The sequence below is a fragment of the Scyliorhinus torazame genome, chromosome 6 (genome assembly GCF_047496885.1).
Source record: "Scyliorhinus torazame isolate Kashiwa2021f chromosome 6, sScyTor2.1, whole genome shotgun sequence".
Lineage (NCBI taxonomy): Eukaryota > Metazoa > Chordata > Chondrichthyes > Carcharhiniformes > Scyliorhinidae > Scyliorhinus > Scyliorhinus torazame.
In genome coordinates this window covers 110,694,718-110,766,806 of record NC_092712.1, presented here as the reverse complement: position 1 = coordinate 110,766,806, position 72,089 = coordinate 110,694,718, and positions in this window count along the sequence as shown.

The following is a 72,089-nucleotide window of genomic DNA, read 5'->3' as shown; positions in this document are numbered from 1 at the left end:
TGGTATGTAGCTCCGCCCTGACAGGTGGGATATAAGAACCGGTGCCATCCCAGCAGCCCTCATTCTGTACCGACGCTGCTGGGGAACAGTTCTAGTCTATTAAAGCCTTCAGTTATGTTACTACCTTTGTCTTTGATTGTAATTGATCGTGCATCAGTACTAAAATGGCTATACATGATGTAAAAGAGGGAAATGCTGTTCTAATTAAACAACATCCGTATAGACTTAACCCTTTAAAATTGGCACAGGTCAACAAGGAAATTGAAAGTATACTTAAAAATGGCATAATTGAAGTGAGTTGGAGCCAATGGAGCTCACCCATAGTGATGGTACCGAAACCAGACGGTATGCAACGGTTGTGTGTGGACTATAGAAAAGTTAATGCAGTTACAAGAACGGACTCTTATCTTATCCCATGTTTGGAGGATTGCATTGAGAAGGTGGGACAATCAGCTTTTATTTCAAAACTGTATTTACTTAAAGGTTACTGGCAAGTACCTTTATCCGAAAGGGCGAAGGAGATTTCAGCTTTTGTGACTCCAGATGGTATATACCAATTCAAAGTTATGGCATTTGGCATGTAAAACGCCCCAGCCACATTTCAACGGTTAACTAACAAAGTTGTTTCAGGATTACCAATTGTGCGGTAATACATCGACAATCTGGTAATTTTCAGTCAGACATGGAGAGAACATTTAAAGCATCTGATGGAGTTATTCAATCAGCTTTAAGAAGCGGGTTTGGTGGTAAACCTAGCCAAAAGTGAATTTGGAAAAGTCCAAGTCACTTTCCTTGGCCACACAATCCGACAGGGTCGAATGGTCCCACGGGTATGAAAACAACAGTTTCCAATACCCTTGACACAAAGGGAAATAATGTGATTTCTTGGCATGAGTGGATTTTACTGGAAATTTGTGCCGAACTTTAGCAGTGTGGTTGCTCCACTGACGGTCTTGCTAATGAAGCGTAGCAAATTTCAGTGGACAGCGGAGTGTGAACAAGCATTTGACTGCCTGAAGGCTGTGTTAAACAATGCTCCTGTGTCAGAGAATTACAAGGGGCTCTGTGATCGGATTGAACTAATGTATCTGACCTTAAAGAGAAATGCTGAGGCGTAGGGAAATGGATGGATCGTGCAGAGACTTTCTTGTCCAAAGAGACTGTCAATCAAGAGGGATTCCATTTGGAGGAAGAAGAACTAAAATGGACTATGTTATTATTAAATGTTTGCGTGTTTTGTTTTGCTAAACAACAAAAATATATTTACTGTCAATATTGTTTAAAAGAAAATGAAAAGGTGAAAATGAAACCATCTTGAAGTTGATGGTTTATTTCTTTTTCTTGGGGGAGGTGTCATGTGAATGTCACTTTAAGAAATGTTTGTGCTTCTTAAGTGGCTGCAGTGATGTCATTATGTGGGTGGAGTTGAAAGCTCTTTTTGGCTCTGTGTTTAGTTTCGCTTTCAGTTGGAGAGTTGTATTCATAGCAAGCAGATGTGTATTGATCTCTCTCTGGAATCTAAAGAATGTCTCCAGATCACTTGATGATTTCAAAGTAATACCTGTTTCTGTAAGGAATGCAAACCTACTGTCTTTGTTAGAAAGGGTGATTGTGACTAATGGATGTTGTATGGAAAGTTATTAAGGGTTATCTATAGAGTACTGTATCTTTTTGGGGGGTTATCAGTGTTGGTAGTTGGTAAGATGTTTACTGTGGTTTTATAAAAATGTTAACTGGATTCACAGAATAAACATTGTTTTTGTTTAAAAATACTTTTAGTTTTCTGTTGCATCACACCTGGAAAGTGGGCCCTTGTGCTCCCCATAACCAAAATCTATTAAAAGTTGTGGGTCAGGTGAACTCCATAATATATTTTGGTGTTCTCTAAACTGTGGCCCATAATAGAAGCTTTAGCTGTGAGAGAATGCTGAGAATTAACTGTTTTAAATTTATGAGCTGAGAGTCTGTGAGTTCCGTTTGTTTTATGTTTGTTAGTAAAGCTAGGCAAAAGTGAATTTGATGTTCCTATATTTGTATTATCATTGTTTTGGGTTACATTTGTTCAGGTTTATCTTTCTGGAGAATTAACCTTATCTTAAGTTTTTAATTGCAGACATTTTGGAAGTTCAACACAGATCCGCAAGAACGCTTACGCAATTTGTTTTAAAGCATGTGCTATGTTTCTCTGCTTGTGTATGGATGATATTTGTGTCTTGTATATTTCAAGCTTTATGTTTTCTGTCTGATATTCTGATTTTTGAGATCATAGTTGAAGTGATTGAAGTCATACATGTGAGAATGAGATAGTTTTAAGTTGATAGGGTTAATTGCATCATAAAATCCAGTGCAGAAGGAGGCCATTCAGCTCATCAGGTCTGCACCGACCTTCTGAAAAAGCGCTCTTCCTAGCCCCCCCTCCCATATCCCCAAAAATCACACATTGATCATGGCCAATCCACCTTATCTGCATATCTTTAGACACTAAGAGGCAATTTAACATGTCAAATGCACCTAACCTGCACAACTTTGGGCTGTGGGAGAAACCAGCGCACCCAGAGGAAACCTACACAGATACAGAGAGGAAGTGCAAGGTCCACACAGACAGTTACCCAAGGCCGGAACTGAACCCGGGTCCCTGGTGCGGTTGAGGCAGCAGTGCTAACCACTGTGCCACATCTTAAAACTTGGGATATTTGAAATGATAATAGCCAATCCTGTGTTGGATTGATCTTGGGTTAAAACTTCTTGTCAGTCCAAAGAGTTATTTCTGACACAATTGGCACCATGAAAAAGAAACATTTTGAGATAGACTACTGCGGAAAATGTTTAAAAGGAGAGATTGTGAAATAAAAATGAGTGCCGGACTGTGATCGTGTTTGATTAAAAGAAAAGAATGATGGTGACCTAATGACATCCAGTTGAGAACTTTTAACCCTTTTAAATCTTTTCTGCAAATAGCTGAAAATGTATTTATATATTTACAGGAATAGGGATTTACAAAGTTTTACGTTTCTGAATTGTCAGATATGTTCAAATGAATTAACCCATTTTTTTCCCAGCAGGTTGAATATGTTCCATTTGCATTATAGGTAACTACAAGCGGACCAAGATTTGCAGTATCATCAAGAAGAGATAGATAGATAAGATAGATGATAGATAGAATGTACAGATAGAGAACGGACAATGTCCAACACCGCCATGCTTCGCCGACAGCCGTGCCGCTGGCCAGGGCGCCGATTTTCCTGACATGAAAGTCCACAAAATCTCCATTGGCGTCAATACATAGACCCAGAAACGGGGAATCTGGCCCATGAACAGGATGGGTGATAGTTGAACGAGGTGGGTGGAATTGTGATTGGTAACAAGAACAGCTATGATGAAAAAAACTGACATTTAAAGGGATTTTAAGAAGGCAATAACAAAAGACATTGTTTAGGTATTTCCTATGGATTTATGAACACATTTATTTTGAAGAAGAAATGAAATAGACATGAAATGAATATTGCTTATTGTCACAACTAGGCTTCAATGAAGTTACTGTGAAAGCCCCTAGTCACCACATTCTGGCGCCTGTTCGGGGAGGCCGGTACGGGAATTGAACCGTGCTGCTGCCTTGGTCTGCTTTAAAAGCCAGAGATTTAGCCCTGTGCTAAACCAGCCCCTAATTAATGGAAATCTGAAAGCCAGCACAGTTGTTTGAATTTGGGACAATTCGGAGATGTGAAAAGTGTGCTGTAATTTAGCAAGCTACTTTAAAAAAAAATGTAATTTAAGATAAAGTACAAGCAATAAAATATGTTACTGCCTGGAATCAAATAGAAATGTTTGATTTCTCTTTTAAAGATGTTTTGAAGATATTTTGTTGGACTTCAAAATTATTCTAGGGCTTGTGATTGGGATAGGATAGTAATGCGTAGGAAGCATCAAACTGGATAGGATTAAGTAACCGAGGGTAGAAGATAGAGTCATGAAATCAAAACAACAAATGGGAATTGGTATATTGGATACAATCCAATGGAATGTTTCAACCTGGCATTGATTATATATACATAACCCGAGGCATCTGGATCATATACGGAAAGATAAGCAACAACTTTACTATCTTTTGATAAGATCACAAAGAGTTCAAGAATGTATGGCATGACACTTTGGGCACTGCATAAGTATGCAGATAAGTTGGGCGAGATTCCCCACTCCCGTGCCGGTTGGGAGAATCACCTGGGCCGCCAAAATTTCCCAGGACGCCGGTCCGACGCCCTCCCGCGATTCTCCCAAGCGGCGGGAATGGCCCTGTCAAGTTCCGCGGGCCGCAGGCCGGAGAATCGGCGGAGACACCCAAAATGGCGATTCTCCGGCACCCCCGCTATTATCAGGCCCGGATGGGCCGAGCGGCCAGGCCAAAACGGCGGGTTCCCCCCGGCGCCGTTCACACCTGGTCGCTGGCGTCGGGAACAGCGTGGGAACGCTGGGGGGGGGCGGCCTGCGGGAGGTGGGGGGGGGGGGAGGCGGGGGGGATCCTGCACCGGGGGGTACCTCAAATGTGGCATGGCCCGCGATCAGTGTCCACCGATCGTCGGGCCGTCCTCGGTGACGGAGGATCTCCTTCCTTCCGTGGCCCCACAAGATCGGTCTGCCATCTTGCAGGGCGGACTCAGAGAGGACGGCAACCACGCATGCGCGGGTGACGCCAGTTATGCGGCGCCGACCGCGTCATCTATGCGGCGCCGCCTTTAAGTGGCGACAAGGCCTGGCGCGTGTAGATGACGCGGCCCCGATCCTAGCCCATTGTCCAGGCCTGAATTGGTCGGGATCAGGGCCGTTTCGCGCCGTCGTGAACCTCGACGGCGTTCACGACAGCGTGGGCACTTTGGCGCGGGAGTGGAGAATCCCGCCCGTTATGTCTGGAGTAACTAACATGCAGGAAACCAATTCAAAATAGACCCATTCAAGGGTTTGAAAGTAATTGCAGTTATACATTGGAGAGCAGGTCTCGGGTATGCACACTACTTAGAATCCCTACAGTGCAGAAGGAGGCTATTCAGCCCGACCCTCTGAAAGAGCACTTTATCTAGTCCCAATCCGCCAACCTATCCCCATAACCCCACCTAGGGGCAACTTAGCACGGCCAACCCACCTCACTTGCACATCTTTCGACTGTGAGAGGAGACCGGAGCACCCAGAGGAAACCAACGCAAACACCGGAAGAATGTGCAAACGCCACACAATCACTCAAGGTTGGAATCAAACCCAGGTCCCTGGTGCTGTGAGGCAGCAGCGCTAATCACTGTGCCGCCAAAACAACACGGCAGGAAATGGTTAATGGGGCCGATAGAGTGAATCAGCATGATTAAATGATCAACACACTGAGCCACACCCCATATAGAAACTGATTTTAAAACAATTGGAATAGAATTATAAACACCAATAGCTGTCAAAATTAGCAAAATTATAGTAAAAGGGTAAATAATTTGGATAGGAAAAATTAATGGCCTGGGAGTACTCAAACCTGATAAAGCGATCCACAAGATAGATACGGATGAATGGAGAGCTGCAGAATATTTTTAAGTGCATGCATGATGTTATTTTGAATATTGAGTGAGGTGATCTGCAGGTGGGGAGTGTCAGAGAGAAAGGAGCATCAATCTAATTATTCAAAGGTCACATTCAAGTTGCAGTAGATTTTGGAATATAATGGGATTTAACACAAGTTATGTGAAGAGGAAACTGGAATCTAAAAAATGGAAAGGTGGATATTCTTGTGGCACAGATCACCCCACTCAAGGGCTAGACAAAGAAAGAAAGTGATCAAGAATAATAATGAGACAAGGGGTGAAGGAGTAAGATCTCACCCTGTGATAATCGGAATTTAGAAGTGACTCGCAAGTTGAAATGACATTTAATCCACAAAGGAATCAGTGAATGAAATTAATAACATCGCATGGTCAAAGTTAATCTTTTACAAATGATAGCAGGATGAGTGAATGGTAGGATTTGTAAGTTACAATGATACAGGTGAAACCAGTCTAATACCCACACTTACAGGAGAAAACACAATGTGAGATATTTGACACACAGAAGTAGAGTTATTATATGGGGCATCAAATACCCAGGCAATCCCAGCCTCAAGGTAGAGAAACTGGTGTTAAATTATTAATTCTGTTTAGATTTATGAAAAGATTTATACACAATCTATGTATGCCACCTCAATATGATTTTGTACTGAATTCTGGGGAACAGACAGTGGGGAGGCAGTGGCATAATGGTATTGTCACTGGATCCAGACACCCAGAATCATGCTCAGGAGACCCAGGTTTGAATCCCACCATGGCAGATGTGAAGTTTGAATTCACTAAAATTCTGGAATTAGAAGTCTAAAGGAGACCATGAATCGATTGTCGTAAAAACCCATTAGGTTCACTATGTCTTTTAGGAAAGGAAATCTTACCTGGTCTGACCTACATATGACTCCAGATCCACAGCAAGGTGGCTGACTCTTAAATGTCCTTATGGATGGGCAATAAATGCAGGCCTAGCCAGCGACGGCCACATTCCATGAATAAAAAAGCCTCCTCACATTACATCATGCTCAAAATTGACAAGGGAGAACGAACTTACGGGAGAAAGAACATATGGAGCCATCAAGGTTGAACAAGGTTGGCAGGAAGTATCCACCTACATCGCAAAAAATATCAGTTCTGTTCTCTAAATTCAAAGTTCCTTGTTCTAAAAAAAATAAAAATAAATTAGCCTTGTGCATTATTGCAGTTTAACTTGTGGGGCGAGATTCTCCGCCCCCCTGCCGGGGTGGAGAATCGCTGGGGGCTGGCGTGAATCCCGCCCCCGCCGGTTGCAGAATTCTCCGGCACCGGATATTCGGCGGGGGCGGGAGTCGCGCCGCGCCGGTTGGCGGGCCCCCCCGGCGATTCTCCGGCCCGGATGGGCCGAAGTTCCACTGCTAGAATGCCTGTCCCGACAGCGTGGATTAAACCACCTCTCTTACCGGCGGGACAAGGCGGCGCGGGCGGGCTCCGGGTCCTGGGGGGGGGGGCGAGGCGATCTGGCCCCGCGGTGTGCCCCCACGGTGGCCTGGCACGCGATCGGGGCCCACCGATCCGCGGGCGGGCCTGTGCCATGAGGGCACTCTTTTCCTTCCACCTTCGCCATGGTTTCCACCATGGCGGAGGTGGAAGAGACCCCCTCCACTGCGCATGCGCGGGCATGTCGTGAGCGGCCGCTGACGCTCCCGCGCATGCGCTGTCCGTCAATGTCATTTCCGCGCCAGCTGGCGGGGCACCAAAGGCCTTTCCTGCCAGCTGGCGGGGTGGAAATCAGGCCGGCGTGGGCCTAGTCCCTCAAGGTTAGGGCTCGGCCGCTCCAGATGCGGAGGATTCCGCTCCTTTGGGAGGGCGCGATGCCGGACTGATTTGCGCCATTTTTGGCGCCGATTACGGAGAATTTCGCCCATGATGTTGGCGTGCCCCCCCCGGCGATTCTCCGGCCCGGATGGGCCGAAGTCCCGCTGCTAGATTGCCTGTCCCGCCGGCGTGGATTAAACCACCTCTCTTACCGGTGGGACAAGGCGGCGCGGGCGGGCTCCGGGGTTCTGGGGGGGGCGGGGCGATCTGGCCCCAGGGGGTGCTCCCACGGTGGCCTGGCCCGCGGGCGGGCCTGTGCCGTGGGGGCACTCTTTTCCTTCCACCTTCGCCATGGTTTCCACCATGGCGGAGGCGGAAGAGACCCCCTCCACTGCACATGCGCGGAGATGCCGTGAGCGGCCGCTGACGCTCCCGCGCATGCGCCGCCCGGCAATGTCATTTCCGCGCCGGCTGGCGGGGCACCAAAGGCCTTTCCCGCCAGCTGGCGGGGCGGAAATCAGTCCGGTGCGGGCCTAGGCCCTCAAGGTTAGGGCTCGGCTGCTCAAGATGCGGAGGATTCCGCTCCTTTGGGGCGGAGCGATGCCGGACTGATTTGCGCCGCTTTTGGCACCGGTCGGCGGACATCGCGCCGATTACGGAGAATTTCGCCCGTGATGTTTAAGGAAGTCATTTTGGTTCACACTAAGCAAGTTTAGAATTAAGTTCTGTAATTAGATTTTGTAACTCTTCTTTTCTTTAAATTTTGCGTGCGGGCTGAGCTGAAGGCACGCCGGCTTGATGCGGAGATCCATCCTTCAAAAGTTCTAGCTGATTAAATTGATGCACAATCAATACTCTCGAGACAAAGAGGAGTTAAATCTAATCGGCTTTAATCAGCTAGAACTGTACCCAGCAGCGATGATACAGAAAGCGAAGGCTGCTGGGACGACATTGGTTCTTATACCCCACCTCTCAGGGTGGGGCTATGTACATTAGCCAATGGTAGACCCCTAGGTCTAGCCAATGGTCATTACCTCTCAGGTACTGCAATACCTGGTATTACCACAAGTATGATAGTTGAATGTACTGTTATATTTAGCAGATCAATCACTTTCAAACATCGATATGCATTCTATACAGGCTTTGTGTAATTTAAAAACAAAGTAAGTAATTCCAAGTACCCAGAGAGGAGTACTAGCAACCTACCAGATAAGCTGTCCAAAACATCGACAGCATATTTTCCCCATCCTGAACAAATGTGCAAGGAAGATATCAAAACATTATTTTCTCTTCGCAAGAAGTAACAGAACAAACTTTAATGAGAGGGATGGTCCCACAAGTAATTGACACCTTGGAAGGTCAGTCAGGGGTACTATGGGATCCCGAATTATAGAGGGCTATGGGAAAATATATCAAGATTTGACCATCATACTCGAGAAACCAATTAGACCAATCACAGATTTATCATACACCAATTAAGCCAATTAAGAATTAGTCTCACCCCATTTAGGCCAATTAGAATGCAATAAAATCATTGATAAAACAGTAGCTGACCATGTTGTGCATTGAGTATGGAAATGGAGTTGCATTTGTCGTGCCTGCTGTTCAGAAGGAAGAGGTTAGGGGAGAAGAAATTTCAACTTTTAATTTGGCCCGTTTGGGTAAAACGTCAGGCCAAAATGGCAGAATGAAGGGATTTGAAAATTTGACTGTGAAGTCTACCAAAGCTACACAGGCGTTTAAGCAATAAACACAAGTGACAGGGGAGGGTTTGGATTGACCACAGAATCTGTTGTTCTATGCAGTGACTTATTATGGTCTATCAAAACATGTCTAGAGTCCGTGACTATTATCTGCAGCAGAGAATCAACAGTCCTGCCACTGGAATAGCTGGCTGGGGGGAGGGGCATCTGCCAGGGTCGGAGGGGTGACGGAGATGCTAACCAAGGGATGAGTCATGGCGGAGGGTGACCCCTGGGACTGGGATAGTTTACAGGCATGGACTGCCATTGCGGTGGCTTGCAAGGCAGCCATCTTGCTGCACACCCCACTGACCGCCCATCAAGGCCCGTGGCCCGTGATTGCATAAAGCGACACTGACCGTATGACTGCACCCAACCCTACCCTCCACCTCACTAACCCATCCCCAACGCCTTCCTCCACCTCACCAATGCGCCCCCCCCCACACCCAAAACCGAACGGCGGGGCATCACGGGGCCTACCCAAGTGGAATGTCCTTGGTAGACCCTACAGGAGGGTGGACAGGGGCTGCAGAGCTTACCGCTGGCATGGGTTGCACCAGCGACCAGTACCCCTGCCGGCAGGAACGGATGCTGGACCGGAGGCCCCCATGGTGCCCCCATGGCACCGAAGAGGCCAGGGGTGCGGTGCAGAGGGCAGATGCACAGGAAATGGTCGGGGGTGGGTGTGGGGATGTGAGAGGAAGGAGGGGGGGGGGGGGCAGGGGTTGGCAGCGGCTGCAATGCAGGCCGGGGCCACTATGCAACTGGTTGGGCACAGGGATGCGCACCATGCTAACATGTCTGCCTTTCATCCCCTGCTGACAATGCACTTCGGAATTCAACCAGGAATGGTCACCATCACCCTAGCCGCCGCAGCCCTGGGGGAGCAGACAGGCAACATGCTTGAGGAGGAGGATAAATGCCAGTTCTCATTTGACGAGGGGAAAGCTGGGTAGGGCTAGGATGGGCCAGATATGGGGTCCAGGCAGGCACAGGAGGCCACACAACATGTGTGCCAGGGTGATAGTGAGGGGGTGGTGGGTGGTAGTTAGGGGGTGGGGTGGGGCTCATGCCATGCATGTCATGGGAAACCAACGCAGCTGGGTCTCAGGTGCTTGCCCGATGCTGACCTCTGCCTCAGCACCTCTCTCTGGGTCCACCAACCAGGTCTAGTGCCCACCATTCAGTGACAGTGGGGGGCCTCAGGCCCAGCAGTTCCCCCTCTGTTCATCTCACTCTCCATGCAGTATGCAATGCCTTTGCATGGGGCCGGCGGGGGTGAGGGGGGGGGGCACTGAAAGTGCATACTGTGTGGCAGTCGGACACATGTGGTACAGGGGACGGCAGCTGGTGGCCTTTGTGAAGAGGGAACCCAACAATGATGGGTGGTATAGGTAATGGTATGGGTGCAGGGTGGAGTGTGAGCAGACTGCAGGCAGGTAGGGTTCAGAGGGGGGTGGTGGGGAGTGGTACAGGTGTGTGGGATGGGGTTGGTGCCAGGGGCACTGTGCTGCCTATTCACCCTGGCTGCTCTGAGGAGGTTGTGCAGCTTCTTCTGGCACTGCTGGCCAGTCCTGGCGGTGAGGCCCCGGCGCTCATGATCTCTTCCACCTGCGCCCAGGCCCGGTGCAAGGTGGTGGATGGCAGCCTCCTTCCCACCCCAGGGAGCAGGGTGGCTTGCCACTCCTCCATGGCCTCCAACATGGTGTCCAGCTCCGCATCCGCGAATCGGGTGCCGCTCTTCGTGCTGCCACCTTGTTGTCTGGGATGAATGTGTGTCTGGGGAGGAGAGTGCTTTTTTATGCGGCTGCAGCTTGTCAGCCTCTCGCGTGGCAATCGCGACCCCAGTGAATCAGACATCGTTTGTTATTGGTTCCATGTGACACCTGTGCTAGCCCATTAACGGATCCTATGTTGCTCGGGGCCAGGGCCAGTTCCATGATCATAGAGGTTCACCGATTCAGGCCCGGCATCAATACTTAGTTTCTGAAACGGAGAATCCAGCCATGCTGTTGGTGGCCGCGCCCCCTAGTCGGTGAACCTGGATGTGATTAGAGCGTCCCGTGCGCACCGGCCCTGGCGCACACGATCTGCGGCCTTCTGTGCCCGTCCGGACCCCCTGCCTGGTCTTCCTCCGTATTCTCCACGTCGGCTTGGTGTACATCCCCCTCCTCCAGCACATCGCCCCTCTTCTGCCTGATGTTGTGGAGGATGCAGCAGGCCACCATGATGTGAGAGATCCTCCTTGCGCTATACTGGAGGCCCCCTCCAGAACCGCATCTTCAGGATGCCCAAGCATCGCTCAAACACGCCCCAGTTCGTTGCATGGACATCATTGTAGTGGATCTCCACATTTGTCTGTGGCCTCCGGATAGGCGTCATCAGTGACACTCGCAGCGGATAACCCCTGTCGCCCAGGAGCCAACCCCTCACCGGGGGTGCACCTAAAAAGTGTCAGGAACCATCAAGTGTGCCAGGATGAAGGCGTTGTGCACACTGCCTGGGTATCAGGCACAGGCGTGAATGATGTGCAGCTCATGATCACATTGTTGCACTGTCAATATGACGCGAGGCAGGTTGAGGTAATGTCAGTTGAAGGCTTTATTAAGCAGAACTTTATCCCCAGCAGCGTGGTTACAGAATGCAACTGCTGAGAGAAATGGAGGGAAAAACTGGGTTCTTATACCGGCATTTCTGGGTGGAGTCCAGTAGGTGGCAGATCCTATCAGGACCTGGCATCCCTCCACCAATAGCCTGTCGACACGTGGTGTACCGTATTACCCCTAATACATACCACCACACACATACCAGCTGTGCGTTCATCGAGTGGAACCCCTTTGGGTTTGTGAAGACTGGCCTGTCATGGGCTGGTGCTCATAGGGCAGCATGCATCCCATCAATCACCCACTGGACCTGAGATATCCTGGTAATAGCCGCGTACCCCACTTCCCGGGCATGTTGCTGGGCTCGGGCCACATTGAATTTGATATATTGTGCCGAGAAGGTATATAGGGCCTCCTTGACAGCACAGATGCACCTGTGTACCGACATCCCAGACAGGTCCCCACTCGGCGCCTGGAAGGACCCCGTGGCTTAAAGCTTCTAGGTGAACGTCACCTTGACGGCCACTAGGAGCGGAAGTTCTACCCCATAGCCCTGCAGTACCAGGTGCAACATGATACGGCAGATATGTTGCACTGTCCCCCTACTCAGCTGGAGTCTTCGATGGTATGCCTGGTCCAGCAGGTTCTCGAATAACAGACGCTACCCGTACACACGAGGCCTCATGTGGCACCTGCTTCCCACCGCCGCCTCGGCCTATTGTGCAGCCAGCACTCCATCCTCACCTGCCGGCTCCTGTTCCTCTGGGGCAAGCTCTGCTGCTGCAGTGTACTCCTTGAGCAGCTCCTGCTCGTACAGCCTCAGAGCATCCCCCAGGACTGCGGCAGTCAGGATGATGGCTACCATTCCTGGTTGGATTCCGAAATGCATTGTTTACAGAGGCGAAAGGCAAACACAAAGGCATACCCACGTGCCAGCCAGGTCCAACAGGCTACAAGTGGCCCCGGCCTTCACTGCAGCCGCTGCCCCCGCATGTCCCCCATCCTCCTCTCCCATCCCCACACCAACCCCTGGCCGTTCCCCCAGCACTCTGCCCTCTGCACCGTACCTCTGGCCCTGTTTATGCTCAGGGTTGCAGGGGCCTCTGGCCCCAGCATCTGTCCCTGCTGGCAGTGGTATCAGTGAATAGCGCTACCCATGCCAGTGGTATGTTCAATGGCCCTTCCAGTGCCCTCCCGTAGGGGCTCCCATTTGTGTTGTCCTTGGGTGGGCTGCATGATGCCCCACCGGCAGGTGCCGTCCGGTTGTGGGGGTGGGGTCTTTAATTTTCTCTTGTTCGAATTCAGTCTGCTGGTCGGATCATTAGCTTCCCCAAAGGCACCTGGGTACTGACAGAGGGTTCTGGTCGGCATTTCAACATGAATGCTGATAAATCGCCCTCCCCCTTCTTCACAGCATACTGAGAGAGAGAGATAAAACTAGAATAGGGAATAGTATGTTATTAGGTGGGGGAGAAAGTAATAAAGACTAAATCAGGGTTACTGTGCATGCATGTGAATTCATGGAATGTGGCAAATAAGGTTGGTGAGTGACAGGTGCAGGTTGCCATGGGGAAATATAATTATGTGGCTATAACAGAGATCTGGTTCAAAGCAGGGTAGGGTTCGGTGTTAAATATTCCTGGATACAAGGTGTTCTGAAAAGATAGGAAAGGAGGAAAAGAAGGAGGGTGGTAGCATTTTTAAAATACATTTATGGGATGTGGGAGTCACTGGTTGGGCCAGTATCTTCTGCCATTCCTTAATTGCCCTTGAGAAGGTAGTGGTGAGCAGCCTTCTTGAATCACTGCCATCCATATGATGTTGGTAAACCAACAGTGTTGTAAGGGAATGACCTCCAGGATTTTGACCCAGTGACAGTGAAGCAACAGCAATATATTTTCAAACCAGGATGGTGAGTGACTTGGAGGGGAACTTCCAGGTGGTTGGGTTCCCAGGTATCAACTGTCCTTGTCCTTCTAGATGGCAGTGGTTGTGAGTTTGGAAAGTGTTGCCAGGCAGTGGTTCCCAACCTTTTCTATGTCATGGCACTCCTCTATACGATCAAAAGAATTTCGAGGCACAAGTCCTATCTTCTGTCTTCTTCCCTTACTTGGAACTTCTCTCTGTCCTCTTTCTTTTTTCTTTTTTAACCTCTCATCTCTCACTTCTCTCAGGGTTTGTGCAAACTTTTTGAATGTTCACTTTTTGTGCTGGCACACAGGGGGCGGGCACTACCGATTGGGGCCAGCACGGCACTGGAGCGGTTCACGCCGCTCCAACCTCCCTTCCCAGCACCACCTGGTTGCCGCGCCAACCCGCACATGCGCATTGGCGCCGCGCAAAGGCGCACATGCGCGGGGGACTTCCTCAATGCGCCTCAACTCTCAATCCGACGCAGCATGGCGCGGGGGTTCAGGGGCCGGGCGCATAACAAAATAGGGCCGGGGCTGGAGAGGCTGGCCCGCCGATCGGTGGGCCCCGATCGTGGGCCAGACCCCATCGGAGGTCCCCCCGTTGAAGGTGCCCCCCCCGACCCTGCGCGCTGAGTTCCCGCCGGCTGTGAGCAGGTGTGGACAGCGCCGGCGGGACTCTGTCATTTCCGCGCGGCCGCTCGGCCCATCAAGGCCGGAGAATCAGCAGCCCGGTCGCGGACAGCGGCCCGCGATCGGCGCCGCGCCAAACACGCCGGCGCAAAGGGTGCCGATTCTCCACTCCTCGGAGAATCGCGTTCCGGCGTGGGGGCGGCGTGGCACGTTTTCGCCGATTCTCCGGCCCGGCGCGGGGCTCGGAGAATCCCGCCCAGGGCCTTTGTCTTCAGCTCCGAGTCCTGTTGCACATGTACGTGGGCCTGACCACCATAAGGAATCTAAACCATGCTCTTTCCCAGCCTATGTATACGCAGGAAGCCCACATACCTGAAGACGAAGGTGCGTTTCAGTTCCATTACATGAATTTTGAATCATTTTGAAACTTTTTTGTGGCACACTTGGGGGGCGGGTCTTCACAACACAGGAATCACTGGTCTAAGGAGCCTTTGTGAGTTCCAGCAATGCATGTTGTAGATGGAACACACTGCTGCTACTGTGTCAATGGTGGAGGGTGTGAATGTTTGTGAATGCAGTGCCAATCAAGCAGATGCTTTGTTCTGGGTGGCGTCCAGCTTCTTGTGTTGTTGGAGCCGCACTTGTTCAGGCAACTGTATTGATTAAGGAGAACAGTGCAGTGCAGGAGAGAGAATGCCCCAGATGGGTCAAAGGACAGAACTTATTTGGCTTCAATAAAGGGACAAAAAGGGGCAATATAATATTCAATGTAGCCAATAGGCTTCCAACTAGTGGGAATGTTGTAGAAATTTGCAAGGAAATTATGTAGACATGCAAAATTAAGTAGAGTAAAAATAGAGTCGTTATAATGGGGGACTTTAATTATCCCAATATAGACTGGAGTAATAAGAATGTGATTAGGCACAGAGGGGCAAGAAGTCCTAGGGTATGTTCAGGAAAATCTCCAGCAGTATGTTTCCAGTCCAATGAGAAAGGAGGCACTGCTAGACCAGGGTTCTTGGGAATTAGGCAGGCCAAGTGGACCCGGTGTTAGTCGGAGAATATTTTGGGGATATTGATCATTGTATCAAAAGGTTTAGGCTGGCTATTGTCATGGTCAATTATAGCCCTACAGCCCTGGAGTCCCAACACAAGTGAATTAGCCAATAATTAAGTTTCTGAGATCTTTGGCCCTTGACTGCTCCAATGGGTGTGAATTTGGATTTGGGTTTATTGTCATGAAGAAGCTGTTTTTGAATCTGTTAATGAGTGTTCTCGGACTTTTCTATCTCCTGCCCGAAGGAAGAGAGAATAACCAAGGTGGGAGGGGTCTTTGATTATGCTGCCTGCTTTCCCAAGGCAGCGGGAGGTGTAGAAAGAGTCAATGGATGGGAGGCGGGTTTGTGTGATGGACTGGGCTGTGTTCATGACTCTGCAGTTTCTTAATGTCTTGGGCCAAGCAGTTGCCATACCAGGCTGTGATACAGCCAGAGAGAAAGTTTTCTGTGGTGGAATTGTAAAAATTGGTCAATGTGGACATGCTGAATTTCCTTAGTTTCCCAATGAAGCATAGGCGCTGTTGTGCTTTCTTGGTCATAATGTCGACATTTGTGGACCAGGACTGATTGATGGTGATGTGCACACCTAGGAATATGAAGTTGTCAACCATCTCCACCTCGACACCATTGATGTAGACCGAGGTGTGTACAACACGTCACTTCCTGAAGTCAATGACCAGCTTCTTAGTTTTGCTGACATTGATTGTTGTTGTTGCACCATGCCACTAGGTTTTCCATCTCCCTCCTGTACTCTGACTCATCGTTGTTCGAGGTCCAACCCATCAGCAAACTTGTAGATGGAGTTAGAGCCAAATTTTACCACACAGTTGTGTGTGTAAAGGGAGTATAGTAGGGGGCTACGTACAAAGCCTTGTGGGCCCCGATATTGAGGATTATTGTGGAGGAGGTGCTGTTGTTTATCTTTACTGTTTGTGGTCTATGGGTCAGAAAGTCGAGGATTCAGTTGCAGAGGAGGAGTCGAATCCTAGGTTTTGGAGTTTTGATATGAGTTTGGTTGGGATTATGGTATTGAAGGCAGAGCTGTAGTCAATGAATAGAAATCTGACGTAGGAATCCTTGCTGTCGAGATGCTTCAGGGATGACTTACAGGCACCAGTTTTGTCAGAAAAACACAACAACTGTTTAGTTATAACAACAAATAGAGATAAGGCAAGCAATAATTATACTAGAATAATGGCCAGCTAATCTACTATTTCTCCCTTTTACCGCCCCACTCTCTACCCAAGCACACAAGGAAGGAGGGGTAGGTAAAAATAAAGAAGATTAATACGAAATGGAAGATGAGTAACCTTGCTTCAGCTGTTGAGGTCATTGTAACAGGCTATCCTCCCAGGAAGCCTAAAGATCAAAGCCAGCAATATATGATTAGGGATGATCGGTTCAGTCAGTATTCTCCGGCTGTAGGATTCCCCCTGGGGAGTCACTTTCACTTTTAGTAACCTGGGCCTTCACTCAGGCCTGTGTACATCTTATTTGCTTCCAACTTCACCAGAATGTCCCCTAGCTTTACTGAGGAAAAACAGAGTTCTCCTCATGAGATTCTAAAGAGGGTTCTTTAAACAACTGGCCCTGCCTGCAGCTGCTGCTGGACTGAACCTCCTTGCAGGTCAATCGGACTGTGGAGAGAGAAAGGTATTTACTTTTAACCTTTAGACAGAGTCCATCAGGTAAGAGAGAGATCAGGGCTTTGACCCTCCTGCTTCTAGATCAAACCGAAACTAAAAACAAAAAAGAACTTTCTCACAGAGAAAGGAACACTCCAGGGAAAACCGTGAACAATCAGCACGATCCATTGATAAGGACGGCAATCTGAAACAGTCGATTGGCCAACAGCCAGGTTCATCAAGAGGTGTCATCATTGATGTCAGAGCAACAGCACAGCCTGCTGGAGGTTCTTTTTTTCCAAAATTAACGGTGAGGTCCACCGGTTCCAGTAAGTGGTACAAAAATTATAAAAGCTGAAACAAAAGAAAATAAAGGAAATAAACAAAGGACAAACAAGGATTAACAGGAGGATCCTTACACTGTGGGGAAAAAAAGCATAATACAGATAAAAATAATTAAATGGGGGAAAGTCAACTTCAATGGGTTAAGAACGGGCCTGGGCTGAATAAACAGGCATCAAAAGTTGGCAGGAAAAATGACAACTGAGCAGTGGGATATTTTCAAAGATGAGATACTGTGGAGGCAGTGGTGTAGTGGTATTGTCACTGGGCTAGTAATTCAGAAACCCAGGGTAATGCTCTTTGGTCCTGGGTCCGATTCCCAGCATGGCAGATGTGAAATTTGAATTCCCTAAAACTAAATCTGTAATTAAGAGTCTAATAATGACCATGAAACCACTGCCAAATGTCATAAAACCCATCTGGTTCATGAATGTCCTTCAGAGAAGCTGCCCTGACGCGGTCTGGCCTACATATGACTCCAAACCCACACAGTGAGTGGTTGACTCTTAACTGCCCCCCACTGCAATGGTCTAGCAAGCGTTCAGTTCATGGGCAATTACGGATGGGCAACAAATGCTGGCCCAGCCACTGACGAATAAATAAAAGAGCCAGGATTCTCAGTGCTGACACCGAGACAAAATCAAGAGAGTTCTACTTTGACGAAAGCGGTGTTGGTCACGGAGTGATTCAGGACATATTAATGGGTTAGCACCGGTGCAATGTAGAACTAGTGCAATTCCAACCAACACTGGCATCTGATTCACCAGGGATGGGATTGAGACTTTGGAGAGCCTCACAGGCAGCAGCAGCATATATGCACTCATTCCCCACACACACTCATTCCAGCCAAGGTGATGGCACCCTGAGGAGTTGCCCCGAGATTCGCAGATGCGGAGCTGGAGACAGTGTTGGATGGCATGGATGAGAGGTGGGAAGGAGGTTTCCATCCATGGACGTGAACTTGACTTAGGCGCAGGTGGCAGAGGCCCCATGCGCCCCACCATACAGTAGTGCAGGAAGAAGCTGCACAATCTCCTTGGGGTGGCTCCCCATGCATTCCCCACCAAATGGACCAGCAGGCAGTGCTGGGGGTGTGCGAGCAACCCCCAGACCAACTAGTGTGAGCCATTTTCACCACCGCGTCCCGTGCCCCAACTCCCATCCCACACACCCGTAGCACCACACACCCCCACACCCTGATCGAACGGCACCCGTCGGCAGTTCACGCGTACCCCATCCTACCCCACATGCCAACACATATACTACAGGCCACTAGCCACGGACCCTCTGTGCAGCCTGGAGCAGGAGCAGTGCTACTACAGACGACGGTGCAGGAATAGAGAGGTCAGTAGGATATTTTTCACAAAAAACAGGTCCGTGCCAAAGGAAGTATTCCACCATTGAAAAGGACACCTTAGCATTTCTACTAGCCTTTCAGCACTTTGAAGGATATGTCCGGCATGACAATAAACAAAGCTTAATGTATACGGACCAAAATCTGCTTGCATTTATAGAAATGTTTAAATTGCTGGAAAGGATCATGTGATAGTGGATGCTTTGTCACGGGTCTGAGAGCTGACTAGTTACCAATGCAGAGACTGGGAAGGGAACTTATATAATGGGGATGGATGAATGGATATGTGTTTGTGATTTATGTCTTACATACTTCATAATGAAACATCCGTGCCCTGACATTTTTATTCCCTTTAGGGAGGAAGGGATTCAAGGGCCTTCCTGGTGATTCCCTTATTTCCCCTTTCTTTTTTTTAATTTGTAGTTATCATTTTGATCTATGGATTCTTAATGGACATATATCTTTAAGTCAAGCAGGGGAAATGAGGAATTGAAAAGTTACAGCACTGTGCTAGCTTTGGACAGCAGAAGTCAAACCTCGGCACCTGAGAGATTGGTGGGCCTTGGTTTAATTGGTTGGCTGATGGCCAATGAATTGGCCAAAAGACCGCACTGTGCCCGGTAACAGGCGTTGATTGGATCCTGCCCATGTGGGATGAGTTTTCAGAGAACCAAGGAGAGTCAGTTGGAGACCTGGACACTCAGGGGAAAAGACCTTCTCTCTCCCCCTCCTTCATGTTTTCTTCAGAAAAGCTGAAACTGCAGAGACCTGAATGAATCTACAGTGAAAACCAGTACAGACTGGAAACAGAAATTTCAAACTGAAAGCCTAAGTTGAAGGACAGTGTTCTAGAAACAACAAACTGAAACAAAGACTCTAATCTTGTTACTTTACAACCCTCCTCTCCCCTCTGTGTTTGTCTATCTTGTGTGTGTGCGTAGAGGATGGGGTGAAGTTAAGTGGGGAGATTAGGAATTAGATAATAGTTTACCTGTTGTTTTGCTGCATATTTAATTATAGTGATTAATAAACTTAATTAAGTTTAAATGTATAAACCTGGTGACTGTAGTTATTGGGCAGCTAAGAGCAAAATACTTTTTTTCTGAGAAATATTGATTAATTTCAATTGTGTTACATCTCCGGGTCAAGAGGGGCTATAACTGACCGTGCACTAGCCCAGGGGGTGGTAACAGTGTGCGCCCTCTCCATGGAAGAGGGGCAGACAGTTGTGCCAGATGACCCCTTCGACCATCTGCTGCCTGGACCTGTTAATGAACAACTTTGCCAGGTCTCCTATTTATAGAACTTTTTTTTTCCCTCTTTCTTCACCTTTTTCCACTAGGCAGAATGCAGCATGTGCAGCTGTCTTCTTCTTTTCTTCTTGCCTACTCCCAGTGGTCTCCCTTTATGCTCTTTTGAGTACATCAATAAAATTAAAATCTTAAAAATTAACAAATGACCCAATGGAACCAGTCAATTAGCCAAATAACCTTTTAAAGAGCACTGTGACAAAAACACAGTATTTTAAATTAACTAAATTAAAATGTAATTTTTGGAGCTGAGGGAACACGCCAGCCCCCGAAGTGCCAGCTGGTTTTAGAAGGCCTGAAGTGTGCCAGTGGACACGATGTGCTCTCTCTCCAAGGATATCTGGCCACAGGAGAGGGACAGGCCATCAGGCTGATTGACCCCCGCAACTGCCTGCTGCCTGGACCTGTTAATGGCCAACTTCGGCTGGTACGCTATTTACTTATGATCAAAGCACTGAGTTAAGCAATGCCCTTCACTTGTGTATCTTTGATAAGATAATCAACATAATTAACATACTGTTAACATTTTGCACTGATATGCTAGGTTTTCCCATCATTGAGGTTGAGAATATTTATGGAGCCTCCTCTTCCTGCCTGCCACAATGGGTATGTGCACAGGCAGATTATGAATTGCAACCCCTGTGCGTCAAAGTGGACCTGAGTGATTTTTTTAAAGCACCTAGTCCTTGCTGTGCAGTGTGAGGAAGGTCTAGTTGGAATGGCCAATTTGGCATTAGAAAGAAAGTTTACTACAGATGTCAGCCAAGGCTAACTTTCAAATTTGAGTCTTCTGGTGCATGGACGACTGCAGGAATCAGCTATAGCACTTGTCTGCACATCTTTGAAGATGAAAAATTGTTTCTCATTAAAAAGGTATTATAAGAGACCAAGAAAAAATGAACCAAGTATGATATATATTTTAGTTAATTGAACAGTTGATAGATTCTATTATTTGATGTGTTTGCAGAAAGGTAAAACTGATTTAATTGCTACTGGAATTTTGCTAAGCATTGATTTATGATTGCATTGCATGAACTGCTTTGTAACCTGATTTTAACCCTGGCCACTCACTAGGAATGGTGTATGCTGGGATTTAAAATCACTTCCAATACTTTGCCCACCCCCAGTTTAACTGCATTTGTTTTTCATTTTGGGAAGTGATGCTCCAGCCTTGTGGGGACCGAGTTAAAATGTACTTATCACAGTCTCATCTCAACCTTTAACACCATTTTGACCTTCGGGATCCAGTTGTGGTGTTTGGGAAACAACTGCCATTTCTTTCTTTGTGCTCACTTCTTGCATTCCCTTCGAGCTGGACTGTGCGGGTTTGGGAGAGATTGGATGATTAAAATTGGCAAAACTGACAGTACAACAGGAAGCTGGCTTGAACCCCTTAGATCTCCCTATCTCATTGCAGCTGCAGAATGTTAGGCTGTGTGTGAGCACCCCATTCAGCAGAGGTGGGTTGCCACTTAACATAAATTTATCTTTCAATTCGAGCGATACTGACATGGATTTTAACTTCAGATTTGGCTTCATGTGTTTCTCAGAATGTCTGAAATAAAGCATCATAAGAATATAGTGGCAATTGTCGGGCTGATGCCATGCTAGACAAAAATGGCAATAAGTACTCAGTAATGACAATTGCTTTCTTACCTGCTTATGTGAAACGATTTGTTCATGGTATGTATGGTAAGAGGTTACTTTTTACAGTTTGATGTTTTTCTCTGCTTTGGAGTGGTTATGCACACTTTGGATGTTTGGAGATTAACTTCCATTTTGAAACTTTGAACTATCGAATCAGCATCAGAGGAATCCTTATGCTGCCTTAGTTTAAATTCCAAACACCAAGGTCCTTAGGGTGTAGGAAGGGGTGGCAGACATTTTTGGTCTGATGGAACAAGTCCTGGTGGCCACATTCTACCCATGTCTGTCAAAGACGCCATCACTCGCAAATTCTCCACCTCGGGCTTCTTCAAAGGCTCTGTTGGAGACAATTACACGGGATAGCAGTTGGCAGCCCTCAAATGAATAAGATAGGTGACTGATGCTTTGTTTGCCAAGGCTGCAAATTAAGGCAGCTTTGAAACACCACTTGAATGAGTGTGTTCTCAGGCCTGTGGCGCTGTCTGGTTTTCCATAGGAGGAGTCATCAACTGCACATGTGGCAATTGAGGCACCCATAGATATTTGTCAATTACACAGGCTTCCACTCCATCAATGTGGAGCTGGTGTACAACCACTAAAATACCTTTGTTCTGTGGTGTACAAAATCCCCAGGTAGCTTTCATGACACTTTTGTACTGTGGCAGTCCATCCTATGAGATTTTTCAAACTTAGAAGCAACTTGGGGCTAGTTGCTTGGAAAACAGGGGTTACTCATTTAAAAAATAACAGGCAACCACTGTTAAAAGCCCAAGGACACAGGCTAGGAATGGTACAATGAATTCCATAAGTCCGCTAGGTGTATCATTGAACAAGTCATTGGCATGCTGAAGATATGCTTCAGCTGCCTGAACAGTTCTGGAAGCATCTCTTTGTATACATCATCCAAAGTATTCAAAATACTCACAGTGTGCTGTGCACACAACTGCAAGGCTTGGGCCTGAATCAGGACAACGTCATGGTGCACAGAGCCTCGACAGAGGATTCCAAGGAGGAAGAGGATGATGATACAGGCAATGCATCACCAGTGCCGCACATTGTTGCTTGGTGCCTTGATAATTACGAGGTTCACTTAAGTTCTAACAGTGTGCCCACCTCACAATCTCATGCAAAGGTTTATTCCCCCCCAACAGCCCCCCCCCCCAACCCCCCTCCATCATTGTCACAAACACAAAGAAGTATTGCATACAACCAAACTCCTCTTGCCTGGTCGATATGGATTCATGTCTTTTCATTCATTGTCAACAACTGAAAAAAGCCATTTGCCAGCTAGTAGCAAGAATGGGTGTGATCAATGGTTACTGTACTACTGTACCCTTGTCATCATGTAAGGTGATGTCCCCTTTAAGACCGGACTTGGAACCCTGGGCGACTCCGCCTCCGGCTCTGCCCACCTGGGAGCCGTATATAAGGGGCCGCCTTGTGGGCGGCACTCAGTTAGCACCGGTCTCGGCACCAGGCTAGTTCTTAGCTTATTAAAGCCTTCTTTACCGTTTTACTCTCTAAGAGTCGTTATTGAGGGTACAACAATGGGAAAACAATAAAAACTTAAATATAACAATACCTATCATATCTACATGTGTACTCTTGCACAGCCCCAATGTTTTACTCTTCCTTTTCAGGCACTTCTATCTGCTGCAACCCCTATGGCTTCAGCAGAAGTCAAGTCAGGCTGCTCAAATCCCTGCACAGATTGCTGACATACTCTTGGTTGATGTCCTCTAGATTTAGGAGCCTGTGAAAACCTTGCCAAAGGATACAAAGCGGCATTTTGCGTATTGTCAGACTAGATGGTGGTAAATAGGTCTGAAGTGGAAATGCTTTAAGCAGAGTCTCCACTTTCATGTCCTCGTTTTGTAATGACACAGCTGCATTTCCCTACTCACATTGTGCTGGAGAACATTCTGCTGCAGATGGAAGACCATTGCTCATCCTTTATAAGCGACATTTGGAGCATGCAAGCCATTATAAGGCCCTGAATTTGCTCACTTGATGGGGCAGCAGGGTGGCACGGCGGTTAGCACTGCTGCCTCACAGCACCAGGGACCCGGGTTTGATTCCTGCCTTGCGCGACTGTGTGGTGTTTGTACATTCTCCCTGTGTCTGCGTGGGTTTCCTCCGGATGCCCCGGTTTCCTCTCACAGTCCAAAGATGTACAATTTAGGTAGGTTGGCCATGCTAAATTGCCCCTTTAGAGTCCAGGGTGGTGTTATGGGGATAGGGTAGGGATGTGGGCTTGGGTAGGGTACTCTTTAGAGGGTTGGTGTAGACTTGATGGGCTGAATGGCCTCCTTCTGCACTGTAGGGATTCTATGATTGCTATATTTTATGCTCCTTGCAGTTGATCTCTCCATCCATGGAAGACATCATAGCAATGACCTGTAACAACACCCAGTCATGCTTGAGTTGACTCCTCCAATCGCTCTGCTATCTTGCAGTGTGGTTGAAATGCCAGTCAGAATATCACACTTTCTCTACTGCTGTTCAATAAGTATTCAGTTAATCTGTGAAACTGAATAGAGTTTGGAGAATCCTATGACTTCAAAACATTCAAGAGGCGTGGGCTTCGCTGGCTAATCCCGTTATTATTGCCAAACCTAATTTGCCCTTGAGAAGATGGTGGTGAGCTGCCTACATAAACCACTGCAGCCCATGTGGTATAGGTACATCCACAGTGCCTGTGAGGGAGGGAGTTCCACGATTCTGACCCAGTGACAGTGAAGGAACAGCGATATATTTCCAAGTCAGAATGGTGAGTACCTTGGACGGGTACCTCTGGGTGGTGGGGTTCCCATTTGTCTCCTGCCCTTGTCCATCTAGATGGTAGTGGTTGTGGATTTGTAAGGTGCTGTCTAAGGTGCCTTGGTAAGTTCCTGCAGTGTATCTTGTAGATGGTACACATTGCTGCCACTGATCATCAGTGATGGAGGAAGTGCATGTTTGTGGATTGGGTGCTAATCATGCGGGCTACTTTATCTGGATAATGTCAAGCTTCTTGAGTGTTGTTGGTGCTGCACTCATTCAGGCAAGGGGAAAAGATTCCATCACATTCCTAACTTGCGATTTGTAGATTGTGGACATGCTTTGGGGAGTCATGAGGTGAGTTACTTGCTGCAGGATTTCTACCCTTTGACCTGCTCTTGTAGCCACAGTATTTAGTTCAGTTCAATTTCCGGTCAGTGGTAGCCCCCAGGATGTTGATAGTGGGGGATTCAGCGATGGTAACATCATTGAATGTCAAGAGGCAATGGTTAGATCCTCTTTTGTTGGAGATGGTCATTGCCTGGCAGTTATGTGGCAGAATGTAACTTGCCACTTGTCAGCCCAAGCTGGATTTGGTCCAGGACTTGTTGCATTTTGATTTTGATTTCTTCAATATCTGACAAGTCATGAATGGTGCTGAACATTGTTCAGTCTTCAATGAACATCCCCGCTTCTAACCTTAAGGTGGAAGGAAAGTCGCTGATGAAGCAGTTGAAGATTATTGGGCCATGGACAAATCCCTGAGGAGCTCTTGTAGTGATGTCCTGGAGCTGAGATGACTCACCTCCAACTTCCCTTGGCTAGGCGTATCTCCAATCAGGGCCCATAGATTTTGCCGCATCCAGTACCTTCAGCCGTTTCTTGTTATCACATAGAGTGAATCGAATTGGTTGGAGAGTGGCATCTGTGATGCTGGGGACCTCCGAAGGAGGCTGACATGGATCATCTACTTGGTACTTTTGGCTGAGGATTTTAGCAAATGCTGATGTGCTGTGCTCCCCCTATCATTGAAGATGGGGATATTTGAAGAACCTTCACCATTCACGGCTGAATGTGGCAGGACTGCAGAGTTTGGATCTGATCTGTTAGTTGTGGAATCATTTCGCTCTATCTAGCATGTTGTTTAGCATGTAAGTAGTCCTGTATTGTGACTTCACCAGTTTGACACCTGGTGGTCATTGAACCACATTTGATCTCTTGGCTAGATGGGAATGATAGAGTGGGCGATAAACTGTGCCTTGCGTTTACAGATTGTGATTCTGCTGCTGATAATGGCCCGTAGCTGTTAGTGAGGAGAACTTTGCAGGTTTGTGTTTATCGTTGCTTTTCCAAAGTCTAGGTCGATGCTGGGTGGTCCATCTGGTTTCCTTGTGATTCGGAGTTTGATATAATTGAGGGCTTGCTTGGCTGTTTCAGAGGGCAGGTAAGAGTCAACCGCATTGCTGCATGTCTGAATCACATGTAGGTCAGACCAGATAAGGATAGTAGATTTCCTTCTGGAGTCACATGTTGGCCAAACTAGGTAAGGACAGTAGATTTTATTCCTTCCCTCAAGGTTATTTTTTAGAACAATAAGCGAGACAATGGATACATGGTCATCATCAAATCCAACATTTCACCATTGAATTGTGTGTAACTGAGCTGGTGCATGGTGCACCCTGAGACAGAGTGAGATTTTGGCATTTCTGGCTACCTTCAAATGGATGTGCGAAAGTGCTGTGGTAAATAAAATACTTGCAACCAGATAGCTGATGGACCCTCATCTCTCCATCTCCAACAGACATACCAAAACTCCATTAACCTCTAGCACATCCTTCTGATGAGTGAGTGGGTAAGTTGCTTTGAGCAGTGTGAAAGGTTTTTGATGTGTTAGAGGATGTGTTGGTTGAAGATACATTCACTTATCTTGATCACTCGCGTTAACTCATTGGACATCTTGTGGCATTGCTGTAAGGTCCAGATTCTGGGATTGACCTTTCTAGCCTGAATCCACTCAATTCGTCCTTTCTGAGGTTGTTCTTGAGAACTATCTTGCATATTTGGATATGTTTTATTGTCAAGTGTACCGAGGTACAGTGAAAATTAATGTTCTGTGTACAATCCAGGCAGATCATTCCATACATCAAAAACATAGGACACATGACAAATGCATAATGTAAATACATCCTTACTCCTTTTCAAAGAATCTCTATTCCTGCTCCCACTGTAGATGTTGCATGCCCATAGTTTCTCAGAAAAACCTTCAGGTATTGCAAAGTTCCCAGAGAACCTAACCACTTCATTGCTCCTCATTTTACCCAGGACCTAAGTGCTCCTGGTGCACAAGGAGAGAACAGTATTCCTTGATATCCTGAGTCTACTAGCATATGTTAGTGGCAACAGATTTGTCTATGAGGCAAACTATAACTATTTATAAGATGCTACTTCATAACTTCCTGAGTTCCCGTGAACATTTTATTTCTCTTTCTAATCTTGGCGTGTCCTGCATTGTTGGCCTTGACTTTCCACCACGGCTTTTTAATAAAAAGAATTTGCAAGTTTTGTACATAGTTGTACATTAAATGTTTTCATGAACTTAACTGTTAATCTTATGCCATGCAACAACTGTCCGAGTATAGTTTCTCGATTAATTTTCAGTGATTGTTTTGATATGGAAATCAACTTGTATCAAAGATTGTGACTGGATTTTAATGTAATTTTGAATGCAAGTTTGGATTCAATGCCTGTGATGTGTGTTCAATTGAATAGTAAATTATTTCATCAAAACTGGAATGGCTTTGTGTGCAGGATATTTTGTATGAATATAAATTTTGTTGCAATCGGCAAAACTCATTTGTGCATTTCCAAACTAATTGACAAATTCAACATTGACCTATTTTTTTGCATATTTTTGGCCTAATATAAAATAAGGACTTGGCCAATTTATGACCAATAATAATTGACTAACAAAAAAATCTATTTACTTAATGTAGCGCACAAAGACTCCGAGAGACGAATAGAGTGAAGTCGATGAGGCTTTATTAAGCGTGACTGTTTCCCCCGCAGTTCAGTAGTAGACTACCTGCGGGGGAGGGCTCCAGGTACTTATACTCCGCCTTCAGGGCGGAGCTAGAGGTCAACGTCCAACCAGGACCCGGGATCTGTCAGCCAATGACATCATGGCTTCACAGTCCCACATGACCCCTAATGCATACTACCACACTTAATCTGAGCTTTTATGCCCATATAAAGTACAAAATATTTCCCTGTTAACATATGCAAGTGCACAATCTTGGACAGATCTAAGAGGCTAATTTTCCACAGCCTAATTTTGTGGTGTTACACTAAGAAAAAAGAGACGATTGAACTATTGTCACAGGCAGGGAGGGGCAGGTGCATAGAGTCTATGTCCAGCAAAGGCTTTCAGAGCCAGGTAATTATATTGAAGCATAATTCTGAGGCCTTTCTAATATCAAAATTGTGTCAATGCTGAGTGAACGCTGAATATATCTGAACATCCTGTGTTACCAGGTGATGAGTAGTAGAAGCAGGAAGGGTCACAAAAACTACCATTTTTCAGTTTTGAAGCCAATCAATTTTTTAAAATCTTAAGGATGTGGTAAGCCATATTAGGGGTATCGCGGTACCTAGGTGGGATGTACCTTATACTGTAGTATGAGTGGTGGAACCTGCCTGCTGGTTCCGCCCAGCAGGCGGAGCATAAGAGTCTGTGTTTCACCCACAGCAGTCATTCTGTACCGGAGCTGCTGAAGTAACTACTTGTTCATTAAAGCCTTCAATTGGACTACAATCTCGCTTCAGTAGCGATTGATCGTGCATCAATTTAATGAACAAAATTGAAGAATGGCTGCTCTCCGCATCAAGCCAGAGTGTCTACAAATCAACCCCCACGCGGTAAATGCAGCAGCAACTTTTAAACATTGGTTGGCATGTTTCAACGGGTACACCAGGATGGCCCCGACTACCCCCATGGAGGAACAGAAAATGCAAGTCCTCCACTCAAGTGTGAGCCCAGAAATCTACACGCTTATCGAAGACGCGGACGGTTTCGAGGATGCAATGACTTTGTTAAAAGAGCACTACGTCCGTACTGTGAATCAGGTATATGCTCGCTTCTTTTCTTATTACGCCCAGTGGGTCCCCAATTATGCGGACAAGGCCCGCCCACTAATCCAGTCCACGGTTTTTCCCCTATCGGCAGAGGCCCGCCAGGCTTTCAGTCGCATCAAAGCAGACATCGCCAGGGCGACGATGCACACAATCGATGAGTCCCTTCCAGGTCGAGAGTGACGCATCAGACGTAGCTCTGGCTGCCACCCTCAATTAGGTGGGCAGACCCGTGGCCTTCTATTGACGCACCCTCCATGTTGCAGAAATCTGCCATTCGTTCATCGAGAAGGAGGCCCAAGCCATCGTCGAAGCTGTGCGGCATTGGAGGCATTACCTGGCCGGCAGGAGATTCACCCTCTTCACTGACCAACGGTCGGTAGCCTTCATGTTTGACAATGCACAGCGGGGCAAAATTAAGAATAAGATCTTACGGTGGAGGATCGAGCTCTCCACCTATAATTACGAGATCTTGTATTGTCCCGGGAAGCTCAATGAGCCTCCTGATGCCTTGTCCCGCGGCACTTGTGCCAGTGTACAAGTAGACCGACACCGGACCCTCCACGACAACCTCTGCCACCCGGGTGTCACCCTGTTCTTCCACTTTGTTAAATCCCGCAATCTGCACTACTTCATCGAGGAGGTCATGGCCGTAACCAGAAACTGCCAAATCTGCGCGGAGTGCAAGCCGCACTTCTACAGGCCAGAGAAAGCGCACCTGGTGAAGGCTTCCCGCCCCTTTGAACGCCTCAGTGTGGATTTCAAAGGGCTCCTTCCCTCCACCGACCGCAACACGTATTTCTTAAACGTGATTGATGAGTACTCCCGGTTCCCTTTCGCCATCCCCTGTCCCGACATGACAGCTGCCACCATCATTAAAACCCTCCACAGCATCTTTACCCTGTTCGCCGCCTACATCCATAGCGATAGGGGGTCCTCCTTCATGAGTGACGAACTGCGTCAATTCCTGCTCAGCAAAGGCATTGCCTCCAATAGGATGACCAGTTACAACCCCCGGGGAAACGGGCAGGTAGAGAGGGAGAACGGGACGGTCTGGAAGGCCATCCTACTGGCCCTATGGTCCAAGAATCTCCCAGTGTCCCGATGGCAGGAGGTCCTTCCCGATGAACTTCACTCCATCCGATCACTACTGTGCACTACTACGAACGAAATACATCATGAACGTCTCCTTGCCTTCCCAGGAAGCCCTCCTCGGGGACCTCGCTCCCAACATGGCTGGCAGCCCCCAGACCCGTCCTACTCCGCAAACACGTACGGGCCCACAAGTCGGGCCCACTGGTCGAGAGGATACATATCCTCCATGCTAACCCCCAGTACGCCTATGTGGCGCACCCCGACGGCCGACAAGACACGGTCTCCCTCCGGGATCTGGCGCCCGCTGGATCCCCCCCCCAACCATTTTTTCACCGGCGCACACCACCGCAGCCCCCTTCCCAGGAGGATCTGTCCTCCCACTGGCCCCATCCGGATGCGATGAAGCTGAAGACGACACGCTTCCAGAGCCACGGATGCCCGAGCCAATGCCAGCATCACCGCTGGGACTGCGACGATCGCAGAGGACGACCAGGGCCCCCAACCGGTTGATAGTTTCATTGTAAAATGAACTTGTAAATAATTGTCTGTAAATATGTGTATTGCATGTAAAGGCACCGAGGGTACCGCTATAACCACCCACAGCAGTCATTCTGTACTGGAGCTGCTGGGGTAACTACTTGTTCATTAAAGCCTTCAATTGGACTACAATCTCACTTCAGTAGTGATTGATCGTGCATCAAGGGAGAATGGTTTCATGAGTCTTTGAGGAACAGTGTTTCATTTACTTATTTATCCCGATTGCACTGTCAAGACCATCGCGTGACTTCACAGTGGGAAGAAAAGGGTGATTTATTTGAAAGGATGGCAGGCATATTGTGATGTGCATGATTGCTCTGTACGTAACCTTGAGTACCCAATGTGTAAAGATACATACGAGGGTGGCAGGCTCTCATTTTTACAGATGAAACTTGGGCTGGTTTAATTTCCTGGTGCTAACCGGAACTGGAATGGAGGTAGGGCAAGGACAAAATGGCACCCAGATCCTAGATCTGGAAGCCCCGCCTTCATTCTCAGTGCTAGCTATTTTCACGGGCAGGTGAAAGGGGGTAGATTGTGAATCCCAGCTGCCTGTTGTTTAAAGTGGCCGGCAGCATATTAAAGAAGGCCCATGATTTTCCTGGTGGCGGCCACAATTGGATGCCCCCTGATTTTTACAACTAATGAGTGAGGTTGTGAATTGTAACCTGAAAACATAACAGTTCATTAGGAACTGAGGCAATCTGAACTGTATCTGTGTCACCTATAGACAAAGTTGGTAGGGCTTTGGATGGGAGAATGCTTTTCCCAATGGCTTATTTGGCTATTTGTTTTGACAGTTCTTTGGACATTTGAGGTGGTTGAAATGCAACATATGATGGGGCCAAGAAGTGTGCGCTTTAGTGAGTGCGGGAGGGGAGTGAGGGTGGATTGGGGAGTAAACTGGTAAGTGGCGGTGAGGGTTGGTATAGTGAGGGAAGGGGTTGAAGATGAGGGAATCATGAAACTGATGTGCATTTCTTTATTTATTGTTTCGAACCACTGATATTCTCATCCACAGAGCCAGGCCTCAAAACCAAACCGCATCCAGCCTCCGTGTCTGGGCCCATTTCTGCCTCTGGCCTGCCTCCAGAGGGGGAAGACCCATTTCCAACCCATGCCCGTCTTCCTAACATGGAGAGAGGGAAGGCCGGCTCCTGCAGAGTGGAGACGGGATCATGGGGATGGGAAAATTCCCAACCCCCAATACCCATCTCATCCACAAAATCAGGGCCTTGAACTATATTTGTTGTATTTTGCACTGAATGTTACTGCATGACAGAAGGCACCCAGACTTATCATCAATCAGAAAAACCTAATTGGCTGCACCCACCAAAATGTTACCAACCATTTTGCAGACAATATTGAACCCATTAATTCATTTCTGTCATAAATTGTACAGTTTTGTCACCTATTGTAGCCCCTCATAACTTTTAAAACCTCTACTAAATCTTCCTGGCAGAGTGCTTTGTCATCTGTGCAGAATCTGCCAATTTTCATATTTTATTGAAATCAGTTAATTAAGCAGGTTCTACAAAGGCTGACTGAATGACTCCACTGGAATCTCAAATCTCTCAGAGCTGCATTTTCCTTTTTCAGATTATCCTAAGCTATGTGCTCTATTTCAATCTAATGTCCTTTTGATAAATGGGTACCCAGAAAATTGAGGAAGTGCGTACAATTCTAAATTTGTTGCCTATGCCCTTGCATTTCAACTTCTGTTAATCTTGTGGACTTTCAAAGCTAAACAGTTGGATTATAGTTTTCTTTACTTATCTTCTATTCTATCATGAAATCCACCAGCTGCTCCTTCAACTATACACTCACTAAATTGCTGTCCAGCCAACCTCCTCGCTGGTCATATGTTATGGGGAGGGGGTGGCGCATTGTTATTGTTGCTGGACTAGTACTCCACAGACCCAGGGTAATTCTCTGGAGACCTGGGTTTGAATCCCACAATGGCAGATGGTGAAATTTAAATTTAAAAAAACATCTGGGGCGAGATTCTCCGACACCCCGCCGGGTCGAAGAATCGCCGGGGGCTGACATGAATCCCGCCCCCGCCGGTTGCCGAATTCTCCGGCACCGGAGATTCGGCGGGGGCAGGAATCGCGCCGCACCGGTTGGCGCCCCCTCCCCCCCCGTGATTCTCCGGCCCGGATGGGCCGAAGTCCTGCAGCTAGAATGCCTGTCCCGCCGGCGTGGATTAAACCACTTCTCTTACTGGCGGGACAAGGCGGCGCGGGCGGGCTCTGGGGTCCTGGGGGGGGGGGGGGGGGGGGGGGGCGCGGGGCGATCTGGCCCCGGGGGGTGCCCCCACAGTGGCCTGGCCCACGATCGGGGTCCATCGATCCGCGGACAGGCCTGTGCCGTGGGGGTACTCTTTTCCTTCCGCCTTCGCCACGGTCTCCACCATGGCGGAGGCAGAAGATACTCCCTCCATTGTGCATGCGCGGGGATGCCGTGAGCGGCCGCTAACGCTCCCGCGCATGCGCCACCCGGCAATGTCATTTCCGCGCCAGCTGACGCGCCGGGCACCAAAGGCCTTTTCCGCCAGCTGGCGGGGCGGAAATCAGTCCGGCACGGGCCTAGCCCCTCAAGGTTACGGCTCGGCCCCCCAAGGTGCGGAGGATGCCGCACCTTTGGGGCTGCGCGATGCCGGCCTGATTTGCGCCCTTTTTGGCACCGGTCGGCGGACATCGCGCCGATACCGGAGAATTTCGCCCCAGGAATTAAAAGTCGAATGATGATGTTGCTCTTATTAGCCTTACTTTTATTAGCTCTGATTATGTCACCTTTGCTCATGAGTCGCCAGACGGTATCTTTCTGATACTGCCACGTGGTTCAAGCTCGAGTTATGATTAATAAGACAGCACACCACTTAGTAAGATTGAAATCAACGGTCATATATTATGTACAGCAATAAATACTTACACAATAATCCTACTTTCTATATCACTACCTACCACTACTGGCCAATACTTAACTTTTAGGGATGGCCCACCAGGTCAGGGAAACAAATGGTTTATCGAATTGGATCTGGCCTGCGGGATTCAAAAGGCTGATATGGGTCGATGGCTAGGAGTCTCTATCGGGTAGTGATCGCTGGAGTCAAACTTACAGTTTCTGGTCGATGTTCTTGCGAAGGTTGCGAGCAGGAGAAGAAGGGAGAGAGAGAGCAATCTGAACTTGGCCCCTCAATTTATAGGGCACAGGGGCTCCCCGCCTCTCGGGGCGGCCCTTGACCCTGAGTCCCAAGTGATTGGACTTGTTCCCAATCACTTGGTTCGATATGCTCCAATAATGGGGCGATTCCTCGATCGGGGGGTGGTCGTTCACCTGTCTTTGTTTCGGCCACTGCAGGCGCCGAGAGCTCTGGCCCGGCATTCAATTGCTAATATGTTGCAATTGTTCCCGGGGATAGCTGATTAAACTGCAGATGTCTGTGTTGATGTGCTGCTAATAGTCGTAGGTATCGATCTGGGCTGACTTCCCCAGAGCCAAATAAGCTATTCTGTCTGCAGTTGTCCGTTTGTGTCCTGTTGGCTGCTTTTCCCATCAGCCTTTGTGGTTAGCCATTTTATATCGAGTTTTGGCCAAATTAATCGGGAATCAGCCATTTTAGGTGGCTACAATGACCATGGGCGGGATCCACTGGCCACACATCGCCCGAAAAGAAGTTTGCTGCATGCAGCAGGGCCGATAAAAGCCGGGAGACCCCACTCCTGTGATCTACCCAGCTTGCAACGTGATCTTGCGAGACGTTGCGCTGTAAGTCCTGCCCATTGTGGGCGGGAACACTTTTTGGCAAATCTGCATATTAGAGTGATGCAGCTAGTCTCAGTCAAATGTGTAGATTCCCGAGGTACCAGAGGCTTTGAGATTCATCCCTTTAACTTCAGGGGCGGAATTCTCTAACCCCCCCGCCGGGCCGGAGAATCGCCGGGGGGGGGGCAGCGTGAATCCTGCCCCGACGCCGGCTGCAGGACTCTCCGGCGGCGGTTTTCCAGCGGGTGCGGGAATTGCATCGCGCCAGTTGGGGGCCGTTGGCAGTGGCCACCCCGGCCATTCTCCGACCTGCGATGGCCCGAGTGGCCGCCCGTTTTTGGCCAGTCCCGTCGGCGTGAATCAAACCAGGTCCATACCGGCGAGACCTGGCTCTGCGGGTAGCCTGCGTAGTCCTTGGGGGGGGGGCGTGGGGGGATCTGGCCCCGGGGAACCCTCCATGGTGGCCTGGCCCGCGATCGGGGCCCACCGATCCGGCCGCTGTAACGGTCCGCCATGGCCGGTGCGGAGAAGAAACCCCCCCCGCATGTGCCAACTCGCGCCGGCCGGTTTGCCCCGCCGGATAGTGGAGAGTCCCGGCCCAGATACCTCGGGTGAGTGCCGTTAAGCACATAAACGGGGACCAGACAGAAGAGCACTTGTGGGGTCTCCCAAGGGATCAGAGGCCTTCTGCTGCATGCCCTTTGGGCAGGTTGGTGTCCTGGCACCATAGCACTGCCAGCTGGAATAGGCACTGCCAAGGTGCCAAGCTAGCATTCCTTTTGTGCCTGCGATCAGGCCGGGTTGCCCTGCATGGGTACTGGGGGCACGAGGGACAGCCGGGGATCCTCCCATAGTGCGTTCAAGCTGTGGAGGTTTGGGGGTCACTTCAGGGGTCTCGGAGAGTGAGACACCACGGATCTCCCCAGTGTACAAAATGGGGCCATGTGCAGCCTTGGCCGCAGGTTTACCACCAAGACCCTTTATACAACGCGAGTCGAATGCGCCTGGAAACACGTGGCTAAACGTGTTCACTATGGGGCTTTGATCCCAATTAGTTTGATCGAGCACATGAAATCATTGTCGGTTGCCGGAAAAACATCTGGTTCATTAAGGTCCTTTCGGGAAGGAAATCTGCCACCCTTACCTGGTCTGGCCAATAGGTGAATCCAGACCTACAGCAATGTGGTTGACTCTTAAATACCCTCACTTCAAGGGTAACTAGGGATGGGCAATAAATGCTGGTCAAGCTAAGGATGCATACTTCCTGTAAATTTATAATCCAAACATGTTAGCCCATATTGTTAATAGTTATCTCTCTTCAAGTGGTGTACATTTCTACTTTAAATCTACCTAAAAAAAACTTTGACCCCCCATAACCCTTGCAAACTACTGCCCCATCTCCAACCGCACTTTATTTTCATTGCCTCCCAAATCTGTCCTCATAGAAGCAGGGATGTGAGGCCACATATGGAGTATTGTGTGCAGTTTTGGTGTCCTCTTCTTAAAATTTTTATTTTCCAATTAAGGGGCAATTTAGTGTGGCCAATCCACCTAATCTGCACATCTTTGGGTTGTGGGGGTGAAACGCACGCAGACATGGGGAGAATGTGCAAACTCCACACGGAGAGTGACCCAGGGCCAGGATTCGAACCCGGGTCTTCAGCGCCGCAGACCCTGTGCTATCCACTGCGCCACATGCCACCCCTCTGGTCTCCTTCTCTGAGGAAGGATGTTCTTGCTCTCGAGGGAGTGCAGCAAACGTTTACCAGACTGATTCCAGGGATGGTGGGACTGTCATATGAGGAGAGATTGACTAGGTTGGGATTGTTCTCGCTGGAGTTCAGAAGAATGAGGGGGGAATCTCATGGAGACTTATAAAATTCTGACAGGACTAGACAGGGTAGATGCAGGGAAGATGTTACCAATGATGTGTGTGTCCAGAACCAGGGGTCACAGTCTGAGAATTTAGGGTAAACCATTTCGAACAGTGGTAAGGAGACATTTCTTCACACAAAGTGTTGTGAACCTGTGGAATTCATTACCACAGGAAGTAGTTGATGCTAAAACTTTGAATATATCCAAGAGGTGGCTGGATATAGCACTTGGGGAGAATGGGATCAAAGGCTCTAGGGAGAAAGCAGGATTAGACTATTGAGTTGGATGATCAGCCATGATCGTGATGAATGGCGGAGCAGGCTCGAAGGGCCAAAAGGCCTCCTCGTGCTCCTATCTTCTATGTATCTATGTATCTTTCCCCAAACTCCTTGCTTGAATCCCTCCAAACAGATCTCCACACTGTTACAGTGCTGAAACAGTACTGAAACAACTCTAAATCATAAATTACATCATATGTGACTGTATGACAAGAGACCGTCTCTCATCCTTTTTGACCTGCCTGTATGGTTTAACACGGTTGAACACACCATCTTCTTCCAAAGCCTCTCCTCTGACATCCAGCGAGGTGAGACTATTATCACCTGGTTTAATTATTACCTTTAATTATAGCCAAGTGTCTCACTTACCATTGCTTCCCTTCTTGCTCCCACACTGTTACGTCTGGTGTCCCTCAAGGGCCTATACTCGACCTTTTCCTTTTCCTCCATCTGAAAACAAAATGATAGTTTTCACATGAACACTGATGGCACCCAGTTCCACCTCACCACCATCTATCTAGACTCCTCCACTGATAGTAAATTATCAGACTGCTTATCTGATATCCAGTACTTCATGAACATAAATTTCCTCCAGTTAATAATTGGGAAGACTGGAGCTTTTGGCTGGGATTTTCTGGCTGTTTACGCCGATGGGATCTTCCAGGACCACTGACGTTCCAACCCCCACCATGGATTTCCCAACAGCGAGGGGTGCTTTCAACGGGAAACCCCATTGACAATGGTAGGATCAGAAGATTATCTCTGCAGCGGCAACACACTCGGTGGGTTGCGCAGAAAATTCCACCCATTTTTTTCTGCCCTGCTCCAAGCCTTAGATACCTATTCCTTCTTAACAGTTCGAGACTACACCAGTCTGTTCACAACCTTGGTGTCATATTTGATCCTGAGATGAGCTTCCGACTCCACATCCAAGCTATCAGCAAGACTGCTTATTTGTACTTTTGTGACAGCGCCCAACTTTGTCCCTGACTCAGCTTATCTGCTGCTGAAACCCCCATCCATGTCTTATTTTTACCTCCTGACTATTCCAATGCACTCCCCGTTAGTCTCCCACATTCTAGAGTGAGGGACGTATAACTATCCTGCCCATGTCTTACCTAACACAAAGTCCCATATACTTATCACCCCTCTGCCTGCTGATGAATATTGGCTCCCGATCAAGCAATATCTTAATCTTAAAATTACTTTCTTGTTTTCAAATCCCTCCATGACTTTGCACCTCCCTTTTCCTGCAATTTCCTCCAACCCTATAACTGTCCAAGATCTCTGTGCTCTTCTAATTCTGGCTTTCAACATTTCTGATTTTAACTAGTCAATTGGTGGTATTGCCTTCAGTTGCCAATCAAATAAGTAAGATAAATTAAGGACACAGGTAGATAACATGGCAGCAGGATCTCATTTCTATCATGGAAACCTGGCTAAAGGAGGGGCAAAATTGGCAGCTAAATATCCCTGGTTATAGAGTCTTCAGACATGACAGAATGGAAGATAAAAAAGGAGGAGGGTAGCGCTAACAGTTAAAGAATCAATTCCAGTTGTGGAATGATGTAGCAAATGGGCCAACGACGAGATTTCCTGGGTTAAGCTTAGAAATAAACAAGGGGTCATACTACTGGGTTGTACTACAGACCCCAAATAGTGAAAGGGAGATAGAAGAGCAAATATGTCGGTAAATGTCTGCCTGTAAGAACAACAGGGCAATGATAGTAGGAGACTTTAACTATCTGAATATCAACTGGGATTTAAACATTACAAAGGGCACTGAGGGAGCAAAATTCCAGGAACTCTTTTTCAACCAATTAGTGACAAACACAACAAGAGGAGATGCAATTCTAGACCTCGTCTTGGGGAACAAAAAAGATAAAGTGGGTGAAGTGACAGTTGACGACCATATCGGAAATAATGATCACGATTCACTTCGATTTAATATTGTCATGGAAGAGGACAGAGATAAAGCAGGAGTAAAAGTTTTGAACTGGGGGAATTTTTCAGTAATGAGAAGGGATGAAGTTGAGGTGGACTGGACAGCACTGCTAGAGGATAAATCAGTGGAAAACCAGTGGGAAGCACTGAAAAGCAAGATCCTAAATGTACAAAGTAGACATGTCCCCTCCAAGAATAAGAGGGGTACTGCAAATTCTAGATCCCCCATGTTACCGAGCAGAATGCAGGGAAAGATCAAACAGAAAAAAAAGCATATGATAGGCACAAAGAACTAAGCATTGCAGATAGCTTAGGCGAGTATAGGAAGTGCCGGGACAAGGTGCCAAAGTGTCCAGGTGGCATCAGCAGTGCCAGAGTGCCACCTGTTGCCAACCATCCAGGGTCCTCCAATCACCTGGGAGATTCCCCCCAGTGCCATTCCACCTGGTTCCCATTTGTGGCGATCAGTGATAAACGGCGCCTGTTGGGATCTCCTTGGCGAGGCCGGTAGGTCCCAGGGGCCAGTTAGACCTGGTGTCGGCAGAGTTAAGTGAGCTTTTAAACTCACTTAACTCTGCAAGTCTGGGTCTCGCCCATTGTGGGCGGGATCCAGATTGCGACATCTCGTAAGTTCTTATTAGAACTCGTGACGCATAACAACCATCGGGTTTCCCGGAATAGGCCTCTCACGGGATCTACCGGCCACGATTCCGTCAGGATGCGGCTGGTAAATTGCGCCCATAATCTCCAAAAATATATAGATGGGTTGGTGGAGTGAGCAATAAAGTGGCAGATGGATATTAACACAGAGAAGTGTAAGGTCAAGCATTTAGGGAGGTCAAACAGTAATAGAGAGTATTCAATAAATGGAAATATACTAAGAGGGTGATAAAGTGAGAGAGCTTGGTGCATAAGTAGACAGGTACTTCAAGGCAGCAATTCAAGTAGACATGGTTGCAAAGAAGGCATATGGAATGCTCTCCTTCATTGGAAGCGATACAGAATATAAAAGTAAGGGAATTGTATAAAATACTGGTGAGGCCATAACTGGAGTATTGTGTGCAGTTCTGGTTCCTACATTACAGGAAATTGCCCTGGAGAGAATACAGAGGAGGTATACATGAATGTTGCCAGGACTAGAAAAGTGTAGCTACGAGGAGAGATTGGATAGGTTGGATTATTTTCCTTGGAACAAAGAAGGTGGCTTGATTGAGATGTGCAAAATTATGAGGGGAAGAGATAGAGTGAACAGGATGAAATTCTTTCCATTGGCGAAGAATTCTGGAACTGGAGACATAGATTCAAGATAAGAGGCAGAAGGTGGAGAGGGGACATAAGGAAAAAAATTTTACGCAGAGACTAGTGGGAGTCTGGAATTCGCTGCCTGAGTTGGTGGTGGAGGCTTTTAAAAGTCTTTTAAAAAAGTACCTGAATCTGCATCTTAAGTGCTTTAAACGACAGGTCTGTGGACCAAGTGCAGGTAGGTGGGATTAGAAAGGGCATCTGGGTGTTCTTGGATGTTCTTATTAGAACTCGTGACGCATAACAACCATCGGGTTTCCCGGAATAGGCCTCTCACGGGATCTACCGGCCACGATTCCGTCAGGATGCGATGGATGAAATGGGCTGGGATGGATGAAATGGACCGAATTGCTTCCTTCTTTGCTGTATCTTTTTCTATAGCTCTAAAACCCTCAGCTCTAAATTTCCTCCCTGTACTTTTCCATCTCACTACCTCATCTCCTTCATGGCACTCCTTGAGCGGTATCTCTTTGACCTATGTTTTGGTCACCTGATCTAATATCGTTTTTGTGACCCAGTGCCACATATTGTTTTATAATGCTCCTATGAAAAGCCCTGGGACAGTTTATTATGTAAAGACATTATATGACTATCGGTATTGTTGTTACAAATTGCAGAAACCTTTCCCTAGTCTATGTCTAATAAACACGTGGCTGAATGTACATTTTATTTGCCACCACACCTGATGTTGCTTTCTGGGATTCCGGTACTAATCTATTGTTTATGAAGATGGCATTTCAAATTGTCTGTTGTTTCTCCACAGCTACTTCCTGACATGCGATTTGGGTCATGTGTATTTGGTGTGCTGTTCTGTTAAACATTGCTACATTGCTGAACAGCACTGCTTCAACAGTAAGAGTCACTTTCATCTATCTTGCATTCTGTACCAGTTGTTTGGTGAGTTTTCCAGTACAAATGGTCAACCAGTAGGAAGCTTTACCCCCAATTTGTACCGGTGGTGATTTTCCTTGTTAACATTGTCTTTTAAAAAAATATATTTTTATTCAAATTTTTACATATTTTCAACAAAACCTCCCCTTACAGAAATAAGAAAAAAACAAAGAACACATAAATAAACATCTTACAGCTATGTCACGTATTCCCCCAAAATACAAGCCCCCCTTAAATGATAATAAACACAGTAGTAAACACAAAGTACCCTCCCCCCACCCCGTGTTGCTGCTGCTGACCACCTCCTAACGCTCCGCTAGAAAATCAAGGAATGATTGCCACCACCTGAAGAACCCTTGCACAGATCCTCTTAAGGCAAATCTTACCCTCTCCAATTTAATGAACCCTGCCATGTTGCTGATCCAGGCTTCCACGCTTGGGGGCCTCGCATCCTTCCACTGTAGCAGAATCCTCCGCCGGGCTACCAGGGATGCAAAGGCCAGAATACCGGCCTCTTTCGCCTCCTGCACTCCCGGCTCGTCCGATACCCCAAATAGTGCGAGCCCCCAACTCGACTTAACCCGGGTGTTTGCCACCTTCGACGCCATCCTCGCCAAGCCCCTCCAGAACCCATCCAGCGCTGGGCACGCCCAGAACATGTGGGCATGATTTGCTGGGCTCCCCGAACACCTCACACGCCTGTCCTCTACTCCAACAAACCAACTAAGCCTTGCCCCAGTCATGTGCGCCCTGTGCAGAACCTTAAATTGTATCAGGCTAAGCCTGGCGCAAGAGAAAGAAGAATTTACCTTACCCAGGGCATCCGCCCACGTACCCTCATCTATCTCCTCCCCCAGCTCCTCCTCCCATTTACCTTTCAGCTCCTCCACCGAGGTCTCCTCCTCCTCCTGCATCTCCTGGTAGATCGCCGAGACCTTGCCTTCTCCAACCCACATTCCCGAGAGCACCCTATCCTGGATCCTACGTGCTGGCAGCAGCGGAAATTCCCTCACCTGCCGTCTTACAAACGCCCTTACCTGCATGTACCTGAAGGCATTTCCAGGGGGGAGCCCGAATTTTTCCTCCAAGGCCCCAAGCGCTCTCAGGCTCATGCCCACACAGGACGCCATCTCCAGTCTCTTCCACCCCGCCCCCTCCCCCTCCATTACCCACTTGCGTATCATTGCCATATTGGCAGCCCAGTAGTACCCACACAGATTAGGCAACGCTAGCCCTCCTCTGTCCCTGCTCCATTCCAGAAACACCCTTCTCACCCTCGGGGTCTTTTTCGCCCATACAAACCCCATGATGCTCCTGCTGAAACCCTTAAAAAAGACCTTTGGGATCAGGATAGAGGCACTGGAATATAAAAAGGTACCTCGGGAGCACCGTCAGCTTCACCGACTGTACCCTACCCGCCAGGGAGAGTGGCAGCATATCCCACCATTTAAACTCCTCCTCCATCTGCTCCACAAGCCTCGTCAAGTTGAGCTTGTGTAGGGCCCCCCCAGCTCCTGGCCACCTGGACCCCTAGGTACCGAAAACTCCTTTCCGCCCTCTTCAGTGGAAGCTCGTCTATCCCCCTTCCCTGGTCCCCTGGGTGTATCACGAATAGCTCACTCTTTCCCATGTTGAGTTTATACCCGGAAAAATCTCCAAACTCCCTGAGGATCCGCATCATCTCCGGCATCCCCCCCACTGGGTCTGCCACATACAGCATACAGTAACAGGTCGTCGGCATACAGCGATACCCGGTGTTCCTCCCCCCCCCACACCAGCCCCTTCCAGTTCCTGGACTCCCTCAAAGCCACCGCCAAAGGCTCAATTGCCAACGCAAATAGCAGGGGGGCTAGGGGGCACCCCTGCCTCATCCCCTGGTACAGCCGAAAGTATTCCAACCTCCTCCGATTTGTGGCCACACTCGCCACCGGGGCTTCGTACAGTAACCTAACCCAACTAACAAACCCCTGCCCGAACCCAAACCTCCTCAACACTTCCCACAGGTACCCCCACTCCACTCTACCGAAGGCCTTCTCCGCATCCATAGCCGCCACTATCTCCGCTTCCCCCGCCACTGCAGGCATCATGATTACATTCAGGAGCCTCCGCACATTTGTGTTTAGCTGCCTTCCCTTCACGAAACCCGTCTGGTCCTCGTGGATCACCCCCGGGACAGAATCCTCAATTCTGGTAGCCAACACGTTCGCTAACAGCTTCGCATGCACGTTGAGGAGCGCGATTGGCCTATACGACCCACACTGTAAAGGGTTCTTGTCCCGCTTCAAGAGTATCAGCGCCCTGGACATCGTCGGGGGTAGAACCCGCCCCCCCCCCTCCCTCGCCTCATTTAAAGTCCTCACTAGCAGTGGGTCCAACAGGTCCATATACATCCTGTAAAATTCCACCGGGAACCCATCTGGCCCCGGTGCCTTCCCCGTCAGCTCCTCCAGCCCGACCGGTGCCCCAAGCCCTGCCACCTGCCCCTCCTCTACTCTCGGGAACCTCAGCCGGTCCACAAAACGACGCATTCCACCCTCCTCCTTCGGGGGCTCAGACCTATACAGCCCCTCATAGAAGTCTCGAAATACCCCATTTATTCCCACCGCACTCCGTGTTCCCCCCTTTATCCCTAACTCCGCCAATCTCCCTCGCTGCCTCCTGCTTCCGAAGCTGGTGTGGCAGCATCCGGCTAGCCTTCTCCCCGTATTCATACACCGCCCCTTGCGCCTTCCTCCACTGCACCTCCGCCTTCTTGGTGGTCAACAGGTCGAACTCGGCCTGGAGGCTTTGTCGCTCCTTGAGTAGTCCCTCCTCGGGGACCTCTGCATACCTCCTATCCACCCTTAAAATCTCCCGACCAACCTCTCCCTCTCTCTCCTCTCCTTCCTCTCCTTGTGGGTCCTAGTGGAGATTAGCTCTCCCCTAATCACCGCCTTCAGCACCTCCCAGACCACCCCTACCTGCACCTCCCCATTATCGTTAGCCTCTAGAAAGCTTTCAATGCACCCCCGGATTCGCCTGCTCACCTCCTCATCCGGCAGCAAACCCACCTCCAGGCACCACAGTGGGCGCTGGTCCCTCTCCTCCCCTAGCTCCAGCTCCACCCAATGCGGGGCATGGTCTGAGATGGCTATGGCAGAATACTCCGTTTCCTACACCCTCGGAATTAGTGCCCTGCTCAAAACGAAGAAGTCAATCCGGGAGTAGGCTTTATGGACATGGGAAACGAAAGAGAATTCCCTGGCCCCCGGCCTAACAAACCTCCATGGGTCCACTCCTCCCATCTGGTCCATAAACCCCCTCAACACCTTGGCCGCCGCCGGCCTCTTACCCGTCCTGGACCTAGAACGGTCCAATGCTGAATCCAGCACTGTATTAAAGTCACCCCCATTATCAAGCTCCCTGCCTCCAGGTCCGGAATCCGGCCCAAAATGCGCCGCATAAATCTGGCATCATCCCAATTCGGGGCTTACACATTCACCAATACCACCTGCACCCCCTGCAGCTTACCACTCACCATCACATACCTACCTCCATTGTCTGCCGCGATGCTCAGCACCTCAAACGACACCCGCTTCCCCACCAAAACCGCCACCCCTCGATTCTTTGCGTCCACCCCCGAATGAAAAACCTGCCCTACCCACTCCTTTCTCAGCCTGACCTGATTTGCCACCCTCAAATGCGTCTCCTGGAGCATGACCACATCTGCCTTCAGTCCCTTCAGGTGCGCGAAGACATGGGCCCTCTTGACCAGCCCGTTCAGGCCTCTCACATTCCAAGTATCAGCCGGATCAGGGGTCTGCCCCCCCCCCCCCCCCCCCCCCGCCCGCCGCTTAGCCATCTCTCTTTCTAGGCCAGCCACGCGCCCGCTCCTCCCGCACCCTCCATTCCCCCCAGCGGCAGACCCCTGCCCTGACTCTCTCTTCAGGCACCAGCTCCCCTTTGGCCAATGCAGCAGCAACCCAGTTCTCCCCCCCATCCACTCCCCCCCCCCCAACTAGGTCCCCCATAGCACTCTCATAAGTCAGCTGACTCCTGCTGACCCCGGCCACTCCCGCCACCCATCGACCCCCCCAGTGTGAGAATCCACCCCCCCCTCCTGTCCATCAGCGGGCGCTCCTCTCCAGCACCACCCCTCCCCCCGACCCCGCACCCTTCCTTCCCTAGCGTAGGAGAAAGCCTGTGCTTTCCACCAAGCCGGCCCCGCCCCCTCTGGCGCAGCTCCCTTTCGCGGCCTGACCCCAGCTCCCCCACCTCGGACCTCCCCTCTCCACTCCCCCCCAATGGGACCCCCTCTTCCACCCACCGACGCCCACACTCTCACCAAACCCCCACTACAAACCATTTCACCTACCACACCCAGCACCCCAAAAAAACCTAGTACCAAACAGAACAGAATATCCCCCCAAAACACAACAATCACATCAATCCCCTCTCGACATCCCCTCGCAACTGACCCTCAATCCGAGTCCAACTTCCGGCCTGGATAAAGGTCCACGCCTCCTCCGGTGTCTCGAAATAGTGGTGGCGGTCCTTGAAAGTGACCCACAGTCGCGCCGGCTGCAACATTCCAAATTTCACCCCCTTCCAATGCAGGGCCGCCTTAGCCCGATTGTACCCGGCCCTCTTCTTGACCACCTCCGCGCTCCAGTCCTGGTATATCCGGGCCTCTGCATTCTCCCACCTGCCGCTCCGCTCCTTCTTTGCCCACCTTAGGACACACTCCCTGTCCACGAAGCGGTGGAACCGCACCAGCACCGCCCGCGGCGGCTCGTTGGGCTTGGGCCTCCTTGACAGGGCTCGGTGGGCCCCCTCCAGCTCCAGGGGCCCGGGAAGGCCCCCACGCCCATCAACGTGTTCAGCATCATGACCACGTATGCTCCAACATCCGACCCCTCCACTCCCTCCGGGAGACCCAGAATCCGCAAGTTCTTCCTCTCGACCGATTCTCCATGTCCTCGAACTTCTCCTGCCATTTCTTATGCATCGCCTCATGCGCCTCTACCTTCACCGCCAAGCCCAAGATCTCGTCCTCGTTCTCCGAGGCCTTTTGCCGCACCTCCCAGATCACCGCCCCTTGGGCCTTCTGGGTCTCGAGCAGCTTGTCTATCGAAGCCTCCATCGGCTCCAACAGCTCTGCCTTCAATTCCGTGAAGCAGCGCTGGAGAAACCCCTGATGTTCCTGCGACCACTGCGCCCATGCTGACTGGTCCCCACCCATCGCCATCTTGGTTTTCCTCCCTCGCGCTTTTCGCTGCTCCAAAACTACTTTTTTCACCGCTCCACTCCTGGCCCAATCCATACAGTGCCGGGGAAATGTTACTGTTATCTTCTCACACTGGGAACCGTCGAACAAATGCCACTGGGGGCCCTAAAACGAGCCCAAAAGTCCGTTTCTGACAGGAGCTGCCGAATGTGCGACTTAGCTCCGCATAGCCGCAATCGGAAGTCTTTGTTAACATTGTCAAAGAAAGTAAATGTATCTGAATCAGAAGAGTTGCAGACAGAATTGCTTAGCATGTGATGGAACCAGAACTCACTCTGCCATCTTGTTGGTCCACCATATTTTGTGATTGTTATGGAAGATACTAATAGGACAGTTCCCTGTTTAAATTTAAATGTTAGTTTACAGCAAATTTATCATGCCACTAAGCAATGTATGATGTGGCTCTAAGGCTAATAACTGAAAAACAACAATGTTTGGAACTAATGATGAAATCCCAAGAGGCATTCATCATCACCATTTTTATACATATTAAACTGAGCTTAGAGCTTTAACCCACCTAAGTACCTTTCGATTTGTGATAATGATGACCATTATGGATAAACCCTGAAATGTTTAATTTATCAAAATGCCTTTGAGTGCATACGATATTATAAGAACTTGAAACGTCCACCACCATTATTAATTTGCAGTATTCATGTATAGTGCGATTTGTTCCATTCATATATGCCATTGTTACATAATGACAATGTAAAGGCCAAACCTTGACTTATTAAGGGTGGAATAATGGCACATCACGCAACTGTATTTTTTTCTTTTCAAATGTGTGAAGGTTATTGTATACATTACATTCAAATGTTAATTCCAAACTAATTAAGAAAATCCTTATAGTAACAACAGTGTGGAAAGCTGCAAATAACAGCTAATTAATCTGTATCAAAAATAAATGGATAATTTATTGACCCGTATCTTCTGACTAGCGGCAGGAAGCCAGGGGCCACTGACCTCAATAGGGAAATATGCGCACTTAATAGCACTCGGATTATGCATCCAACCTTCCTTTCTCTGCAGCAGCCTCGAGCCTTCAGTGACCCGGTCTGCCCAGGCTCCAGCGCGGGGCAGGAGTGCTACCTGCCCCCTTATAACACGGTCAGCTTGGGAACGCCCATTGAGGCAGGCGTTTCAACAGTAAATTTATATTGATGAGAACAGGCAACTATTTTAACAAGTGTTTTAAAGGTATGTAGAAGTTTTTTTTAACAGATTTTGTTTGCTCTTTCTTTTAAACAGGGATTACTGTTACTTCTTTTAAAATAATTTTTAATTTTATTTTGTAATGATTAAAGGTGTTTATTTATAAGTGAACAGAAGTTTGGTTATCTGTTTTAAATCTGTGAATTTATTAAACCTGCACTTCAACTTTATATGTGGCATGCTTAAAACTGTTTGTAGGTTTTACTTTAGATTATGGTCATAAGATTTTAAAAGCGCCATTGTGCTTTTTGATGTCCTCTCCTTGTAACATTTGCTTTTTTTGATTTGTGTTTATAGAATCACATTGCAGAAGAAAGCCATTCGGCCCATCAAGTCTGCACGCACACTGAAAGAACACCCTATCCAGGTTCCCGCCCCTGCCCCGTTTGGAAACGAAGGGGCAAATTAGCATTGCCAATTCACCTAAACTGCACATCTTTGGATTGTGGGTGTAAATTGAAGCAGCTGGAGGAATCAGCAGTGGCATGGTGGCACAGTGGATGGCACTGCTGTCTCATTTCCCCAGGTACTCCGGTTCAATTGCGGCCTTGATTGACTGTCTGTCTGGACTTTGCAATTCTCCTCGTGCCTGCGTGGATTTCCTCCCGGTGCTCTGGTTTCCCCCCACAGTCCAAAGATGGAGGTTAGGCGTGTTGGCCATGCTAACTTGCCCCTTCGTGTCCAGGGATGTACAAATTATGTTCCAGGGATAAGGCGGAGGAGTGGACCTAGGTAGGGTGCTCTTTCAGAGGGTCGGTGCAGACCTGATAGGCCAAATTGCCTCCTTCTATACTGTAGGAATTCCAAGGTTCTATTCCGTGGTTCTCGGAAACCCATGCAGACACAGGGAGAATGGGCAGACATCACACAGTCAACCAAGGTCCGAATGAACACAGGCCCCTGGTGTTGTGAGGCAGCTGTGCTAACTAGTGTGCCACCGTTATACCTGTGTTAAATATGTTTCTGCCTGCACAGTGGCACAATGGGTTAGCACTGCTGCCACACAGTGCTAGAGACCCGGGTTCAATTCTAGCCTTGAGTTACTGTCTGTGTGGAGTTTGCACTTTCTCGCCGTGTCTGCATGGGTTTCCTCTGGGTGCTCCGTTTTCCTCCCACAGTCTAAAGAAGTGCAATTTGTGGGGTTATCGGGATATGGGGATAATGCGCGTTAAGTAATGGGTTAAGAGACATTCCAATTAGTTGTCTCAATAATGTTAAGTATCTAATAATTGACACTGATATGTGAAGGGGCTTTGTGTCAGGTGATGTGATGAAAGAAGTTTGTGCAGAGTCTGTTAAAGTGAAATAAATGTGTTTGAGAAAAGGAGCAGAAAGTTTGACTCTTTATACAACAGCAGCTAAACGTCTAACAAATGGTTGTAGGGGATAGTTGCTGTGCAAATGTGAAGGGTTCAAAGATACAACTTTTCCAGACCAAACCAAGGAGTGAGTGAAAAGAAATAAAAAGAAGATATATGGCTGAACCTAGGATAAAGATGGCCGAATATGACTACTTCCCCCCCCCCCTTATTTTCTGAAAGGGGATCGTACGACCAATGGAGAAGTGCAGTAGTTATGTGGACTAAGGTAACTGCCTTGGGAAAAGAGAAAACAAGGTATGGCATTGGCTCTTTCTCTACCTTGTGACAGTAAAATCCGGAGCAAAGTGTTTTCTGAGCTGAAATTGGAAGAGTTAGACTCCGAAGAAGGTCTGCAGGCTCTATTACATTTTATGGATAAGATTTACAAAAAGGATGACTTGTTAAGTGCGTATGAAGCATGGTCGGATTTTGATAGGTTCTGGAAAATAGAGGATTTCTCCATTGAAGACTATATAATGGAATTTGGCAGACTATATAAAAGGCTGCAGAAACACAACCTGGAATTTCCACAGTCTGTGTTGGCCTTTAAATTACTTGACTGTGCTAGAGGGAGCAACATGGATAGGCTCCTGGTTTTGACAGGAGTTCAGTTTGCGGATAAGGATACCTTATTTGATCAGATGAAAAAAGCTTTAAAAAAAGTTTCTGGGGAACCATTTGATTCCGATGGCTCTGATGACCCAAATAGGTCAGCCTGCAATAAAGTAGAATATGGAAGATACACTACTAACAGGATGGCGAAATCGTACGGCTGCGAACAGGTTCCAAGACTATAGAAGGAGATTGGGACCCGGAAATTATGAAGACAGAAACCCAGTTAGAACCTACAATAGGAAGATGAACCCCAGAAATGCATGGGGCATGATAAATCGATGTTTTCGATGTGACTCTCAATACCATTATGCTTTCAACTGTCCAACACGTTATAATAGAGTGTTTGAAGTGACATATGACACGGAAGAGTCAGAAGTGGAAAAGGATAGTGACCAGAAAGGCATTGCATATTAACAAGCAGTTTTACACCGGTAATGAGCGTGTTGGTTGCAGAATTTTTCAATTGTGCTGTATTGGACAGTGGCTGCACATCTACTGTGTGTGGAATTGACTGGTTAAAATGTTACCTGGACTCTTTGAATGCTGAAAATCGTAACAAAGTTAAGGAATTTGAAAGTTCCACAAGTTTCCAGGTTTGGGGATGATAATACTCTGAAGTCGCTGAAAAGAGTGGTGATCCCTTGCAATATTGCTGGAGTGAATCATTTCATTAGCACAGATGTTGTAACAAGTGAGATACCTTTGCTTCTGAGCAGACCGTCGATGAAGAAAGCACACATGAAACTGGATATGGAACAGGATAAGGCAACAGTTTTTGGAAAGACGGTGGACTTACAATTTACACAGTCAGGACACTATTGTATTCCATTACTGACAAATAATATTTCAAGTAGAGTTGTTAAGGATGTGTTAATGGCAGTTGCAAATGGGACTTTAGCTGATGAAAAGCTTGTTGTATTGAAACTGCATACGCAATTTGTGCATCCGTCTCCACGGAGGCTGAAAAATGTATTAAAGGATGCAGGGGTAAGGGATGAAGACTATACTAAACTCATAGAACAGATTAGTGATCGCTGTGAAGTTTGTAGGAAGTACAGAAGGACACCAGCACGACCGATAGTAACCTTACCTTTGGCCAGGGATTTTAACAACATTGTGGCCATGACCTTAAGATCTGGGATAAGGCCAATAATATATTTATTTTGCATTTTGTAGATTTAGCAACCAGATTTAGTCAATCAACGATTGTACGAAGTGAAGAAAAGAGAGTAATTCTGGATCAAATCATGGAAAAATGGATAGGGACAGGAATGGGCCCACTGGCAAAATTCCTTACGGACAATGGGGGAGAATTTGCTAATGATGAGTTTCGGGATATGTGTGAAAACGTGAATATCACAGTTATGAATACGGCTGCGAAAAGCCCATTTAGTAATGGTGTCTGTGAAAGAAACCATGCTCTAATGGATGACATGCTCCGGAAAACTTTGGCAGATAGACCGAATTGCAAGCTAAATTCAGCTTTAGCATGGGCAGTGCATGTAAAGAATTCATTGCAGGTGGTTGGGGTCTATGGTCCCTATTAATTAGTGTTTGGTAGAAATCCTAAAATTCCGTCCATTTTGGATGACCAGCCACCAGCTTGGGAAGGGACTACAATTAGCTCTGCCTTTGCTGAGCATTTAAATGCATTACATAGCAGTAGAAAAGCTTTTTTGGAAGCAGAAGTCTCTGAAAGAATTCGCAGAGCTTTAAGGCATAATGCACGGCCATCAAATACCATTTTTCAGCAAGGACACATCGTGTACGAGAAGAGGGACAATTTTAATGAACGGAAAGGCCCAGGGAAAATCATAGGCATAGATGGCAAAACAATTATTTTGCAATATGGCAATCAAACTGTTCGGGTACATTCATCAAGCATTTGTACAGACTACAAATTTTCAAATTTAGACATAGCAGACAGACATGACGAGGAACCAGGGTCACTGGTACACGTGTGTTACACTATGAGGACCAGTTAACTGATATAGACAGGGTTTCTGTCGAGGAACACAACACTTCTGATGAATTAGAACAGGCCGTTTTTCCAAAAGGACAACTGCCAAAAGTTGGTATAAAAGTGACATACTTGCCTGAAGGGTCTAGTCAATGGAAGGATGCAACTGTTATTAGTAGAGCAGGGAAGGCTACTGGAAAGTATAAACATTGGTTTAATGTACAGCATTCAGGGGAGGGCGTCAAGACAATGGATTGGGAGCACAAAGTTCAAAAATGGAGGGCACAGAAACGCAGTGCCAGTTCAGATAGTACATCAGATAGTGAACAGGTCCGCAGGAAAAGGTTGAGAACTATTGAAAGGACATCCCACAGCAGAAGGGAAAGATCAAGCAGTAGCAGTACAGAATGAGATACCAGGGGGGAGAGGGGACGTAGTTTATCAAGGTCTCGGCACATGAGTAAGACTACGAATACTAATAGGAGTAGAAGCCCACATGCACGTGAGATTTTGGTGACTTCCAATAAATTAGATGAAAAAATTATCAAAGATGCCAAACAGCAAGAACTGCATAGTTGGAGTGAATTTGGTGTATACACGGAAGTACCAGATAAGGCACAAAGAGCTCCATCCCACAGATGGATTTGCATGGAAAAGGTTCTTCCGGATGGAACTTATAAGGCAAAGGTCAGCTTGTGGCAAGGGGATTTGAAGAAAACTTAGAAGATCAGGATTTAAGGGTAGATTCACCTATGGCAGGAAAGGTTATTTTAAAGATATTCTTGGCTCTATTAGCCACAAAGGCATGGTAATGTAAATCTATAGATATAAAAGCTGCCTTTTTGCAGGGGCATCAACTCCATGGAGACATTTTTCTCCGTCCTCCTAAAGAGGCAGCTAACACAGAAGGGGTACTCTGGAAGTTGAACAAATGTGTATATGGAATGATACGCCTAGAGTCTGGTATTTTTTGGAAAGGTCAGTTTTGTTAAAGTTAGGCTGTTGCCAGTTGAATGCAGATCCGACAATGTTTTACTGGCACTATAAAGGAAATCTTTCTGGCATCTTTATGATGCATGTCGATGATTTTTTGTGGGGTGGGACTAGTGATTTCGAAGCTATTGTAATCTCTGGTTTGAGGAAAGAATTCAGGGTTGGAATCAGGCTTCCGATGCATTTAAATATATTGGACTGGAAATCGGGCAGACTAAGTTAGAAGAAACTTTACGTCAGCAATCTCATTTGGAAAGCATCAGCCTAATAGCAATTAGTCATGGCCGAGTATCACAAAAAGATGCAATGGTTACAAAGATGCAAAAAGAGCAGCTGCAAAGTTAAATTGGGCAACTGAATTGGTTTTGTAGACAGACTAGACCGGACGTGAGTTTTGATGTCTTAGAGTTGAGTACAAAAATGAATGATCCCAAAGTGGAAGACATAATAAGAGCAAGTAAAGCGTTGGTCAAACTAAAAATGCAGGAGTGTGATTTGAGGTACATGGTTTTAGGTGACCGTAGGCACTTGAAACTCATAGTTTATAGTGATGTGTCCTATGCAAATTTATGTGATGGGGTTTCAAGCGCAGGATGTTTTATAATTTTCCTTTTGGGGAACAATGGTAAATGTTGCCCTCTTGTGTGGGAAAGAAAGAAAATAAGGAGAGTGGTCAAAAGCACTTTGGCTGCTGAGACATTAAGCCTTGTAGAGGCTGTGGATCCGGCCTTTTATGTATCTCAGATGTTGACAGAAATTTGGGGATTAGGGGATTTGGGTAATATACCTATTGATTGTCACATTGAAAATAAATTCCTGTGGGAAAATGTGCACTCTACAAAAAGTGTCAATGAAAAAAAGGTTAAGGATAGACATCGCAAGTTTGAAGCAGATGTTGGACAGAGGGGAAATTGCAAAAATTAAATGGGTCGACAGCAGCTATCAATTGTCAGACTGTTTTACAAAAAGAGGGACTAGTTCACAGAAAATTTTGGATATTGTTAATGAATGGCGCCTGTTTCTGTCGCTGTTTTTTTTCTTCCAAAAATGAAAAAAAAAGAGCAAATTGCATGTGTGTTTTTGTGTTTCTTGTAATTTTGGTTTCACCTGATTATTGTTTTTCTCCAAGGAAGGGGAGACTGTTAAGTAATGGGTTAAGAGACATTCCAATTAGTTGTCTCATTTATGTTAAGTATCCATTAATTGACACTGATATGTAAAGGTGCTTCAGGTGGCCATTGTGTCAGGTGATGTGATGAGTCTGTGAAATAAAGGTGTTTGAGAAAAGGAGCAGAACCTTTTGCTCTTTATACAACAGCAGCTAAATGTCTAACAATGCGAGGGAGTTGTCCTCTCGCTTCTGAAGCTAGTGCGCCAGCATCTGGCTCGCCTTTTCTCCGTATTCATATACTGCCCCCTGCGCCTTCCTCCACTGTGTCTCTGCCTTCCTGGTGGTCAACAAATCGAACTCAGCCTCGAGGCTACGCCGCTCCCTAAGCAATCCCTCCTCCAGAGCCTCCGCGTACCTCCTATCTACCCTCACCATCTCCCCCACCAACCTCTCCCTCTCTCTACTCTCCCCCCTCTCCTTTTGTGCCCTAATGGAGATCGGCTCTCCTCTGACCACCGCCTTCAGCGCCTCCCAGACCACCCCTACTTGCACCTCCCCATTGTCATTAGCCTCCAGGCACCTCTCTATACACTCCCGGACCTGCCCGCTCACCTCCTCGTCCGCCAGCAACCCCACCTCTAGGTGCCACAGCGGGCGCTGGTCCCTCTCCTCCCCCAACCCAAGATCCACCCAGTGCGGAGCATGATCAGAAATGGCTATCGCCGAGTACTCCGTATCCTCCACCCTTGGAATCAGCGCCCTGCTCATGACAAAAAAGTCAATCCGGGAGTAGGCCTTGTGGACATGGGAGAAGAATGAAAATTCCCTGGCCCCCAGCCTCGCAAACCTCCATGGATCCACCCCTCCCATCTGGTCCATGAACCCCCTCAGCACCTTGGCTGCCGCTGGCCTCCTGCCCGTCCTAGACCTAGAGCGATCCAGTGCTGGGTCCAGCACCGTGTTGAAATCCCCCCCCCCTTATCAGGCCCCCTGTCTCCAGGTCCGGAATCCGGCCCAGCATACGCTACATGAACCCCGCATCGCCCCAATTCGGGGCATATACATTGACCAACACCACCCGCTCCCCCTGCAGTTTCCACTTACCATCACATACCTACCGCCATTATCTGCCACAATGCTCGACGCCTTGAACGACACTCTCTTCCCCACCAAGATCGCCCCCCCACGATTTTTTGCATCCAAACCCGAATGAAACAACTGCCCTACCCACCCCTTTCTCAACCTTACCTGACCCACCACCCTCAGGTGCGTCTCCTGAAGCATGGGCACATCTGTCTTCAACCCCGTCAGGTGCGCGAACACCCGGGCCCGCTTGACCGGCCCATTCAGTCCCCTTACATTCCAGGATCAGCGGGCTACTCACCCCCCTCCCCCGCCGACTAGCCATAGCCCTTCGGACATCCTCTACCAACTCCAGCTCCCCCTTGGCCATTCCAGCAGCAACCCGGTCCCACCCCCCCACCCCCTGCCCCCCCCAGCTAGGTCCCCCCTAGCTGCATTGCTCCCGCCATTGTACTCCCGTAAGTCAGCTGACTCCTGCTGACCCCGGCCACTCCCGCCGCTCCATCGACCCCCCCCCCCCCCCCCCCCCCAGTGTGGAACTTCCCCTCCCCCCCCCTTGTCCACCAGCAGGATCTCATCCATTCCACTCCCAGCACAAGAGAAAAAGCCCACACTTCCCAGCTCCGGCCCCGCCCCTTCAGGCCTAAACGCAGGAAAAAGCCAGTGCTTTCCACTCACCCGGCCCCGCCTCCCCGGGCGCAGCTCCCTTTCCAGGCCTGGTCGCACTACCCCCAACTCAGGCCTCTCCCCTCCACCCCCACGGCGCCCCATCTCCCCTACCGACCATCAAACCCCCAAGCAGTTTACCCACCCCCCCCACGAGCCCACCCGGAGGACCTAATCAAAACAATGCCCAATCAACCCCCAAAAAACAAAGAACGCTCCCTCGAAACACAACCCAACAATCCCCAACCATCCCCCCACCGCGACCCCTCGTCCGAGTCCAGTTTTTCGGCCTGAACAAAGGCCCACGCCTCCTCCGGGGACTCGAAGTAATGGTGTTGATGCTTATAGGTGACCCACAGACATGCCGGCTGCAGCATACTGAACTTCACCCTTTTCCTGTGCAGCACTGCCTTCGCCCGGTTGCAACCGGCCCTCTTCTTCGCCACCTCCGCGCTCCAAACCTGGTAAATCCGGACCTCCACGTTCTCCCACCTGTTGCTCCGCTCCTTCTTGGCCCACCTTAACACACACTCTCGATCAGCAAACCGGTGGAACCACATCAGCACCGCTCGTGGCGGCTCGCTGGGCTTGGGCCTCCTCGCCAGCACTCGGTGGGCTCCCGCTCCCATCAGCGAATTCAGCATGGTGACCACGTAGGCCCCCACGTCCGATCCCTCCAGCCCCTCCGGGAGACCCAGGATCCGCAGGTTTTTCCGCCTCGACCGGTTCTCCATCTCCTCGAACCTCGCCTGCCATTTCTTGTGGAGCGCCTCGTGCGCCTCCGCCTTCACCGCCAGGCCCAGGATCTCGTCCTCGTTCTCCGAGACCTTCTGCCGGACCTCCCGGATCGCCGCCCCTTGGGCCGTCTGGGTCTCCAGCAGCTTATCGATTGAAGCCTTCATTGGCTCCAGCAGTTCTGCTTTCAGTTCCTTAAAACAGAGCTGGAGAAGCTCCTGCTGCTCTTGCGGCCACTGCCTCCATGCTGCCTGGTCTCCGCCCGCCGCCATCTTGGTCCTCCTCCCTCGCACATTTCTTTGCTTCAAAGCCACTTTTTAATCGCCCCACTCCTGGTCCAATCCATACACTATCGGGGGAATGTTGCTGCCCCCTTCCCACACCGGGAAACGTCGAACAAGCGCCGTTACGGGCCCTAAAAAGAGCCCAAAAGTCTGCTTTTAGCGGGAGCTGCCGAACGCGCGACCTAGCTCCGCACAGCCGCAACCGGAATTCGGTTTTTCTCCTTTTTCACACCCCCCTCCCCATCACCCACCCTCCCACTCCCCTGCGATAAACAGTTCCTCAAACACGGTCACAAACATCCCCCACGTTTTCCCAAACTCCCCTGCTGAGCCCCTTAACTCATACTTTATCTTCTCTAAACCGCAGGTCACCCAACCATGCTGCTACCCCTGGTGGCGATGCCGACTGCCACTCCAGCAAAATTTGTCGCCGTGCAATCAGAGAGGCGAAGGCCAAGACATCGGCCTTCCTCCTCTCCATGAGCTCTGGCTTCTCTGAAACCCCAAATATCGTCACTAAAGGGTCCGGGTCCACACCCTCATCCACTATCCTGGCTAGGACTGCGAACACTCCCGCCCAGAATCTTCCCAATTTTTCACAACGCCAAAACATGTGCGCATGATTCGCTGGCCCCCGCCCACACCTCTCACACTCATCTACTACCCCCTGAAAGAACCCACTCATTCTCGCCTGAGTCATATGCACCCTGTGCACCACCTTAAACTGTATCAGGCTCATCCTTGCACAAGAGGAGGTCCCGTTTACCCTTCGCAGTGCTTCACTCCATACTCCCCAATTGATCTCCATTCCCAACTCCGCTTCCCATTTCTCCTTGATCTTCACCACCCGCTCGCCTCCCTGCTCCCCCAGCCACTTATATATATCCCCAATTCTTCCCTCCCATTCCACATCCGGAAGCAGCATCGCTCCAGCAGGGCATATCCCGGCAATCTCGGGAACCCCTTCCAGACCATTCGTCCAAAGTCCCTAACCTGTAGATACCTGAACTCACTAGCCCTCGGCAGCTCTACCCTCTTCCTTAGCTCCTCCAGACTGGCAAACCCTCCCTCCAAATACAAATCCCTCACCTTGACCTGCCCTACTTCCCTCCACCTCCTGTATATACTATCCACCCCCCCCCCCGGCTCAAACCCACTCCTAGTAATGAAATGAATGAAATGAAATGGAAATTGCTTATTGTCACGAGTAGGCTTCAATGAAGTTACTGTGAAAAGCCCCTAGTTGCCACATTCCAGCACCTGTTCGGCGAGGCTGGTACGGGAATTGAACCGTGCTGCTAGCTTGCCTTGGTCTGCTTTAAAAGCCAGCGATTTAGCCCAGTGAGCTGCAGCATGACTTGCCAATTTTTATACTCAATACCCCGACCGATGAAGGCAAGCATGCCGTATGCCTTCTTGACTACCTTATCCAAATGCGTTACCACTTTCAGTGACCTGTGGACCTGTATGCCCAGATCTCTCTGCCTGTCAATACTCTGAAGACTTCTCCCGTTTACTGTATATTTCCCACATGTATTAGACCTTCCAAAATGCATTACCTCACATTTGTCCAGATTAAACTCCATCTGCCATTTCTCTGCCCAAGTCTCCAACCGATCGATAACCTGCTGTATCCTCTGACAATCCTCTTCACTATCTGCAACTCCAGTAATCTTTGTGTCATCCACAAACTTACTAACCAGACCAGCTACATTTTCCTTCAAATCATTTATATATACAATGAGCAACAAAAGTTGTTCTGTACCCATCTTGACAACTCAGCTCTGATCCCATGTGACTTCACCTTTTGTACCAGTCTGCTATGAACGATCTTGTCAAAGGCCTTACTGAAGTCTATGTAAACAACATCTATTGCCCTCCCTTCATCAATCATCTTTCTCACTTCCTCAAAAAACCCGATAAAGTTAGTGAGACACTACCTCTCCTTCACAAAACCATACTGCTTCCTGCTAATAAGTCTATTTGTTTCAAAATGTGATTAATTCTGTCCCCAAGAATCTTTTCCGATAATTTCCCTGTCACTGACGTAAGGTTCATCGGCCTATAATTTCCTGGATGAAGCCTTCTACCCTTCTTAAACAAAGGAACAACATTGGCTATTCCCCAATCCTCTGGGACTTCACCTGTAGCCAATGTGGATACAACGATTTCTGTCATGGCCCAAGAAATTTCCTCCCTTGCCTCCCACAGTATTCTGGGGTAGATCCCATCAGGCTCTGGGGACTTATCCACAATGCTGTTTAAGATGTCCAACACCTCCTCATTTTTGATATCCACATGACTCAGAATATTTACATACCCATCCCTAGATTCATCACCCACCAATTCCTTCTTTTTGGTGAATACTGATACAAAGTATTCATTTAGTACCTTGGCCATTTCCTCTGGATTCACGCATAGATTCCCTTCTCTGTCCTTGAGTGGGCCAATCCTTTCCCTGGTAACCCTTTATATATATATGTATAATGCCTTGGAATTCTCCTTAACCCTGTTTGCCAATTAATTGTCATGACCTATTTTAGCCCTCCTAACTCCTTGCTTAAGTTCCTTCCTACTCCCTTTACATTCTTCAAGGGCTTCATCTGGTCTCAGCCTTCTAGACCTTATGAATGCCCCTTTTTTTTTAACTCTAACCGGACCCCACTTCCCGGGCTCTGTGCTTTTTTCTCGGTGGTCGGGTTCATGTGCTCCCACATGATAGGCTCTGAGCCAGTCACATGGACTGCAAGCGCGCACCCCTTAAAGGATCCATGCTACCAACTTTGATGTCTCTCCCAATATGTTAAGTTAAAAGATCTGTCAGATAAATGTAAAAGTATTCCCTTTGATGAGTTGGAAACCTTTGAAGTTCTTTATTCACATTCAATTTCATCCCCCTTTAACTTTTTAGAACCTCTGGGCTTGCTGAGAAGCCTAAAAGCTTTGAACTGTATTGTTTAAATTCAATTGCATGGTCCATTACCTTTTACAAGTCTCTTGATTGACAGGTCCAGCTATTTCAGAGGAGGGTTTGCTTTATATGTTTTTATAACTCTTCACTGGGTGCAGAACATTGGCACATTAGGTAGCACTGCTGCCTCACAGCGCCAGGGATCCAGGTTCGATTCTGACCTTGGGCGGCTGTTATAAAGAGTTTGCACATTCTTCCAGTGTCTGCATGGGTATCTTTTGGGTGCTCTGGTTTCCTACCATAGTCCAAAGATGTGCAGGTTAGGTGGATTGGCCATGTTAAATTTCTACTTAGTGTCTAGACATTAGGTGGGGTCAGTGGGCCTTGGCGGGGTGCTCTTTGAGAGAGTCTGTGCAGACTGAATGGGTCAATGGCCAATGGTCACCTTCTGCACTGCTCTATGATTCATGGTCCATTAACTCTAAAGTGCTCCCTCTTTTGAGCAAGTGCTGTTTCTAACTGCAGTTTTGAAAAAGAGGTTGTTTCATTGTTCTGAAATCCTTCCTCAAAAGGCCAGGTGCTCTGTCTGAATGATGTCCCCTGGCACCCTGGCAGTGCCAACCTGATCGAAACTGTCTGTTCTGCTTTATCAGCAGGAAGGGCATCTACTCCTTCAAAGATCAAGTAGTCTGTGACCACAGCAATAGTTTCCTCTATGACTATGCAGGTTTTCCTGGCAACAGCCATGGCTCCTTCACCTTCAGCAGTTCAACCTGCCTCAAGACTTCACTCCAACCCTCAAGTGCATGGATGGATCCTCAGGGACAAGGAATATACACTAAAAGGCTACTCACCCTCTGCAGGCAACAGAGGAGATAAAACCAATGAGACCAGCTCAGCAGGACAGCTTTGAGCAGACCACCCAGCTTCTAAGGATTTCTTTTGATTTCTTTTATATATTCTTTCATGAGATGTCGGCATCACTGGCATGATCAGCATTTATTGTCCATCTCTAATTTCCCTTGAACTAAGTGACTTGTAGTTAAGTGGCAGTTAATAATCAACCTCATTGTTGTGGGGTGGATTCATATGTAGGTCAGAGAGAGTAAGGACAGCAAATTTCCTCTTCTAAATGACACTGAACCAAATGAGATTTTATGATGATATTTGTGAAGGTAACCATTGCCAAGACAGGTTTTTTATTCCAGATTGTTTTTATGCATTGAATTAAAATGCCACCAGCTGCCATGGTGGAATTTGAACCCATACCCCAAAGCATCCAAGGTTTCTGGATTAATAGTCCAATGACATAACTACTATGCCACCATCCCTCCACATGCCTCTGTGCCGAGACAAGTAAGGTGGTGCCCTCCTGCAAGGATCACGGTCATTGTGTTGGTTTGCTATGTCCCCCTAGGTCCTCCAGAGAGATGTGGACCTAAAGGATTGTGATCCCTGGAAGGAGCCACACCTCAGGAAGGACATACTGGCACTGGAGCGGGTCCAGCCAGAGATTCACACGAATGATCCCAAGAATGGTAGGCCTAACATACGATGAACGTCTGAGGATCCTGGGATTATATTCATTGGAGTTTAGGAGGTTGAGGGGAGATCTAATAGAAACTTACAAGATAATGAATGGCTTAGATAGGGTGGATGTAGGGAAGTTGTTTCCATTAGCAGGGGAGACTAGGACCCGGGGGCACAGCCTTAGAATAAAAGGGAGTCACTTTAGAACAGAGATGAGGAGAAATTTCTTCAGCCAGAGAGTGGTGGGTCTGTGGAATTCATTGCCCCAGAGGGCGGTGGAGGCCGGGACGTTGAGTGTCTTTAAGACAGAAGTTGATAAATTCTTGATTTCTCGAGGAATTAAGGGCTATGGAGAGAGAGCGGGTAAATGGAGTTGAAATCAGCCATGATTGAATGGTGGAGTTGACTTGATGGGCCGAATGGCCTTACGCCCGCTCCTATGTCTTATGGTCTTATGGTCTTAAGGAGACATCTTATCCATGCAGGAATAGGGGGTGAAAGATGTGGAAGAAGATGAGGCAGAGGGAGGTGAGGCAGAACAGAGATGTGCCCATGCTGCATGACAAGGTGGGTTCCTTATGCTGCCCTGCAGAAGAGGATCTCCCCCCCCCCCCGCCATCTCACAGTTTCCAATGTAAGATCAAGACCAGTATCTGCGAATCAAAGAGCAGACCTGCTTCAGGGGCTGGGCCTCCAGCTCTCCTATGCTATGCCACCGTCGAGACGTGAAGATAATATGTATATATATACATCTATATATTTATATATTAATCAGCTGGACTATTCTATAAGTCTTTTTTTATGTACTGTTAAAAATTGAAAATTGCTGAGCTAACAACATGTCTCCAGCTGGTCACCTGATACCTTGAAGCAGTTCCAAAGTAACAATAGCCACAGGGATGGGGAGAATGGTCCAGTTAATTCCAAACAAAGGTAAGGTAAAGGTAAAGTTGCCATTGTCCCAGATGACCATAGGCTGCTTTCCTCTTTGAGGGCGAGAGCTGACTGGTTAAAAGCAAATTATTGCGGATGCTGGAATCTGAAAAGAGAAAATGCTGGAAAATCTCAGCAGGCCTGGCAGCAGAGCTTACTGGTGGTGTTTTAATCTGAGGATCACCACACTACAGACGAGGGACAAGGTTGAGAAGGCGAGCCTTCATGAATAACCTCAGTAGGTACAGGTATTGAACCCATGCTGTTGGCCTTGTTCTGCATCACAAATCAGCTGTCTAGCCAACTGAGCTAAAAATGAGCAGATTCCTCCATTTGGCCAACCAGCAACATCAGTAATGGCTCTTATGGGAAGTAAAAATTTACCTCCTACTTCATCTGACTTGCCTATGTCCAGGCTGTAACTGGCTCTTAAGTGGACAGGGAACCAATCTTCACACCAGTTAAGAGTTTACTCACATGAAAATCAGTTTCCCACTGTGTGGTGCTCTATGTGGTTTAGATCCTAGGATGGTTGGCGTAGTGTTCACGAAGACCACAACTAGCTTTTGTATTAAACAAAGCGAAAGATTTATTTACAATACTTAATTGAATTTGGCTTTTTACTTCTATACAATAAACAATTGGCAATAAATATGCAATCTACACTCATCTACCATTAATCTCTATACTAATACAATAACTATGATCTGCTCTCGCTCACACTAGCTTTCCTACAGTCTTTCTCCCAGCCTTCTCCTCAACACTCTCCCAGAAGGCTTAGCATCGATGCTTTATATAGTTCTGCATCTAGCTTCCTCCAGTGTGTGATTTAGACATTTCATAGTCCCTTACAGTTCTGCACATTTCCCATAATGCCACACACTGGAGGTGAGTTTCTGACCCGGCTCCTGCTTTCTGTGGTGAAAATGTATCCCCAGCTATTCGAGATTGGGTAATAACACTGTTCTGTGCTGCTGGGTATGGTGTTAAATTAAAGTGATCAAGGTTAAAATACGTAGGTTACAATGTTAGATTACTAACTTGGAATCTTTTAATTTCACTGAGCTTTGTCTTTTTGAAAGTTTTTGATGTAATTACTCGCCATTTTGAGGAGGCTAAACAAATTTGTCAAGGTTCAAGTTATACACAGTCTGCAGAAGGAGCAGCCTTTATGAGTTGAATTACTTTTCTTTGTTATTTACTGCCTTATATTATTCCTCTTTCAGACATTTACTCCAGCAATACATAAAGCAACATAGAAACTTCTCGCTTTCAAAAATGTTCAGTCCTTGAAAGCAGAAAATGTTCCATTTTTTAAAATGGCTTTGAGTAACATTTGAGGAACTTTCCTGTGCTTAATGCAGTTAATGTTTTCCTTTTGTGATGTTTTCAATTTATGCCACATTAATGATTTATGAAATCACCTCGCTGTGATTCTACCATTTGCTTTTGTTTTCCTGTTCTTTCCTGCTGGGAATAGCTCAGAAAATATTCCCCTGAATCACCAGTTTTTCTCTGACTGAAATAAATGACTATCTTAGCAAAAGTTCCCTTTATGTAAATGTTTCCGTAAAAAGGATGTGAATTAACTGTATTAATGTGTTGTTGGAAGCATTAATTTGTTTTCTATGTCCTTTGGGTATTATGGTGCTTTCTTGCTATATTTCCCCATTTGCAAATGTAATTAGTTTAAAGATGTCCTTAAGGGAAGGACTTAACTCAGAACATCAAATTTGACAAAATGAGAGGGATCAACACTTCAGGAAATGAAATGTTTCCTTTAGTAAAAAACAATGAATGCACCATGGGATGGCAAGGTGATGAATTAAAAAAGAACTCTGATTTATTTTACATAAAAAGATTCACTAATTATAATTTTGCCATATTTTCACCTTACTAAAGATCTTTACAATTTGACATGCTCACTTGCTGTGTGCGGAGTGGGATGTGATTTCTCAAAGCAGCAGGAATAAAGAAAAGGATTCACTTGAATATAATTGGTTTTATAAATTCATCTACTGCAATTTGTCCACGGATCGTAATATATTAGTGGGTGCTGGTGAGCTTGATTGTGTTCTTAATATTGGAAAGGAGGATGTCATGCTAATCCATAAGACCATAAGACATCGGAGTGGAAGTAAGGCCATTCGGCCCATCGAGTCAACTCCACCATTCAATCATGGCTGATTTCAACTCCATTTACCCGCTCTCTCTCCATAGCCCTTAATTCCTTGAGAAATCAAGAATTTATCAACTTCTGTCTTAAAGACACTCAACGTCCCGGCCTCCACCGCCCTCTGTGGCAATGAATTCCACAGACCCACCACTCTCTGGCTGAAGACATTTCTCCTCATCTCTGTTCTAAAGTGACTCCCTTTTATTCTAAGGCTGTGCCCCCGGGTTCTAGTCTCCCCTGCTAATGGAAACAACTTCCCTACATCCACCCTATCTAAGCCATTCATTATCTTGTAAGTCTCTATTAGATCTCCCCTCAACCTCCTAAACTCCAATGAATATAATCCCAGGATCCTCAGACGTTCATCGTATGTTAGGCCTACCATTCTTGGGATCATTCGTGTGAATCTCTGGCTGGACCCGCTCCAGTGCCAGTATGTCCTTCCTGAGGTGTGGCTCCTTCCAGGGATCACAATCCTTTAGGTCCACATCTCTCTGGAGGACCTAGGGGGACATAGCAAACCAACACAATGACCGTGATCCTTGCAGGAGGGCACCACCTTACTTGTCTCGGCACAGAGGCATGTGGAGGGATGGTGGCATAGTAGTTATGTCATTGGACTATTAATCCAGAAACCTTGGATGCTTTGGGGTATGGGTTCAAATTCCACCATGGCAGCTGGTGGCATTTTAATTCAATGCATAAAAACAATCTGGAATAAAAAACCTGTCTTGGCAATGGTTACCTTCACAAATATCATCATAAAATCTCATTTGGTTCAGTGTCATTTAGAAGAGGAAATTTGCTGTCCTTACTCTCTCTGACCTACATATGAATCCACCCCACAACAATGAGGTTGATTATTAACTGCCACTTAACTACAAGTCACTTAGTTCAAGGGAAATTAGAGATGGACAATAAATGCTGATCATGCCAGTGATGCCGACATCTCATGAAAGAATATATAAAAGAAATCAAAAGAAATCCTTAGAAGCTGGGTGGTCTGCTCAAAGCTGTCCTGCTGAGCTGGTCTCATTGGTTTTATCTCCTCTGTTGCCTGCAGAGGGTGAGTAGCCTTTTAGTGTATATTCCTTGTCCCTGAGGATCCATCCATGCACTTGAGGGTTGGAGTGAAGTCTTGAGGCAGGTTGAACTGCTGAAGGTGAAGGAGCCATGGCTGTTGCCAGGAAAACCTGCATAGTCATAGAGGAAACTATTGCTGTGGTCACAGACTACTTGATCTTTGAAGGAGTAGATGCCCTTCCTGCTGATAAAGCAGAACAGACAGTTTCGATCAGGTTGGCACTGCCAGGGTGCCAGGGGACATCATTCAGACAGAGCACCTGGCCTTTTGAGGAAGGATTTCAGAACAATGAAACAACCTCTTTTTCAAAACTGCAGTTAGAAACAGCACTTGCTCAAAAGAGGGATGTTAGGCCTACCATTCCTGGGATCATCCGTGTGAATCTCCGCTGGACCCGCTCCAGTGCCAGTATGTCCTTCCTGAGGTGTGGGCCCCAAAATTGCTCACAGTATTCTAAATGGGGCCTAACTAATGCTTTATAAAGCTTCAGAAGTACATCCCTGCTTTTATATTCCAAGCCTCTTGAGATGAATGACTACATTGCATTTGCTTTCTTAATTACGGACTCAACCTGCAAGTTTACCTTTAGAGAATCCTGGACTAGGACTCCCAAGTCCCTTTGCACTTCAGCATTATGAATTTTGTCACCGTTTAGAAAATAGTCCAAGCCTCTATTCTTTTTTCCAAAGTGCAAGACCTCGCATTTGCCCACGTTGAATTTCATCAGCCATTTCTTGGACCACTCTCCTAAACTGTCTAAATCTTTCTGCAGCCTCCCCACCTCCTCCATACTACCTGCCCCTCCACCTATCTTTGTATCATCGGCAAACTTAGCCAGAATGCTCCCAGTCCCGTCATCTAGATCGTTAATATATAAAGAGAACAGCTGTGGCCCCAACACTGAACCCTGCGGGACACCACTCATCACTGGTTGCCATTCCGAAAAAGAACCTTTTATCCCAACTCTCTGCCTTCTGCCTGACAGCCAATCGTCAATCCATGTTAGTACCTTGCCTCGAATACCATGGGCCCTTATTTTACTCAGCAGTCTCCCGTGAGGCATCTTATCAAAGGCCTTTTGGAAGTCAAGATAGATAACATCCATTGGCTCTCCTTGGTCTAACCTATTTGTTATCTCTTCAAAGAACTCTAACAGGTTTGTCAGGCACGACCTCCCCTTACTAAATCCATGCTGACTTGTCCTAATCCGACCCTGCACTTCCAAGAATTTAGAAATCTCATCCTTAACAATGGATTCTAGAATCTTGCCAACAACCGAGGTTAGGCTAATTGGCCTATAATTTTCCATCTTTTTCCTTGTTCCCTTCTTGAACAGGGGGTTACAACAGCGATTTTCCAATCCTCTGGGACTTTCCCTAACTCCAGTGACTTTTGAAAGATCATAACTAACGCCTCCACTATTTCTTCAGCTATCTCCTTTAGAACTCTAGGATGTAGCCCATCTGGGCCCGGGGATTTATCAATTTTTAGACCTCTTAGTTTCTCTAGCACTTTCTCCTTTGTGATGGCTACCATATTCAACTCTGCCCCCTGACTCTCCGGAATTGTTGGGATATTACTCATGTCTTCTACTGTGAAGACTGACGCAAAGTACTTATTCAGTTCCTCAGCTATTTCCTTGTCTCCCATCCCAAAATTACCAGCGTCATTTTGGAGCGGCCCAATGTCAACTTTTGCCTCCCGTTTGTTTTTAATGTATTTAAAGAAACTTTTACTATCATTCCTAATGTTACTGGTCAGCCTACCTTCAAATTTGATCCTCTCTTTCCTTATTTCTCTCTTTGTTATCCTCTGTTTGTTTTTGTAGTCTTCCCAATCTTCTGACTTCCCACTACTCTTTGCCACATTATAGGCTTTCTCTTTTGCTTTGATGCATTCCCTAACTTCCTTTGTCAGCCATGGCTGCCTAATCCCCCCTCTGATAACCTTTCGTTTCTTTGGGATTATCCTCTGTACTGTGTCCTCAATTACTCCCAGAAACTCCTGCCATTGCTGTTCTATTGTCTTTCCCACTAGGCTCTGCTCCCAGTTGATTTTCGTCAGTTCCTCCCTCATGCCCCTGTAGTTACCTTTATTTAACTGTAACACGATTACATCTGATTCTACCTTCTTTCTTTCAAATTGGAGATTGAATTCTACCATATTATGATCACTGCCTCCTAAGTGTTCCCTTACTTTAAGATCTTTAATCAAGTCTGGCTCATTACATAACATTAAGTCCAGAATGGCCTGTTCCCTCGTGGGCTCCATCACAAGCTGTTCCAAAAAGCCCTCCTGTAAGCAGTCAATGAATTCCCTTTCCTTGGGTCCACTGGCAGCATTATTTACCCAGTCCACCTGCATATTGAAGTCCCCCATGATCACTGTGACCTTGCCTTTCTGACATGCACTTTCTATTTCGTGGTGCATTTTGTGCCCCCGGTCCTGACCACTGTTAGGAGGCCTGTACGTAACTCCCATTATGGTTTTTTTGCCTTTGTGGTTCCTCAACTCTACCCACACAGACTCCACATCATCTGACCCTATGTCGTTTAGTGCTATTGATTTAATTTCATTCCTAATTAACAAGGCAACCCTGCCCCCTCCGCCCACCTCTCTGTCTTTTCGATAGGTTGTGAATCCCTGGATGTTTAAATGCCAGTCCTGAACCCCCTGCAACCATGTCTCTGTGATGTCTACCACATCATACCTGCCAGTCACAATCTGGGCCACAAGCTCATCTACCTTGTTCCGTACACTGCCGCATTTAAATATAACACCTTTAATTCTCTATTGACCGTCCCTTTTTGTTTTCTTAGTGTGGTGGACCTTGGTTTACTGAGCCTTTCCATACACTATGTCATATTTTGTGGGATGGGGATAATCGTAACCACTCTTGAGTTTTGTCTGTTCGTGTTTTTTTGTATTCCTAAGCAGCTACGCTCCCCGCTGATTACTTCACCTCTTGGCTCCCTGACTTTCCCTTCCCCCCAATCTTTAGTTTAAAGTCCTATTGACCACCCTATTTACTCTTTTCGCCAGAAGACTGGTCCCGGCTCGGTTCAGGTGGAGACCATTCCAACGGTATAGGTCCCCACTGTCCCAAAACTGATGCCAGTGTCCCATGAAAAGGAACCCCTCATTCCCACACCACTCTTTCAGCCACGTGTTAACTTCCCTTATTCTTGCCTCCCTATGCAAATTTGCACGTGGCTCGGGCAGTAATCCGGAGATTATGACCCTTGAGGACCTGTTTTTTAATTTGAATCCTAGCTCTTTATAATCTCTAAACAGGTCCTCTTTCCTAGACTTGCCTATGTTGTTGGTACCGACGTGGACCACAACAACTGGATCCTCCCCCTCCCTCTCCAGTATCCTTTCAAGCCGGTCAGAGATGTCCCGCACCCTAGCACCGGGCAGGCAACATACCATGCGGGACTCTTTATCCTGCTCACAAAGGATACTATCTATCCCCCTGATAATAGAATCCCCTACAACTACAACTTGCCTATTTACTCCCTCCCCTTGAATGGCCTGCTGAACCATGATGCCTTGGTCAGCTGACTCATCCTTCCTGCAACCCTGTTCGCCATCCACACAGGGAGCAAGTGCCCCATACCTGTTGGACAGAGTCAAGGGCTGAGGCTCCTGAGTTCCTGACTGCTGGTTCCCTTTACCTGCCTGACTTGCAGTCACACCCTGCTGTCCCTGGCCACTGGCAGGATTTAAACTACTTACTCTGACAGGTGTGACTGCCTCCTGAAACACAGTGTCCAGGTAAGTCTCCCCCTCCCGGATGTGCCTCAGTGTTTGAAGCTCAGACTCCAGCTCATCAACTCTGAGCCGGAGCTCTTCGAGCAGCCAACATTTACTGCAGATGTGGTCGCTGCAGCTCGCAATGGGATCTGCCAGCTCCCACATCAAGCAGCTCAAGCACATCACCTGACCAGCCATCACTAATTAATTAATTAGTTTAATTTAAGGTTATGGTGGGGGCAGCTTCAGCCAATCAGACACTAATCTACACTGCACTTTTAACTGAAAAACTGAAAAACAGCACAATTAGATTAACCACTTACCTTTCTTGGTTACCGCACTGCACCAAACTACCAAATTCTCAATACCAAACTACCAATCCTTTCTGTTCCATCTGGTTGCTGGTGCCAAAAGCAAAATAGCACCATAATAATTTCACAGATCATTTCCGAGTATTACAGGTGAAGTCTTTGGAGAGTATGTGTCTTTTGTTTAGAAAAAGTTTGGTGGCATCAGAGGAACTGAGAACACTGCTCAAACCATGAGCGATTGTTCAGTCATTTGGAGCAAAACGCTGTTAAGACAGTTCTTGTTCCTGGCAGAAATTACTCTGTGATGCAGTTAGGGAACATGCCTCACAACCTACAGCAATTTTGAATGTAGGTGAAACAATTTGTAACTCTATAAATAAACAATAACAGAGATTAGTGTGCCTGCTGGTTCGGTTCTGAATGTTCCACTGTGATAATCCTCATTGATAAGAGCGGTATGAAAACATTTCCTTCCAAGATAAATTCCATTTTACTGACTTCAGGCAAGAAATTACTGTTGCAAACTTCAAATGATTATAAAGGGGCAAAGAATCCCACTCGGAAAGCTGTCAGATATTTAGATCTCAGTCAGAGTAGGATTTTTACCATATTATATATAGGAATGTAATGTACACTTGTAATAAAATTAGCTTTTCACAGATGTTCAAGAATATTAGTCTATGGTCAGTTTCTATCTGCTGGGTATGACTTTGGCAGTAATGTTTTTCACAAGAGACTTTTGGCTAAATAGAAGCAACTGGAATCCAACAGGAAGCTGTAATTGGATGATAAATTGACTAGATGATAGGAAAGAGGATGTTTATTAAAATGTGTGGTTATAATTGGGCAACTCTGCTCAATTACAGTTAAAATATTCTGAGGATGTTGGAGGTAGAATGTCAAAATCAATGGATGGCACCAAGTTACATGAAAAACTGAGTGTTCCAACAATACAGATTGAGTTCAAAATGATCTGGAGAGATGCTGCAGCTAAAGTAATGGATGACAGATGGCATTTAATAGTGAGAATGTACACTGCACTAGATTTACGTGATATTATTGCACAACAATGGACAAGTTAAATATTGTGGAAAAATGGAAAAAATTGAATACATGGGGCGAAATTCTCCCCCAACGGCGCGATGTCCGCCGACTGGCGCCAAAAAGGGCGCCAATCAGACGGGCATCGCGCCGGCCCAAAGGTGCGGAATGCTCCGCATCTTTGGGGGCCGAGCCCCAACATTGAGGGGCTTGGCCGACGCCAGAGGGATTTCCGCCCCGCCAGCTGGCGGAAATGGCGTTTGTTGCCCCGCCAGCTGGCGGAAATGGCGTTTGGTGCCCCGCCAGCTGGCGCGGAAATGCGGCGCATGCGCGGGAGCGCCAGCGGCCGCCGACAGTTTCCCGCGCATGCGCAGTGGGGAGAGTCTCTTCCGCCTCCGCCATGGTGGAGGCCGTGGCGGAGGCGGATGGGAAAGAGTGCCCCCACGGCACAGGCGCGCCCGCGGATCGGTGGGCCCCAATCGCGGGCCAGGCCACCGTGGGGGCACCCCCCGGGGTCAGATCGACCCGCGCCCCCCCCCAGGACCCCGGAGCCCGCCCACGCCACCTGGTCCCGCCGGTAAATACCAGCTTTGATTTACGCCAGCGGGACAGGCAATTTCTGGGCGGGACTTCGGCCCATTCGGCCCGGAGAATTGAGTGGGGGGTCCCGCCAACCGGCGCGGCCCGATTCCCGCCCCTGCCCAATCTCCGGTACCGGAGACTTTGGCGGGGGCGGGGGCGGGATTCACGGCGGCCAACGGCCATTCTCCGACCCGGCGGGGGGGTCGGAGAATGACGCCCATGATTATTTCTAAATATTAGAAGAATCTGTCCAACATAAAACAACAAATTCATTATCCAATTGCAGGACTGAATTTAACCTTACCCACTCACAGCAGGGAACCTGGAGGCACATCAGGGGCGACATTCTCCGACCCCCCGCCGGGTCGGAGAATCGCCGGGGGCTGCCGTGAATCCCGCCCCCGCCGGTTGCCTAAGTCTCCGGCACCGGAGATACGGCGGGGGCGGGAATCGCGCCACGCCGGTTGGCGGGCCCCCCCGCTCGATTCTCCAGACCAGATGGGCCGAAGTCCCGCCGATAAATTGCCTGTCCCGCCGGCGTAAATTAAAGCACCTACCTTACCGGCGGGACAAGGCGGCGTGGGCGGGCTCCGTGGTCCTGGGGGGACGCGGGCGATCGGATCCCGGGGGGTGCCCCCACGGTGGCCTGGCCGGCGATCGGGGCCCACCGATCCGCGGGCGGGCCTGTGCCGTGGGGGCACTCTTTCCCTTCCGCCTCCGCCACGGTCTCCACCATGGTGGAGGCGGAAGAGACTCCCTCCACTGCGCATGCGCGGGAAACTGTCAGCGGCTGCTGACACTCCCGCTCATGCGCCGCCCGGAGATGTCATTTCCGCGCCAGCTGGCGGGGCAACAAAGGCCGTTTCCACCAGCTGGCAGGGCGGAAATTCCTCCGGCGCCGGCCTAGCCCCTCAATGTTGGGGCTCGGCCCCCAAAGATGCGGAGCATTCCGGACCTTTGGGGCGGCGCGATGCCCGTCTGATTGGCACCGTTTTGGGCGCCAGTCGGCAGACATCGCGCCGTTTCGGGAGAATGTCGCCCCAGAACGTCAGATGTTTCAGCAGCGTGTTTGTCATTGGCATTTTTTGATGCATTTGCAGCTGACTATAATAATAATGTTTATAATTATAATAATCTTTATTTGTGTCACAAGTAGGCTTAGATTACCACTGCAATGAAGTTACTGTGAAAATCCCCCAGTCGCTACATCACGGTGCCTGTTCAGGTACACTGAGGGAGAATTCAGAATGTCCAAATCACTGGAGAATTCAGAATGTCCAAATCACCTCATACCTAAAAGGTATGGATAAAGTAGAAGTGGAGCAGATGCTTCCTCTATTGAAGTATTCTAAAATGAGAGGTCATAATCTTAAGAGGTAGCGAATTATAACAGGGGTTTGAGAAAAAACAACTTCTCCCAAAGAGTTGTGAATCTGTGGAATTTGTGACCCCAGAGTGCGGTGGATGCAGGGACAGTGAGTAAATTTAAGGAGGCGTCACACATATTTTTAATTGGCAAATGGTTGAAAGGTTATGAAGAATGGGCAGGAAACTGGAGTTGAGGCCCTGATGGGATCCGCCATCACATTGAAGGTGTTTAGGCTCAGGAGTCTAAATTGTCTACTCCTGCTCTTAGTTCATGTGTTCAAGGGAGGAAATTGTCATGTGACAGTGCCTTTAAGACATGGACGTTTGAGCAATGTACCTTTAAGAAATGCAGTGATGTCAGAGTGTGGGTGGAGCTGGGCTTCAGATCCACCATTTTGAAGTTTTAGTTTAGTTTGAGAAGAAAGCTGAAAAGTGCCTGGCTGGTTTGATGAGAGCTGCTGAAAAGGAGAAAACCATTTTTGAGGAGAAAGCTGGGAGTGTTTGTGTGTTTTACAAAGAGCTGCAAGAAGAAATACACACAGCTGGCCTGGTGATGTCTGAAAATCCAAAGACTATAAGTATATTGAGGGTAACCTCATGTCTGTTGTTAAAGGTGAAGTCTTTTGGAAGTTTGAAGGAACATTTTGAGGGATTATTTACTGTTGTATTATTTTTGGGGTTATCTTTGAAGTAAGGGGTGTTAAGTGATCCAATGTTTATTTAAAAGGTTAAGTTGAGTTCATGGGATAAACATTGTTTTGTGTTTAAAAACCCACATGTCCATAATTGCAATACCACACCTGGGGAACAAGCCGTGTGCTTCAAAAGCAACAATACATTAAAGAGGGAGATTGGTTGAGCTCCATGATACATTTTGGGGTTCTGAAAACGCCTTGGCCCACAACAATTGGGGGCTCGAGGGGGATAAAAGTCTATCTATTGGATTGGTTTTTG